Consider the following 71,712-nt stretch of genomic DNA (forward strand, 5'->3'; position numbering starts at 1 on the left):
CATTTATCTGTCCTGTGTCCTCTAAGACGGTTCAGTTTCATGTATTTTCTTGAACAATCTCCTCTTCTCTCTCTCTTTTTGGCCTTTCGTTTATCTGTCCTCTGTCCTCTGGGCGAGTTGTGGACTTGTGGGGGATTCAGAGACTTTGGAAAGCAGTTCTTTTGGGTGATTGCACGAAACCCATTTGAGTTTCGTCGATCATCTTGAACTGAAGCTCGTGATTTTACTTGGTTTCCCGTAATTCTTGGTTGTCAACTGGGAGGAACTGAGGGCGTGCTGTTCCCTTATTGTTCTTCGTTTCTTCAGTTGAATAACAAGACATGCAAGAATCTGCTGTCCGTCAAAAGTAAAGTATGAATGAAATTATGAATGAATTTAGGCGGAGAACATCTAATCCCAAGATCATCTTGCTCAGATTTTCTTTCCTGAAGCATGAAATGATTGATGTAATTTGCTGATATTGAATTTGTCCAGCCATTTTCCAGATGGTTACCCGGGAAATCTTCCTACCAACTTGTCAAAGCTGAGGAATTGTCAAATTTGTCGTCCTCTCTTTTCTGGAATTTCCAGCTTCAACCCTTTCCTCTTTCACTATTGATTTTTTTCCCATCCTTTTTCCGTCAAGATCATTCACTTTTTTTTCCCTGTTTTCCACTCATAATTATCGTCAGTCAAAGAACCCATGTCATGATTACGACTCTTATGATTAATACTGTTTAAAGTTTGAAATTTTGAACGGAATTAAGTAAGGAGGCACTGTATATTATTTTAGTGCCGTGCTTCTTTTTAGGGCTGGAATGATCGCATCCTCAATAATCTAAAGAATTGCGATCTGCCGTAAGATATTTGTTTTGGGGTTTGGGGCGTTTGCTTCTTGAGGATGATGCGAATTGGTCAAATTGCCATTTTTGTCACGCCGTTGCTGACTATTCCAATGTTTTGCAATCACTTGACTTTAAGCCAAGATTTAGAGGGAAACTATACGATGTGACGTAGATATCATGGGCACGCTGACGTGGTTTCATGGACCAATCAAATGTCTTCTTTCTTAGTAGGTTCAAAAAACTATGGATGCATGTGTTTGGATTGGTCTGTGATATCATGTTGGTTATGTGGTTTTTTCATTGCATATGATAGTTTCTCAGTTTAAACGGCTAGGCTGTTCGGTCTTGCACTAAGCTCAAAATTGCCCAAGTTGACTTTGTTTATTTCGTTGATCCAAACTTGAAACATCATGGCTGTGAACTGAATAGTTCAGCTTAGTTCTCAATCATACAGGCAACCTGTAATTCTTTAGCTTTTCAGTGATTGGCCTATAAAATTAGGAGGATGCATGACGAAAAGTGACACTATAACCCATTAATCCTCATGAACTATTTACTTCATTCATTCTGCATCGTGGCATTTGTACTGTCATCGGGCACTATTTCAATCCAGAATCCATCCAATATACTCTAATGAAGCCTCCATAGCCATTATGGACTGAACAATTGATAAGCAAGTTTAATCAACAAAAGATGTTTAACTTGGTCGAGTTAGCATCGCTTGCACATGAGGGCATGTCTTATTAATATTGTAGCCATTCAGAATTGCTGCAATTTTCTCGAAAATCCTTTTTTAAGTTACCACAATGTGAATACAGTAAGAGTTATTTAATTATTACTTAAAATCAGATTGTGGTACTGCTGGTTTAATGAATGGTTTAATGCCATTGCTAATTTGCTACTAAGCACTAATGACTTTCAATAAATAGCAGAGGAACACTCCGTGGCTATCCGTCCCGCAATTTGGGGACTGGGACCAGAAGGGGCAGGTTCCTGATTACTCGCTAGACTTCTCAAAAATAAGGGAAACGAGGAAGCAGAACAAGAGGGACGTCTCAAGAGCCAGCATCGGGAATGAAGAGGAGCTTGCTTCTTCAAAAACCGTTGCCCCGACAGCCACCCCTGACGATGGCCACCACTACCATGAAAGCGACCCCTCGCCTCCAGTAAGATAGTATTCCATGTATTTCTTCTTTTTGGGGAACATTCCAGTTCAGAAATTGCATAACCATTAGCATTGTTGTGATGCATAATTGACATAAACATGGTGGGTTGAGGAAGCTATTGAGTAGTACCAACCACTCAAATATCTTATTTAGGTGGATTGTTTTTTAACTAGTGGACAGAATAGATAATGGCATAGGATCAATCACATCACGTGAAGAATGGAGTATTTTAAGGAACATCATACGTTTTTGGGATAAATTAATGTGCCATTTCTAGTGAACTTTAGCTGTACTTGTAAAGATTTAAGTTTTTAATGTAAATCACCGGGCAAAGATTATTCCTCCTCTTAATTATTTTATCTTTTTCCTAGTTCCTTGATGCTCTGTGACCATGTAGGTACATTCTCTTTTGAAAAAGCAGCAGTAGTACCAACCTAAGTACTGAACTACTATTAATGAATGTCCAATGCCGGTGGCTTGATGTGTTGTCTTAGAATATGTATCATTGAAAAAGGGTGACAAAGTACGTAGATGCTGCGTTCCTCAATCATGTTGTTTTCTTGAGATGACAATTATTATGCATGTTTTTGCAAGAAAGTTCCTAAGACTAATAAGGGGGTGATCCTCATCAAGTTGGTTGGTGGTCCTCTCATGATGTCGTAAAGATAATCTGCAATGAAAAATTCCCCTGATTAGCGTTCAATGGGTGATGCATCTAATTCCATATACATGCATATACCTTGAATCCTGGATGAGGATGAACTAAATAGGAAAAGGTAGGCCCTAGAAGATAAATGCCAGTGCAATTTGGGTAGATCTCTTAATGAAATGCCTCAACTCGACGGAGACTTGTTCTTGGAGGGTAACTACAAAAAGGAAAAAGATCAAGGACTCGTAGCAAATCTGTACAAGGATCGAAGGCCACGATCGAGTGGAGCTTGAGTAGATGCTTTTCCTGTATATTTCTTAGGATGCCCCATGTGTTGGGGCACGTCAATTCAATCTTTAGATGATGATGATGATTTGCTTTAGTTTGGTGGGTCATAGGTTGAATGTTTGCTCTCTTTGACAGACGAGGAGGAGCATTCTCAGCTGCTTCAACTGCTGCGTAAAGGCTTGAGGTTGGCGCGTCCTGAGAAGAGCTGCTTTTGCGTGTACGATGTTGTGGGATGTGCTGGTCCCAATGCACATGTGCATTGTGCTTGTTTTCGGACAGACATGGCTTCTGTACTTGAAATTTGATAGTGATTGTTGTTTTCGCGTATTCTCCCGGTACCTGGTACATTTTGGTTATGTGAATACTAAATGTGATGGAGCCAGGTCGAGCAATGAGGGCCAGGCTTTCAAAAAGAGTATTTGGTGCCTATCCGACGGGGGGATTAGAGAACCACATTAAGAATTTGGAAAATGTGATGTTTGTGGCGTCTATAAATCTAAGTCCATTTGATCTTTCTACCCCCTTTTTTTCTATTTTCTTTCGCATGGTCATGTTTTAATGCTAGAAATGATCACCTATTGTTTTTATAAATTTGAGTTAAATAGGACTAAATTATTATTTATAATCGTTCTTTATCACGTATGAAATCCATTGTACGTATAGTCCTTAGTGCAACTTTATCCTTACAACTCAATTATAATTATAATTTGAACTACTGCACGTCGAGCGATTAAAAAAAATCAGCATTTATAATAGTATTAATTTTTTAATTATACGAAATTTTTTAATATTGTAGCTGTGTTTGATCTATTTTGACATTTGTAGCATTCTATATATTTCAATTTATCTAAATAAATGTTTTTTGGTCGAAATATCTATACATTTTCGAGGTAAAATTTAGACAGTTTTTATATGTATATCTCGATATTTGAGATTCCTTCTCTAAACTGAAACCGATGAACAAATAACTCCAAAACTACCGTTATACCTAGGAATACATGTCAAATCAGAGTTTGATGATTTATTTATTTATTGGGTCTGAAGTTGGATGATTTATTGAAATGATTAATTTTAGGCCTTCCATTTTTTTGTCACTAAAGTTGAAGGGACAAGTCTTTAAATGATATTTTCACTTTTAACTTAACAGTTTGGATGACGTGTTTAGGAAAAAAATTAATAAGCATGTGTCTCATTTGCTGCAATGAATTGAAGATCTTGCATACGATCATTTCACAAGCAAACATTATTATTAAAGCTTCAAAGTAGTATATTGATAATGTAACCTTTTTTTTTCCTTAGAAACTTAAAAGAAACTTTGACACTTATAATATTTGTGTCGACATTTGTAACTACCCGTTAAGTAACCTTCTGACGAAAGGAAAACAAATAATATAGCTTGAAAAATTAAATAAAACAAATATAATAACAAAAGAGATAATTACAAAAATCATCTTCGGTTTTTACACATAAATTTGCACGCTGATTTTTTTTCCTGAATCAGAGGGAAAGAAGATCCGGAGCACCAATGATTACAATGCATCTGAATATAATTTGGTCGAGAAATCATTCTTTATTTCATAATCTGAGCTTCAAATCATGAAATACACGATAAGCCTTCGCTATCCCATCAGTCATTTGATTAGCCTCACATAAACAGTGACCCACTTGTACTGAACCGAGATGGGGTAAGCACCTTTTGCTTTCTTCAATCTAAGCCTAAAGTTCCCAAGGAGGTCGAGCTCGACCTCAAATAAACTTAAATGATAAATATATTATAAATTTTAAAATTTATCACGAAAATATAAATTGATCAAATCAAGACCTTCTGTTAATAATATTTTTTGAAAATTTTAGAATTCAATTACATTTTGTAATAAAATTTAGTGTTTGATTGCACTTTTTTTATAAAAAAAAAATTATGATTCAATTACATTTTCGTGATAAATTTTTGTATACTTATCCCCAAACTCTTCTATGTGCACCTTCAAATCAATCACTGGCCACAGGCCACTTCTTTGCTTCAAAAAGCTGAGGGCTTCTCGGAGTGCAAGGATTTCAACCATGAGAGTAGAGGAGGTTTGCCAAACCCATCAATGATATTCCCCTACAAATCTGGGCATACATTGACTACTGCACATTTTGATGACCCCTTAGCCAGTCTTCCATCTATGTTGATCTTCAGTAAACCGTTTTTCGGCGGTCTCCACAGTATAGGTTGGTCAATTCCCTTTTTCCATTTTGTTCCCATGCATATGAAGTTACATATAGTAATGTTCATATTTTACCAAAAGTAAGCCGTTTATGAAAGCTATCAAGGGTTAATATGGCTAGAATGACCCTCACAAATCACAAACAATAATTTGTTAAGAATTAATCTAATTGAAGATGTAGCATCATCATCTATTCCAATTGATGTATCTACAATATTCGAGTCACAATTTATATCGATTCAACAAATTATTGAAATTCTCAAAATGGTAAATTGTTGAAGAGCCATATATTCATCTTAAGGAATTTGAATTATTGGACAACCAAAAGGATGGCAGGGCCTTAGTATAATAGGCCTTGGCTATCCACTTAACCATTTAACTAGCCTCACGTAAATAGTGAGCCACTTGTAATGAATCGAGATGCGCAAGCACAATTTGCATTCCTCAATCAATGTCCAAATTTCCCAAGAAGATTGATTTGTACCTAAAATAAACGTAAAGAATGATATCAGTTTTCATGTGCACCTTCAAATCAATTACCGACCACAGGTCACTTCTTTGCTTTCAAAAGTTGAGGGGTTCCTGGAGCGCAAGGGTTTCGACCATGAGAGAAGAGGAGGCTTCCACGTCTTTGACAAATTCATTGATGATATTCCTTTACCCATTTCGGCATATTCCAACCACTCCACCTTCTGATGACCCCTCGACCAGGGACCCATCTAAGTTGATCTTGGACAAACCTTTTCTGGCGGTCTCCACGGTACAAGTTGGTCAATTCCCTTTTTCCATTATGTTCCCATGCATCTGAAGTTACATATAATAATGTCCATATTTTCCCAATAATAAGCCATTTATGGATATTATCAAGGGCTTCAATATAGCTAGAATGATCCTCACAAATTGCAAATAGTAATTTGTTAAGAATTAATCGAATTGGAGCTATAGCATCATCTATTGAAATCGAAATATCTGCAAGATCCGAGTCATAATTTATATGGATTCAACAAATTATTGGGATTCTCGAAATGATACATTGTTCAAGAGCCATATATTCTTCATAAAGAGTTTTGAGTTATTAGACAACCAAAAGGATGGAAGGGCATTAGCACCGTGGGCCTTGGCTCTCCAGTTGTCCATATGATTAGCTTTACATAAACAGTAAGCCACTTGTATTGAACCGAGATGGGCCAAGCACCTTTTGCATTCTTCAATCAAAGCCCAGAATTCCCAAGGAGATTGATCTATACATGAAATACACTTAAAGAATGATAAGCTGTCAGTTTCTTTGCGTGCCTTCAGATCAATTGTTGACCACTGATCACTTCTTTGCTTCAAAAGTCGAGGGCTTCTTGGAGCACAAGGGTTTCGACCAGAAGATCAGAGGAGGCTCGCATGTCTTTGACAAACCCATCAATGATATTCCTTACAAATCTTGGCATGCTCCGGCCATTAATGACCCCTTGGCCAGTGACCCATCTATGTTGATCTTCAACAAACCCTTTTCCGGCGGTCTCCACAATATAAGTTGGTTAATTCCCTTATTCCCTCTTGTTCCCAGGCATATGAAGTTACATATAATAATCTTCATATTTTACCAAAAATAAGTCATTCATGGATATTATCAAGGGGTTCAATAAAGCTAGAATGACTATTATAGATTGCAAATACTAATTTGTATTGAATTGAAGCTATAGCATCATTATCTATTGGAATCGAAATATCTGCAAGATTCGGGTGACAATTTATATCAATTCAACAAATTATTGGAACTCTCAAAATGATACATTGTCTAAGAGCCGTATATTCTTCTTAAGGAGTTCGAATTATTTGATTTTTTATTAGATCTTCAATTCTAATGAACTAATCATTTTTAGCAAGTCATGAAAGAGATGTTAAATTAAGTTCTCTTTTGGGAGAATGAAGTATGACTGCGTTACCAATAGTGAAGACCCGTAGGGAGATATGTTGGTTTAAATATCCTACTTATTCAATTTCCTTTTCAGGAATTCTCGCACCCACAACCTGCTCATAAAAAGACTAAAATACCATCTTTGGAAAAGGCACCAAAAACACCCATCGAATCATCAACTTCACGAGCCACCAGACCACCCGTTGCTGCCGCCCACCCGCCCACTGCCCGCTCCTCGATCTTGCTCATCCCACCCTCTCTCTCGAGCCACCATCCATCGCTGCTGCCCACCTTATGTCTCAGCTGTTCACCTAGCTGCAAGCGCACCACCCCCACCATATCAAGATATGAGATTTTACATGATGACCCCGCCACGGGCCCGAGTGAGCCCTGGACTACATGATGAAGTTAGTGGCTGGTAGTCCCCCATGGCGATCCGCAACAGCTGCAACATGATTGGCTTGGCGAATAGTAGGCAGTGATTAGGAGAGATATGGTGGAGGAGAGAGGAAGCCAATTAGGATTATGGGTTTTGTTTTGGATTAATATCCCGAAAACCCCAAAATTGGTATAATTCATTATAAATTTACCTCAAATTAATTTTTTAATTACAAAAAATCTACAAATTGGTACATCTATGACAAATTTACTCTCTATTAGTTTTCGTTAAATTAAATTAATATTACCAAAAAAATCACAAATTGGTACATTTATGACAAACAGAATGTAAAATCTCAAATTAGTACACACGTCAATTGTCACATATTATCCAACTCAGTAATTGATTGTAAACTTTAATAAAAACTAATAGATAATAAATTTATCACAAACGTATCAATTTTGGATTTTTTTATGGTAAAAAAATCGGTTTAGGGTAAATTTATCACATATATCTCAGTTTTTTATGATTCATGATATTAATCTGTTTGTTTTTTTTTTAATAAGGGTAATTTGGGTAGGAAAATGGCAGGTTGATAGAAGGAGGAAAAGAAAATAAGGGCAAAAGTGAAAGTGGTTAAATGAAATGAAAATTACATTGAAAAGAAAAGAAAGGTAAGAAGAAGAAGAGAAAGAAGAGAGGAAGGGACACATAGTATGTATTTCTAAAAATCTCCTTTAGATTTGTTTATGCAAAGGTATCATTGCGTGTATTTAAAATTAAAATTTCCTTTTCATACATCATAGATCTTCCAAAGCATTTCACATCTTATGATACTTCATCTACAAAATCTATAAATGTCTATGACCAAATTATTAACTTTAAGACTGAATCATACAATTTGATTTGATTTTCGGTTCATCATCATGATGATAAATTAAAGATTTTGATCACAATATTGTGTCTACAAAATTCACTAGATAAAGTAGGAGGACTTACCAATTCGTAGAAGCTTGTGGTAGGCATGAAAACACCGTAACCTTTGTCCTTAATTGTTTAACTTTTAATCTAAAATAAATAATTAAGTAGCATTAGTCATAATATATTATTGGTTATAGCTTATTAACTATATCATTAATTTACTTGTAATATAGTGAGATGAGGAATAATCATGATTCCTCCCCTTTTAGCGGTGGAAATGCCCATTCTACTCCATTTGCAAGAACCAACATAGCACTGTTTTGTATTGGTTGGGCCAACTCTGATGTAGCAATGGGCTAGCCAAGACCCACTTCTTCCTTTTTTTTCCTATAACATGTTGGGCCAATCCACTAGCTGTTGATAATCATCAGGAGTTGGTCCCGATACCTTGAGAAGTACGTAAAAAAATAAAAAATAAAAAGGATAATGATAAAAATAGTCCTTAAACATTGACATAATATATAATGTGATCTCTAAACTTTTAATTTGTTTAATATGATCCCTAAACTTTTGGTACTTGTTCAAGTTAATATATGAACTATATGAAAATGTTTAATATTATCATTTTGAGGATTGGACTAAACATATACCAAAAGTTCAGGGACTACGTTAAACAAATTTGAAAGTTTATGGACGCTATTGCATATTGACTAAAGTTCAGAAATCATATTATATATTGATTTAAATTTTAAGGACCATTTATGTCTTTTTTTTAATAAAAAAAATTATTAGATCAAGAGTCAAATCTCAATGCTTAAAGAAAAAAAAATAGAAGTCAAATATAGAAGGGAAGCATTTCATGTGTTCGTTGCATGGCCAATGTAGAATGGCCAATCAATCATGTCATCCAGGTGATGGGTACCTCATTTTGTTTAGCACTCAAACTTTGAAATCGTTAAGTTTTGACAACTTGATTACACCATGTGTCGCTGCCTCGTGAGGCAAGAGTTACATGAAGTACTTGTTTATTACTGTAAAGGATTTTTGGAACATGAGAGCATGAGACGTGATGAGAATGTGGGGCGGCTTTCATTACTTGGCAGAACGCGTGTTGGGTTAATTTGGTTAGTACAAATGTTTTCTTCTTAATAACATCTAGGAATGTGGACCTAAGTGAGTCCTTAAAAGATTTCATTTGGGTTCTTGTCCAGATCTCGAGATCACCTAGATAATAAACAACGAGTGAGTATTATTAGATACGAGCTAAGAAGAACATAATGTACCAATTAGGGATGCAGGATTGTGTAGGCACCGGTACGTTGAAATAAGGAACATAGTTGTGAAACCCACTAACTCTGTATACCAAATGGACGGGCTACATAGGCCCCTCTAGAAGTTTCGGCTTTTCTTTTGTGGTGAGATTACACCTTGTAACCATCAACCAAGGACTAGTGATGACATCGTGGGGGCAGCTTTCATTACTTGTCGGGGTTGGCTTTCATTACTAGTCAAGGAGCATTTTGTGCTAATTTAGTTAGGACAAATACTTTCTTTTTGATAACATCTAGGAATGTGGAATTGAGTAAGTTCTTAAAAGGCTTCATCTAGGTTCTAGTCCTGATCTCGAGATCACTTGGATATTAAACAGTGAGTGAGTACTATCAGATACAGGGTAAGAAGAACATATTATGCCAATTGGAAGAAGTAGGATTGTGTAGGTACTAGTACATTGAAATGAGGAACACATTTGTAAAACTACCATCTGTGTATTTTGTGCTAATGGATAGGCCACGGAGGCCCCTCTAGAAGTTTTATCTTTTCATTTGTGATGAGGTTACACCTTGTACCCATCATGTGACATTCAATTTCCTCTTTCATTTTTCGTTGGTTAAATTAAGCATAGTTGAGTAAAAAAAAATAATAATAATAATAATAATAATAATAATAATAATAATAATAATAAGAAAAATAATAATAATAATAAAAATAATAATAATAATAATAATAATAAAAAGAAAAATAAAATAATAACAATCTGGTGAAGACCCACTTCGTGCGTAGAAGTGGGGGATTCATTTTTTAGAAGAAACAGACAAGTATTGGCTGGTGAAACGATTTCCTTCTATAGGTACTAAACCTGGAATCTGCTGCAGAATTTTAGAAAGAAAACAGAAATTATTGCTCTTAATATGTTGAGATATAGACTTAGGTTTCTTCACGGAAAATGTTAATCTAGGTCCTTTCTATAACATACTGAAATTTCGTAATATTCTGATAAGGATTGATGTACTTTATGTGTTTGTGAAAAAAACTGCTCTTTTTAGTCCATAGACTGCTTGATCCGAGAATATGTATTAATTGTTGTCTCTTGTAATTGATTTCTTAATTGGCTAAGTTTGTTGGTGCTGCAACAAGAGAATTGTAAATGTGTGAAGTTGGCTAAGAGCCAATGTGAGACCCCGGGTGTCGGGATGCTTGGAGAGGGGTGATGAAGAGTAGCGGTATTCTCTCCAGATGTTTGAGAAGGGCTTAATAGCTTCTCAGGGGACCTCGTGATGCCAGGTCGGGTGCGAGGGGGTTCGGGGTGGAGTGTCGTCTCCCCCTGAGTGATTGTTGCAACTAGATTTATGTGGATTCAGCAAATTGATGATTCAATTTGCCTATTTGTCTTGTTATTGGCCAATCCAAGTTAGGACTAATCGCCATCTTGCTAAGTTTTTAATTTAAAAATTCACACTTGTTTATTATGTTATTTCTTCAAAGTAGTAGATGTCTGTTGCACCGCCTATGCCGCCTGCTACCACGACAACCATCCTTTATGGCTCCCCCGCCGATTTTGTATGGCGGCAAGAGGACTTCCAAGACCGACATTTCCCGGAAGTAGTCTTCGTCAAATGCACCTCTTGTTTGACAATAGATACGGGGGCGCCTACGGGACCGGCATATATGGTCTTCATTGCCCTTTACGCTTGGGTAGATGGACAGCTAGTGGGACTCTTGACACTGTACGACGATGGACCAGGGCAGGGTGGTAGTTCCACGGAGTAGGAGGTGGCAGAGAAGTGCTGGACGTGTGGGAGGACTTTTGTTTTTGGTTGTCTAACAACTTGTACATACCCAACGAGAGGCGGGATATTTAATGTTCGTGGTTCATAGTGTTTATTGTAGAAATCCCCCTCTCAATCTCATCTCCCCCACATGTAAAGAAACCAAGTTTTATAATAAATAGAGCCGAGTAGCTCGGTTTCTTATTACTCAGCTTGACTGAAATTTATTTTACAATTCTTGAAGTACAAACAAATCAAGTGAAAGACAAGGAATCGATGTGGTGCCGGTGGATTCACTCCGTTTTCTTGTCTAAGAAGAACTTCTGGATTATTTCTCAACCTAGGACTTGTTCTTGGGCGTGGAAGAAAATACTCCAGCTTAGAAATCACTTCCGAACTTCGTTCATGTGGAAAATCGGAAATGGGCTGTCGGTGTCTTTATGGCATGATTACTGGCTTCCATGTGGCCCTCTTGATGGCTTTGTTCCTCCCTCTTTCAGGGACAGTATGCGGCTCCCAGATTATGCGGTGGCTGCTGATTTATACACCCCTTTGGGCCATTCGTTTAGGGAGTTGTTGATCAGATGGGGCATCTCTCTACCGTTGCTGGCGTCGGACAATGACAGGTTTATTTGGTGTGGTGATCCTTCGGGCTCCTTCTCGGTTGCATCTGCATGGAACGCCTTAAGAGCTAAGAAAGATCGGGTAGAGTGGGCTTCTCTTATCTAGGATAATGATGTAGCCTCTCGTTACCAATTTATTCTCTGGCTTATATCTCGAAATCGGCTTCCCACGCAAGTGATGCTTTTAAACTATGGCCGCATTGATTTTAATGTATGCGCCTTTTGTAGTGAAGTCCCATACTCAATCGATTATCTATTCTTCCGGTGCCGCACTTCGGCTTCGCTAGCCTTCTTCTGGGCCGCCAGGTGTAATTTGCCGTGGAGGAATAGATGTTTGAAAGAAGTTCTCACCTGGGCCAGGAAATTCCTTACCGGGAAGGACTTCTACCACAGGATAGCTCAATTCTCCTTCGGTGCTTTGTGTCATCTCATCTGGAATAAGAGGAATGCGATCATCTTTAGGGGTGAATCCTTGGTGGTTTCGGCCCTTAAAAATCATCTCATCAAGGTGGTGAGAGACAAAGCTCTCACATTCATGGATGTTCGCCCTTCTCCGAGGATTAGAAGACTGTAGAGGGGGTGGGGTTTCGATCCGGTTGTCTTCTCTACTGTAGCTGAACCTCTTTAGTTGCTTCTGCTGTTCTTAGGCTTCTCCGTTCTTTTCCTTCGATAGAAGGGTTTGAGGTTCGTTCCGCCTGTTTGCCTTCGGGTTGGGTTGGTTTGTTCTCTTTGAGTTTGTTTTATTTGCCTCTTGGCCTTTTGTCGAATCCCATTCACTCTTAAGTCTTTGAGAGTGTATATTTTGGATCCGATCTTTGTATATTTGTCATAGCTTTATATATCTTTTACCTTTACTAAATAAAAAAAACAAATCAAGTGAAATTAATGTATATGAGATCTAGGGTGCTACACATCAACCAAGGACTAATGATGACATTGTGGGGGTGGCTTTCATTACTTGTCAGAGAGCCTATTGTGTTAATTCGGTTGGTACAAATATTTTCTTTTTGATAAGATCTAGGATTGTGGACTTAAGCAAGTTCACTTTCACCTGGATTCTTGTTTGGATCTCAAGATTATTTTTGGATACAAAATAAGAAACGCATTCATGGAATTTACCGTTCCGGTATATCAAATGGACGGGCCACGGATGCCTCTCTCAAAGTTTCAACTTCTCCTCTGAGGTTGCACCTCGTAATCATCAACCAATGGCAAGTGATGAGTCGTGGAGGTGGCATTCATGACTTTGGCAGAAAGCTAGTTGGCCTGATTTGGGTAGTACAGATATTTTTCCTTCTTGATGGCATCTAGGAAAGGTCCAGATGACTAGATCACTAGTCATAAGCCATGATATCAGTACGAAATGCAAATTGAATACCCCTTTTTTTCTCTCCCTGCATCGCAGATCCTGTCCATAGTCCTTTCCCACTGAAAGCTCCTCCCTCCCCCCATTTTCCATGAAATTTCATCAGTCAATCCAATCATTAATTTTTAAGTTCTAAAGTCGTTCTCCTCGTTTTGAGATTTAAAAATATTCCCCTATTATATACGATCAACTCGTAATGCTTTGAGTATTCGTTAATAAGGCTTCACAAAACTATAGTGTCCGAAAAGTCGTATCACGTTTTAGGGATTTGGTCTCCACGTATTTTTCAGGGGTTGCGGTTTCGAAAAAAAAAGTACATCTGACCACGTAAGTAATTGCAATTCACAGCACAGCACGGTCAAAGTTCGATTACGATAATAGTAGGTAAGCTCTTATATCATTACGTAAGCTCTGATATCATCCGATCCACTACGAAGCTGCTATGCATGTGAATCTAATGATTTTAAGCAGTATAGTACCCAATTCGGGTCAAATTTATAAATGCTAAAGATGCCTACCTCCAGCTTGAACGTGACCCAGTCAAAAGCGTGTTTGCATGGCCGAAACGAGCGAGTCAACTCGCGCGTGACTCACAGTGACGAAAGGCACCCCTAACTACCGCCCACGCGTTGCGGAACCGATCCCAGCCCCGACTCGGTCTGGTCGCTCAGGTGCGCGACCTACCAGTCCGGAGACCCTCTCGGATGGCCGCCACGTGTCGCGCCTTTTTATGAAGGAAGATGCCTCCCCCAGTTCCCCCCTTTCTCAAACCTCATTGTGCGCCATATGATGGTGGCTACTGACCAAAGCTAGCATATATGATTTAGATTGGTGCTCAGAAATGAATATAGTAATTTGATGTGGACTTCCTTCTTGAATCTTTCCCGTGATTGATTAGGTATCGAGGGCGACATCGTGGTTGTACTCAAAACGCTTTGTCACCATAGATCCTATGTGGTGAAATTCATCGTGAGAGTGAACAAAAGACTAAGCCCTCGAAATTGAGAGACAATGTCTGGATTGGAGAGACTCAAATCTATTTTATCAAGATGTATATGCTAGGTGAGAAATGTTTGAGACCATTTTTAACTATTTTAAAAGTTAGGTTAATACCTTGAAAAACTCCGAACTGGTACACCTGTGACAAATTTACCCTAAACTATTTTTTTTATCATAAAAAACCCAAAACCGGTATATCTGTGACAAATTTACCCCGACTGATCATAAAAAATCTTAAACTAGTACATTTATGACAAATTTACCTCAAACTAATTTATTTAATCACAAAAAAACCCCAAACTAGTAAATTTGTAATAATTATACCATCCACTAAATTAGATTAATACCACAAAAAAAATCAAAAAAATAAAAAAAAATTGTAAACTATGACAAACGGAATGTAAAATATACCAGTCAACTATCATGTATCATTTAACTTAATTAAAATTTAACAAAAACTAACAAAGGGTAAATTTATCACAAAGATACCACTGACTTGGGGTTTTTGGTAGTCAAAAAAAATAGTTTAGGATAAATTTGTCACAGATGTACTAGTTTGAGGTTTTTCAAGGTATTAACCCTTAAAAGTTTAAATTATTAAATAAATATGTAATTTAATATTTCAATTACTTTTTTTTTTATAAATTAAAAGGTGAGAAAGGGTCGACTAGTAGTTCCATGGCCACATTCCGGTGAGCCTATCATCGTCGTATCAATGGATGCCAGTAGGAGACAAACCTAAATTGTTCTGATTTAATAATGACTAGTACTCATTTTTTGGAGAGCTTGTCATCGTCACACCACTGAATGCTAGTACGAGCCAAACCTATGCCACAAGTGTATCAATTTTTTTTTTTTTTTTTTGATTGAAGAGCGATAGGAGTTTCTAACTTGTGAACAATACCTTAACATTCTTGCTCGTGTTTTGATTGGGCATTAACCTAATATTAGAGCATGGAATTATATCTAGAGAGGAGCCTCAAAAGATTTTTAACTAAAAACATTTTACTTTGATATCATATGAAATTATCTAAGATTATTACTAATTATTTTAAAATATTAAGATGTTAGATGAATATGTGGTTTAATATTTTAGATATTTCAACATTAGGGAAGCTAGACAAGCATAGGAGGAAGGCTCATACATGAGAAGGTTTGTTAAGATGCATCTGCAATGGCAAGAGTCATATAAGTCCTTCGTTATAAATAGTAAGGGATGGAACGATTAATAGGATTAGTTGACTCACAACTCAATATTGATTTTTCATTCTACTTGGCAAGAAAAGCTTCCAAGCTTTGTATATGTTGATAGGGATGTCGGTGTTGGGAATGCTAGTATTAGTGATCTTTAGTGCCATCTCTGCTGTAAGTCTTTCTCCCTTTATAAAGAGACTATCCAAGTTGCCACCACACCCTCAATTTGCACCCTTGTTGTGTTTGGTTGTCACGCCCTCTATTTGGACATGTAGTATATACCTAACACCTTTACCCTAAGAGATCACCAAAGAAGAGTTGTTAATCTGACCCCATTAACATATTCAATTGAATTCACCTTCATTTAGAAGTTTGAACTAATGAATTATGTGCTAACTAAGATACATTAACTATTCACATTACTTCACATCCACAAAACGATCTTTTACTTAACACCAACATACATGCACCTCAACAAATCCCCCCCTCAAAACAGAAAAAAATAATTTGTAAGCCTCTTGTATTATGCTTACTCCCCCTTAACTCAAATATCCTTTTACAATAATATTATCTAAGCTTACCTCTCCACTTGGCCCCACCTAGTTTAATAGATGATTGTGAGGAATAACATTTGCCCTTCAAGCTTTACCCCGTCACCTTGGCCCAACCAAGTTTGGTAGAAAGCCGAAAGACACTATCCACTACTTAGATTTGGAAGTAACATATGTGATTCCTTTTTTAAGATTTTTTTTGTCATACCTTTTTAAAAATATTTACTAGATGCCGAAGCTTGACTCATCCAACCATCGGTTATGATAATACTAGTTGGAGCGTATAGTAAAAATTTGATACCTTCATCTTGACAGCCTATCAAGAAAGAGTCCAAATTCGAGCCTATCCATATATTAATTAGAGTCGCTATCATTCAAAAGCTTAAGTCATATTTATAAATAATTAGAATATATTAACCGTTTCCATTACACCAAATTCCTCACGTGAGACTTTTTCCACCAACACCCTCAATCTACCTCCTTGTCACCGCGAGGGAAGAATTGAACATGGAGAGGTGGCAACATTAGAAGCAAGATCTCTTCAAACAAGGCATCTTGTTAGTAGAGATCTATGCCATGGGATCTGGTAAAGAAGATAAAAGAAAGGGGAGAAGTCAATGAGATTGGGTTAATGCTTAACGAATCCTCGTGGGGATGAATCATCCGATATGGGGTTTTCACTTTCACTCTTGTGCCATCAAGTACAAATAATTTAATGCTTATTCCACAAGTCCCAAATCACCTTGTCTTTTCATATAGCTCTCTACATTACTTGAATTTCTCATGATTTAAATCTATATATAAAGACAAACTTTCTCGTCATTGAATAAGAACGAAAAATAGACGGGGAATATCTTACGGCAGTTGCCTTATATGAACTTGTTTTGTGGACTCTTTCAATTAAGTTTTCCATTCCTCATTATTAATTCATACGTCGTAAATTGTTAAAGTTTGAATTTTTCAGGCCCATAAAAATGTTCAAAAATGACAAATATAGAACATTCTGTCACTCGTGGCTAAAAAAAATTCCTTCCTAAATAAATAGGTGAATTAAAGTCACATAAAATAGTTTTAGCACATATGCAGCAAATCATGAGAATGGCGACTCATTCATAAGTGTGAACGAGATTAACATCATGCACCAAGTCAATCATAATCTGTGTTGACTTTTCATGTGATTCTCTCCCTCCTCAGTCGATCCCACTAGGGAATCCCCTGGAGATTTCCAGCATGGTTCTCCCTTGGGGAGTGGAGTCCCGTGGTCAAAAAGCAGCCAGCCTTCGAGGAAAAAGCCCTGGAAAAGGCAGGAGCAGAGAGAAAACAGGTCCTGAAAACAGGAAAGGAGGACACAATGGTAAAAATCAACATTTTGGGTCGACCGCTCCCAACCCCCGTCGGATTAGAGCCCGTACATTGCAAATTTACGGAAGGGTCCTAACATGACGTGACTTGTAACGAACGCAGCCCAGCTGACCTATTCGACATGTGTCAAGTTCCCATGAGGAAAACTTGAAGACATTATCTTGGAGGATCAAGAGATGTGATCATTGTACTCGACCGAGAAAAACATGCCAACACAAGTGCTTGAAATAAGTAAATAAATAAAAATAAAATTAACTACGATTAGAGTTTTGCATCCACTGGATAATGCTCCCACCAAATGACCCAATGATTTTCAATTTCGGGTGCCTAATCTTAGGACAAAGGTCTAGTTTTTTTGTCCGGTGGTTGGGTAAGGGAAGGAGAAGGGATGGCCTGAGAGAATGGACCCTCTCACCTATCACGCTACTAAATCAAACATCGTGCCACCAACCCAAGTGAGAAAAACTCCAAAGAAGGGGGTTGGTGAGACTTGAGAGAGGGAGGGAGGGGGGGGTGTCAATGCCACGTGCACATCAAATTCTCCCTTATCCTCATGAGAGGAGAGGAGCATGCTGATGGTTCTTGGACCCACCCTCTCTGGATAAGGAGCACCTTCCTCACCAACTCCCACTCCCTAAAATTTTTCCCTCTTTATTTTTCCTATTTCTCAATTCCCAAAACTCGGTAATTTCCCAGCTTTTTCTTGGAAATACATTGTCAGCGAATTAAAGGGAGATTTTTGTTAGGACCAGACATGACTAGGACCTGCCAACATGTGTCCCCCACCCCAGTTAGAGCCACAAAAACATCCACGTCCCAACTCATTTTTGGTTCTGTTCAAAAAAAAAAAAAAAAGAAACCCCATTTTTGGTCTAAAAAAAGGGAAAAGGGTAAAAGTGTCAAGGACGATACCTGTCAAGAAATTTGATGATTTTTTCGGAACTTCCGAAATATAACTAATCATTGCATCACTAGCCGGGCTACGCAACATTTAAAGACGATGTCTTTTCACAAAAAGGATACCTACTCCAGGTAGTAATATATTTTTCCATATCTTCAAAGCACAAATTAATGTATATTAACTTCTCAATGATACATTTTAATCGGGGAAGTTCTATTACATGATATCTTTCACCTTAAAATTTTAAAAGTCTTCTGATGCCCTCCCTATTAGGGTAACTAATAATGCAAAGTCCCTATAAACGGAACAAAATCAAGACTTTAATAGTCAACATAACTCATCAGTCATCATATCAAAATTCCTAATTTGAACTTAGTTAACCCTATCATCTCATAGGCAATTAGTTTCATTTTTCAAACCAACTGTAAATTTTTCCCCGTCTTCACTCATTTAAACCGATTGTCTCATTGCATCCTGCTTTGTCAACGGAGTCTTTTTTAGATTAATTGTCGTAATAAGAACTAATTCCCATACTCATTAATGGATTTACTTTAAATACATACAGTACAAGTACTCTTTTTTTGGTATGAAAGAAAAAAGAAAAAGAAAACGAAATCATAATATTATTTTTTTTTTGCATTGTATTCACTATACTCTCTCTCTTGCTCTTTCTTGCTCAGTTCTCACCAGATCTTAATAAGCCACTTTTATAAATGCGTTGCGTCGACAAGGAGAGAAACCCAACCGGATATAGAGGCGCAAGCAAAGCTGAAGAGGGAGAGAGGGCTGCCGTTCTGTAAAGAGAGAAAGAGACGCGTCTGACGTGCCTTGGGAGATTTCTTGCCTTGCAGCGCTTGATTCGGATACACAAATCGTCTCCAGGTTCCTGGTCAGGTACTCTCAATGCTTCCCTTGTTGCTGTGTGAGAATCTACGGATTTGATGCCGTTCATGGAGTCACCCAAGTTGCAAATGCATTCGGGTCTTCTCTGTTAGCTTGGAGAGGTTGGGAAATGCAAAAGCCCCTGCATTTGATGTGGGCTGAATGACCCGTCAAAATTTCGCCTTTTTCTTGAATTTCAGCCAATAGCTGTATTTGGGCTTGTGGGTGTTGGAGATTCTTGTGGGTTTTTGTTTAATCTGGGTTCTTTTGTTATTCGCCTTTTGGTTTCTGTTGATTCTTTGGGTGCTCCGGGATCTGCTTTATTTTCTTGTCCGTATATCAGACCATGGACTCCAAGAATCGAACTTTTTCTTTTTAAATTCTATTCGGTCTTTGATTTGTTTATGCTGTTTGATTTTGATGCGCTGGTTCATGATGCTGTTGTGTTAGGAAAATTTTCGGGGTTCGATTTAGCATTGATTAGGAGTTACTTTGGTTTCTCATTGCAGAATTTTGGTGATCCAACTGGTACTTTCATCTGATTAGATAAAAAGGTGAAGTGATTTGGCACGTTCCGGCTGTCTTAAGGTTGATGATGGATGCCAAACTTGCACAAAGGCCACAGTTCTCTGCATGGATCGATTCGGAAAAGGTTGGAAGAAAATCAAGGTGCACGCTAAGGGTTCCCCAAAAATTACGAGAAGGGAGATGTCGTGTGCTCATTTCGGGCCATTTAGAGCCTACAGGAAGTTTTAATCGGCATAAGTCGATCTCTTTAGAAGTTCCTTGTTCATACCGAGAGTTTCCAGGAGGTAGTTGCTCTTATATCCATTTCTTATTCGACTGTATTCGTGCTTCAAGATTTGGTGTGATTCATATAGAGCAAATTAATGTCCACATTTTTTTTTGGGTAGGTAATTTCATTTTACCATTTGCCTTTTGAGCTAGTGAATTGTGGTTAATCTTTATCCATGGATTCCTCCAAATTAATTTCAGATCATTATATCTGAGAGATCATATGTGGGTGATACTTGAGGAGAGATTCACCCTCTCCATGACCCTAGGAAATGATGTATGATCTTTTGGGCTATCTTTGCTCAGATATGTGAAGTTGCCGTTATTTTAATTGTGGGAGAACTTTGAGGCTTTCTATTAATGTGTAATGGATTATTCAGACCTTGCTTACTTGTATTCTTTTTATCCACACGATGCAGTCATGTTTTTCATTCTTTCCCCCAGTTGTATAGGTAGACGGCAGTTTCTGCTATAAAACATCAACTTCCACATGATTTGAGTTTTTGCACTCTTGTTTTGTTTGCTTTTGCTGAAGTCCAGAGTTTCTAAAGTAGTACTCCATAGGTATCATGAAATTTTACTTGTATTTTCCTCATGAATTAACTTAATGAGATGAGATGGTTTTTCATAACTACCTGCACCATTCATGCGCTCAGGGTTTATCTCTTCTGCCTTTCTTATTGTTGAGCATCAGCAGTGATTTACATGATAAATTTTGCAGCTCCAAGATTGCAATCTGGAAGTTTCAACTCGCCTTTCGATGAAGCTTTGATATTGAAGGTACTGAATCCTATCTTCTTTAATTTTGCTGATATAAATGAATCCGTTTTACTTGCTGATTTGGGAAACTTATTAGAATCAATATATTTGCAGAATAAATCGCAAGAGATTGAGCCATTTTTAAGTGGGCGCTGTATATATCTTGTTGGTCAGTTTCTATTTCCTTGATCTTCTGTTGGTTAGACTTGTTAATCAATATCTTCACTACTCATCTGTTTGATCCGATTTGCAGGAATGATGGGTTCCGGAAAAACCACCATTGGCAAGGTCCTGTCTCAAGTACTTAGTTATAATTTTTGTGACAGGTTTGTCTGCGATTCCCTGTTTTCACTTAGAAAATATTGTGAATTGAAGTACCTCTGTGGATTCGATGCTCTGACTGGAAGATACCATATTCACATTATTATTAGCATTATTTTTTTTTTTTGGTTTGGGGGAGGGGGGGGAGGGGGGTCCATTCCCTTGATGGATCTTTATTTGTGTAGTTGCATCAAATATTTATAATTTCTTGTAGACAGAAATATGGTTTTCTATCAGAGAAAAGGCTTTATGTGTTTCTGTTTCATGCTATGTAAAATTGTACAGGTCTGTTATTACCATGTGTTTGTAAATCTTGGCTTGACATTCATTTGACTCTGTGATGCTCCAGTGACTCATTGGTGGAGGAGGATGTTGGAACTTCTGTAGCTGAGATCTTCAAGCTCTATGGAGAGGGATTCTTCAGAGAGAAGGAGGTGAGACGGGAGAATTTGCTTTTGATATAAACCTTATGCATTTGTTTCATCTATAATTTAGAAAGGCAGTCTTATTCAGTCTAGGGTCTCCTCCTAATTGAATCGTAATTCATCTTGCAGACTGAGATGTTGAGAAGATTGTCAAGAATGCATCGCATGGTGGTTTCTACCGGTGGTGGTGCGGTTATCCGTCCTGTCAATTGGTAATTTTAATGAATGAATGAATGAATGATTCCATCCTATACACTTCTTGACCGTTGCATTTTTCTTTGTGAAATGTTTTAATTCTGTATGTGTTTTCATCTGTTATCCAGGAGACACATGCAGCAGGGGATTAGTGTCTGGTTAGATGTGCCTTTGGAAGCATTGGCACAGAGAATTGCTGCTGTGGGAACACATTCTCGCCCACTTTTGCATGACGAATCAGGTGATGCCTACACAAAGGTCAGTTACTTTCATGGTAGACCCAGATACACAGCTTTCGAATTTTCTTAGTTGAAGCACGATCCAATATTGTGCCGTTCCTGATATCAAAAAATTACATGCAGGCATTAACACGCTTGTCTAATCTTTTGGAAGAGAGGAGTGAATCATATGCATATGCCAACGCTCGCGTTTCTTTGGAAGGTATGCTCACTTCAATTTCCAATGCACAAACATCTATGCACTTTTTCATTATGAACCATGAGGTGGTGCAGTTCTGTTAATTTACAGTTTGCTACTTTCTGCCTTCAATGCCTTGATTGTATAATGAGATGGTCCACTCCTTGCAGAAATTGCGGCTAAGCTAGGTTACAGAGATGTGTCACACATCTCACCAACTGCTATTGCTATTGAGGTCTCTCTCTCTCTCTCTCTCTCTCTCTCTCTCAAAAGCTCAATCTCCTACTCACGCATGTGCGCACTTATACTTTGCCTGCCTTTTGCATTTGCTCACTTGAGAATTATCTATTCTGCAATTCCAGGCACTTGAACAAATCGAGGGTTTCCTCAAAGAGGAAGATGGCATGGCGTTTGGGACATTGTAGTCGCTCTTTTTGGGACACTATCATTTTTTTTTTATTCATTTCAGACTCCTTTGTGTTTGGGGCATCATTTCACATGCCACGTCCCTAATTTTATCGTCAGGACGAGGCATTGTGTTGTTTGTTCATATCGTAATGTACGGTGGTTCAATAATATGACAGCCGAATACTTCGGTGTACTTATGCTGGACTTGAGGTGAAGCAATATTTTTTAGGCAAAATGAGAATGGGGACTTAGACACAAGTGGATATAGAGTCCTTGTCTTTATACCAGTATGATATGTTACCCCATCTATGTAAGGAAAAATGAATAATCTGAATATACATTACTGTTGGCAAGGTTGCATTCTCTGTTTCTTTCATTCTACCCTTTTTTTCTTCTGTAAATTCTCATTATATATACTTCAAAAGCGATCAATGGATTGAGCTTGGACTGGGAAACACAGGATCAGCTAAAATGACCAGAGCCAGAAGTTCTGGTGTGAGGAACTGCTTACACTTCCAGAGATATTATTCCCTTAAAGCTGGTGGATATCTGAGCAAATTACAAGATATGAGGACACAAAAGATCAGGGCACGTATCTCTCCATGGTAAAATGGATATCATACAATCATTGGGCCAGGTAGGCTTCCAACGGATTGCCTTTTGAAGTGATCTTTTTCTACTCGACGCCGAGACAGCTTTACAGAAGCCAAACTGGCAGACAGCGATGGGACCTGGCCTACTAATCCATGTCGGTAGTATTCCAATTTAGTAGGGACCAACTATAAAGTTTTATCGCTATACCATGTAGCCTGGTGCATCGACCTCATTGGTAGACGTCTGGACAGGTTATGGATAGGATCTGACTACGAGTCATAATACGTATCCAGACACTTGACCGGATGTTCGGTCCCCGCAAAGAAGGAAAAGGACGTATCCTCAGGTCATTGGCCCTTCATCACCCCGAAATACCACAGAGAAACAGACTCGCTTGTCACCATTCATATTGTGCAAGAGCCGCCAAAGCCCAAAGCCGATCTGATGGTCCTCCTGCTGATGCGGAGTAGCCAGCTTGGCACCATGGCTGTGTCGTGGCTGTGTATCGTCTGGATTTTTGGTAAGAATACAACTAAATATGCTAAGATAAATAATCTGAATATTTTGTCATATCTTATCTACCGTTTATTTCAAGTCAGATATTTTAATGTCAGATTGTATCCATTGTTTGGTAGAATCTAGATATCAATGTAAATTACATATATGCCCTATGTATTGTCCATGAAGCAATGTCGATCTTTATCTCCTTAAAAATATCGTTCTCATGCATAAGTATACTTCAAAACCTTCACAATTAATTAGACTTACAACTCTTGGTGCAAAAAAAGAAACTTATCGATTTACATAACATAAATTTTCATTGGCCAGCCAAAGCTATATCTTAAACAATAGTTTAGCATAAGTAACCTTTATGAGAGTAATCTAACATTCACGTAGCAGGTGTGGCATAGTTAATTCCCACAGAATGCATTAAGCAAACACCACGCCGAATGAAAGGCCATAACTAACAAGCAAGCCGCCAGACAATGAAAAACCATAAACTTTATGCAAATCATTTGGAGACCAAACAGTCGTTGAAGCCACGTCAATATACATAGCGATAAACTTTATTCCGCAAGACCAAGAAGCAGCAAATATTTGGCCATAAAGTTGATATTTCAGCAAGCTTTCAACTAGCAAAAATCACTGCAACTCATCACCATGACTCTGCTTAATTCTTCAAATGCCATAGTGAATATGAACAATGCTCCAAACTTCATAAGAAGTGTCGTCATATTAAGAACGACAAGAGTAGACAGGTTTGTTTAGTAAGAACAAAAAGAGTAGAAAGGTTTGTTTATTTTTCCTATACATTGTGTCGTGATTTATACAAAAGTGATCCAAAATTTATTGCACTTGATACGAGATGGATCATCCAGCAAGATGATGTCATAATATACAAAAGACACAAGCTGTACATAAGCGAACATCTCCTTCAAGATGTCTTAAAATCCGATCACAATTAGACACCAAAAAAGGTAGCAAGGTTGTGCATTTGTTGCCTTTCAGAGTCTCGAATAACAGCTTCAGAGTAGGGTCGTTGAATGATCCATTTACTCAGTGTCAATTTTTCAACACCCTGTAGGGGGAATGGCGATAATAATAAGCAACTCAAGAGGGGACAAAGATAAAAGATAATAGGTGAACTGAAGAAAGCAAGCAAGCCCAAAATGAACTAAAAACCTAGGGCGCCATCTTATTGACATAGTGCTGTAGTTTTCCCATGCATATCATCAGCTAAGTAAATGGAAACAAAAGCAAAGAAAAAGAAAAAAAGGGTCCATCTGGATGCCAGTCACAATGTTCTTTGGGGTTCTCCCCCTTTTCCAAACTTCATGGTCTGTCATCTGATTTGTTCATTCCAACTCACATCATAAGCTGTGCAAAACAATCATAATGACCGCAGCAGCAGCAAGCAATAACTGATGCACCATCATCGAACCACCAACAATTGACAGAGATGCTTGATCTTTTTCTTATGAAAAAAAAAGCCATCACACTGCTTATGAGTGCTTTCTTAGACAGTAAGCTGTATTAGGCAAGAGAGTGGACCATAACAAGTATTAGTAGTAGAATTGTGAACTTAATAAATCACACAAGAAAGGACAACAAGCACATTTGTCATCTTTGACTAGGTTGACTGCACGGATAACTTTGGTTCATCACTCATGTTCTTCAAAACTCTCTATAAATTCTATTAACGTCCTTTCTATCATCTCCTCATCCTTCAAGAGAATCCATGTCCATAAAGTCATGCCTTCCAACTCATCTTCTTGCAGTTTCTTGAGCCAAGCACAACTACTTCGGGCCACGTCCATTTGGTTCCTATCCCATTGTCTAACAAGAATGGCTCAAAAGTTTATCCATTCCATAGCTCACAAGGATGAAGGTATCAAATCTATAACGTTATTCTTGAGAATAATTTGTACTCTCCATTGAGTGGAAAAATCATATATTATAGATTACAAGATGATAAAAATTTGGCAGCCCATATGAGAGTACCTCTCAGTAGAGGAGACCCATATAATTCATCCAAACATACTTGCTTACGCAGCCCACTACAGATAGTAAGGTACCCCTCAGGCTGGAATGATCATTCACCACGTGGATCTAACTCACTAGCATCAGCTATTCAGTACCTATGGTTAGAGCGTAATAACATAAATCAATGATCTGAGACAGTAAATGACTTACGTCGTTCAACGTCAACTGTTCAAACATATTAACACCATGTTGAACCACTTACTCCTTGATCTATTGATGGCCATCCATCCATATAAGGCATACCCAATCTTCTGACTAAACAAACATCCTCCTCAATGTCAATGCGCATCCTCACAGAAAATGTTCTACTACTGGTCCACTACAGCATCCCATCACACAAAGAAATCCTCATTTCGACATGATTCATCTGGTTCTTAATGAAAGAATGACACAATGAGCCACAAAAATCAGATTCTTCTAGGCCTTTCTTTGGAGTCAACCACCAGCGCCTACATTATGTTTGAGTAGCTGAACAACCCTAGGAACTGTAACAACAGCCACAGTACTACGTAGTTTCATGTTCCTAGCTCTTCATAAATGACATAGATAAGCACTCCGTTCTAACTTAGAAACCAGAGAATGAAGATTCTTCTCCTTGAAATGCATAGCAGACCCATCTAACTAAGATCGTATGACCACCAGACTCTGTCCCAAATTGCAGTAGACTGACATTTGGAACAACGAATGATCTCGCCATCAATGAAATTACCACAGAATAAACAGTCAATACTCATACCAAGTATCCATCTAGTGAGCCCTGAAATGTAGTGTTTGAGACACTAGGTAGTGACCATTTCAACTTACACCAAGGAGCTTTTCTTCATTTTTCTCTAAGACAGTTCTAACTACAAACAACCCCATTACAAGCTGCGGTCCATGTGAGTTTATCACATCCATCAGAAGGTTGCAAAGTGCAACAAAGTGCAGACTGAATTGCCCTTCATGGCACAATCTGCTCCAGCAAGAGGCCATCTCAACAATGAGCCAAACTTTTTTAAAGTTATTGGGGATAAGAATACTAGAAGTGCCATAATATTCATACGGCGTTCACTCGAGTACTATAACTTATTTTTGCCGACTCGAGTGAGGAAGCATTGAGAGAACCAAAAAAAAAAAAAAAAAAAAAGCCATATAGAGAGAGACTAAATAAACCTCACTGTTTGAGCTCTTAGTGTTGTCCTTTCTCACTGGACAGAGACTAAAAAAGGTGACAACGTGGAGGGAAATTAGGGCTTGTTGCACAATGATCTTGATCAACAGAGACCAAAAACGAGTGATTTATTGTGTTTCGTGGAGCACATTTGTTGTTTTGTGCCCACTAACCGACAAAATCAGTGATTGCTTACTCAATTTCATGTTGTTCACAAAGATTAAAGGTGCAGGAAAAGGTGATAACTTGGACGAAAAAATTAGAGTTTAGTGCCAAAGTGTAAAGGTGAGTCATTTATTGTATTTGATGAGGCACTTTGTCGTTTTGTGTCCACTAATCGACACCCTCAATTATTGTTTATTGAAAATGGTGCCGTTGTGGGGACTGAAAACTGAAGTATTAATGCGGATGATACCATTGCACCCTTAATGTTTGCTACAATGGGAGATTGTTATTGGTGATGAGTGGGAAATTTTGGTGGAAATGTTGCTATTATCCTCGTTAGTGTGAGTAGACTGTTATATAAAGACTATGTAAGGGATATAGTAGACCAGCTGTGATGCAAAATAGAGAAATTGCATTATAAGGCACCTAGTAAGAACCTTAAGGATGGTTTGAGATATCTGTATGACAATAATGGTGCGAGGCAAAATAGTGAAATTGCATTATAAGGTACCTAGAACTTTAAGGATGATTTGAGATAGTTGTATGGCAATAATGGTGTGAGGGATCCTCTGCCATTATCTCCATAGTCAATATGTTTATATGTATGTTGAATATCACGGTGATGAAGATGAGGAAACAGTATTGGAAGCTAGTATTGAAACCCAAGTTTGTGCTAGATTTGTTTTAGGAGAGAAGCAAAGGAGACTAAGGCTTCACACACAGCTCGTGTTTTAGAAGTATGTGAGCAACTTAAGAGAGGTGGTGGCATATTTGATGCTAGAGACACACTTCTTGAAGAGGACTAGAGTAAACTAGAGCTCTAGGGAAGTTGCACTATTGAAATGAGGAAACTTTAGTGCATACAAATTGCCCAAGTGATGATGATGAGGAGGACATTGCACAAACAAGGCAAGAAGTAAGGGCATTTCAGCAAAGGAGGAATGCACCATTTAGGGAAGCGGATGACTCTATAATCATGGATAAAGGAGCTCCTATGGTCGATGGTAATGATATTGAATATGGGGAAAGTGGTGATGATGACAGCAATAGCTCAGAGGATGCTGAAAATGAAGATGTTGCAATTCTGCATAGAAGGGAAAGTGTTCAACTGGTACAAGTCTTGCATTTTGCATATCAATGAGATTTGATGATGCAAAACAATTTTGAGATGTTATTCTTAAGTAATCAATCACTTAACAGGAAATATTCAATTCACTAGAAATACCAATAATTGTATAAGAGCAAAGTATGCACAAAATAATTGTCCATGGAACATATATGGTGCATTGAGTAAGAAGACTGGGTTCGTTTCAAATCCATTCACTCTAGAAGGAACATAATTGTGGTATTGTATTTGACAATAAGAGAATTACTAATATGTAATTGGCCAAGCTTCAAAACCATTAAGGTCATGCTAGAAATTGAGTCCTCAATTAAAACAGCTAGTGAAGGAACAAGCAGGTGTTAGTGTGTCTAGAAATCAATGCAAAAGGGCCAAACACAAGGTGATGAGTATATTGATCAGTACATCCAAAGAATAATATGCATAGTTTTAGGACTATATCAGGGAATGTAGGCTTCAGAATCCACTCGGTAGAATTATGTATAGGTTGTGGAGAAATCAACGCTTGATTCTAGGACACAGCTTGTTAGAATGTATATATGTTTTAATGCATGCAGAAATGGATTCCTATAGAAAAGTGATAAGGTTAGATGGGTGTTTTCTAAAGGGGTCACGCAGAGGAGAATTATTGGCCGCCATTTGGAGAGATGAAAACAACAAAATGTTTCAATAGCCCGATTATTGAGTATCTGAAAAATCTAACGGCTGACCTTGGGCATTTATAAGTGACCAAATAGAAGGTAATGTCATTGAAATATTGTTATTATTCTATCATTGACATATTACAAATGTTTGCTGGTTTCAATTATTGTAGGCATTTCTTTTGATAATAGCTAAATTGAATATGTGAATGATATTAGAAAGACAATAATTAATGACATTACATTTTATTGGTCACTCATGAATACCCAACCTCTTTCATTAATGATACCAAGGTCAATCATATCAGAACCAAGTACCTTTGTCCTTTACCTTCACAACAAAACCAAGGCTATTGGAACCATTTGGTTATTTCCATCACTTCCAATGGCAGCCAATAACTCTCATTTGCATAACCCATTTATAAAACACCAATATAAACCTGTTACTTTTCTACAACCAACCAAGAACCCATTTTTACATCCATCAAAACATATATATATCTTACAAAAATCGTCCCAAAATAAGACAATGGCTTCTCCACAACTTTTACACGAATTCTAATAGGTGGATTGCGAAGTCTACATTCACTAGCATAGTCCCAAATCTATACATATTATTCCTTGTATGTACCCATCAATGTACCATCACTTTGTATTTGGCCCTTTCGCATAAAAATCTAGATACATTAACACCTATTTCTCTTTCTCTAACTGTTTTAATTGAGAACACTTGATTTCTGGTATGGCCTTAATAATGTTTAAGTGGGCCAAGCACACGATAGTAACTATTTTATTCTCAAATACAATACGACGTCCCCCCTAAAATCACTGGCTTAGTCTTCTTCCTCAATGCACCACATATCTTCCATGGATAATTCTTTTGCGCACACTTTGCTTTAAAATCTTTGGCATTTGTAGTGAATTGAATATTCTACTGTTGAGTGATTGAGTATTTCACAATAGAATCTCTAAGTTGTTTTCTATCATCAAATCTCATTGCTATGATAGCGCAAAACTTGAACTAGTTGAATTATAAAAAGGATACTTACTTTTTCTTCTAAGAACAAATGCAAAGCCTCTATTATCATAATCCTCAGAGCTACCGCTGTCATCATCACCACTTTTCTCATCATGACCATTTACGTTTCAGCCACTTCCCAAATGGTAAATTCTTCCTTTGCTGAAATGCCCTCACTTCTTGCCTTACTTGAGCAATGTCCTCATCATCAACATCATTTGGGCAAATTGTATGCACTAAAGTTTCTTCATATTCATCACTGGACAGTTCAACTTCCCAAGAGCCCTAGTTTACTCTAGTCTCCTATAGGAAGTGTGTCTCCACCATCGAATATCTCACTACCTCTCTCAATCTACTTACATGTCTCTAAAGCAGGAGCTGTATACAAAGCCTCAATCTCCTCTGCTATGAAATCTCCTTTTAAAACAGATTTATTACCAACCTAGGTTTCAATACCGGCTTTCGATACTATTTCCTCATCTTCATCACTGTGATATTCAACATACACATAAATATCTTGACCATGGAGATAGTAAACAAGATGCCTCACACTATTAACATCGTACGGATATCTCAAACAATTCCTAAAAAACTCTTACCAAGTACCTTGTAATGCAATTTCCCTATTTTGCATCGTAGCTTTTCCACTATATCTCTAACAAAGTCTTTATATGATAGCCTACATTATGAGGACAACAACAACATTTTCACTAACAAAGTCACACTCATCGCCAATAACAAACTTCCCATCATAATAAACATTAATGGGTGCTGGTATCACTCATGTTAATGTTGCACCAAAACAAAAAAATAAATTTGTAACAAGGACCACAACACAGAGACTCAATTTCAGCAATTGGTCCCCACAAACCCACTACTTTCAATAAACAAGCGTTGGTCATTGGACACAAAATGAGAAAGTACGTCACCAAATACAATAAATCCATCACCTTTATGGCACCAAACCTCAACATTTGCCCTCCAAGCTAATGCCTTTTCCGACATCGTTAGTCTCTGTCAACAATACCAATTGAATAAGCAATCGTTGATTTTGTCAGTCAGTGGGCACAAAACAACAAATATACCTCATGAAACACAACAAATCACTCGCCTTTAGTCTCTACTGACCAAGATTGATCACGTGACAAGCCCTAAATTTTCCCTCCACACCATCGCTTTTTTAAGTCTTTATCCAGTGAGAAAAGATGACATTCAACAAGCAGGAGCTCACTCAATAGACAAAGAGCGAGCGTGAGCAAAGCAGAAGACAGAGCCATAATTTTTTTGAGAGAGCTTGATTAGCTTTTTTCTTGCAAGTCTATAGGTGTACGAGTTGCAGTGAAGAAGCGTTGAGAGAGAGAGAGAAAAAATGTGGTTGTTTAAGGAAGAGAGAGACTGAAAACGTTGTCCTTCCCATGGCAAGCATTTAAAGAGAGAAACGACAATGTTTATTTGTACTCTTACCATGTTGGACCAAAATTTCCACACTGGACTTTAATTTATATTAAAAATTCCAAGTAGCAATAGAAAATTGAGTAAAAAATCAATGTAGGACAATTTGCCGGAAATGACACTCAAATGAATGATCTTACACCGATGTGACACTCAAATGAGCAGAAAAGAATGTTATGGAACTCAAGTAAGCACCGCCGAAAGTTATGACACTCCTAATATTCTTATCCCAAAGTTATTGCGCACCCTTTCCCATTAGCATGTGGACTATTACGCATTTTATTTTAGCACCCATTGCAGTTCCATCACTACCCTTCCACAAATAAGCATGACAATGCTGCTCAATAATCAATCACATGGACAACTTTCATGGGGAAGAGGCAAAATTGACACCAGCAATTTGCATTTCTTTGAATGACATATTTGAATAAGCTAAAGTCAGCCAGCAATAGAGACTCTTAGCAGACCAAGCTCTGATTCTCGACAATATTCAATAAATTTACGATTGACAATCCCTATTGGTAAGCATCCCAGGGATAAAGAACAATCTCAAATATCTCACTGGAAGATGATCCTGCCAAAAGTTGCTAATATCAACAAGCTGCAATCATCCCAGCAGAAACATCTCGAACTTCTTTCCTTTCAATCCAGACATCACCTAAAAATTCTACATTGGGAACCACTGCTATATCCTCTGTTCTACAACCAGCGAGGAATTATCAAGTCATCAGCAGCACAAAAGCTTTCATTTCTCCTCTTGCTCAAATTAGTAACAGGTACAAAAAAGTTAAAAGAAAACAAAGCAACAACAGGTACAAAAGAAAAATTAGATTTTGAAAGACCATGATGATGATGTCACAACATCAAGTTAGTGAAGCTGCAAAGTTACACAATCATCTCCCAAGCAAACAGATTCTGTTTACAAGAGTGCCTCTACTAAGTACTATCGAAGAACCATCACAATTGCACGCAGCAACAGATGTTTAACTCCCCCAACACACTCACCCAATATTGCAGACACCAAATGTGTCCCCTCAAAAGCAGATCATCCATAAGATAACTTTTAATTAGATAAGTGCTGCATGAATGGTTCCATACGTGAGTAGAGGAGCTACATTTATACGATGATTCTGCCAATTTGAGTGCAGAAGTCAGCTACTGCATTTTACATTGCTCCCATAATGTATCGTCATTCATATAGGCTAGCAAACTTAATTGAAATGAATGGATTATTAATAAACATAGAAACCACACAGTAATGAGAAAAAACAATTGTTCAAGCATACCATTAATCTGACCAGGACGACAATGCCACCGCCAAGCAATTGACGATCGAAGACCCATTGGATACCTTGAGAACCAAATCCGACCAGCAAATACAACCCACTAGTTCCCCATGCTCATTCTTCTTCACAGCAATCTCAGCACACCAGACCTCCATCTCCTTCCCACCACCCTTTCCCTCCCAAACCACCACCAAATTCCCACCCAGATTTGTCATCGTCGCACCACACAAGAACTTTGGCAGCCCGCTCTCCACGCCCTTCAACTCCTTCCAAACCCCTGCCTTCACATCGAACCCTCTAATCTTCCCCAAGTAGTCATAGCAATACAAAACCCCATCAATCACACAAGCCCTCCCTCTCCACCCCATGTCGAGCTCATCCTCCACACTCTCCCAGACTTCTTTGTCCACGTCATACACAACCCCACCACGGTCTGCCATTGCGTAGATCCTCCCGTCCACGACGGCGCTGGCGTGCATCCACTTCTCTCTCACCTCGAGCGACTCTGACGGGACCGCCGCCCACGACCCGGCCCCGGGGTCCAGCACCTCCGCCCAGTGAGCGGCGCGGGACCAGGTGTCGAGGGTGCACCCGCCCATGACGTACAGCTTCTCGCCCACAACCCCGGCGGCGGCGAACTCCCGGCCCACCCGCATGGAGGGGCCGGGCTCCCACCGGTGGAACCGGCAGTCGAGGACCCAGACGCGGGGGGAGGCGACGTCGTTGACGGACCCGCCGAGGACGTAGATGCGGGAGCCGACGACGGCGAAGGCGGAGCCGATGGAGGGGGAGGGGATGGGGGCGATGGGGACGAGACGGCGGCTGGAGTGGAGGGTGAACCAGAGGTGGGAAGCCGGGGAGGAGGCGGAGGAGGAGGAGGAGGAGGGGGAGGAAGGGTGGCGGAGGACGAGGTAGAGGGAGGGCTGGGTGCGGCGGAGGAGGCGGCGGGCGGAGGAGAGGAGAGGGGGAGGAGAGGAGGGAGCGGAAGCTCCGGGAGACGAGGGCGAGGGTGGGGTCGTGGGAACTGGGCACGCGGGCGATGATGTTCACGGCGACGTCGTCCGGGAGGGAGGGGATCAGCGGCGGCGGCGCTTCCGGCGGGGCCGCGGCGGCCGGAGCGGCGGCGGCGGAGGAGGCGGCGCCGGACATGATCCGGGAAACGGCGGGGCTGGTATCGGGATCGGAGGTGAAGAGCTAACGTACTTCGAAGGGCGGAGGTAGTCGGGATCGAGGCACGTTGGCAGTCTCGTCTGTCCAACTACCAAATTCCATCTGTTCAAAAAAAAAAAAAAAAACTACCAAATTCCTTCAAAATTATTATTTTTTTAAAAGAAAAATAGAAGAAAATGGTAATTTTATTAAGAGAAATCTCTAAAAATTCTTCTCATTTGGAGCCCAGTTTTTTAAAATTCTCCCCAAACTTGAATTGAAAAAAATGAAGAAGAAAATGATTTTTATTTAGAGAAATCTCCAAAAATTCTTCTCATGTGGAGCCCATTTTTTTTTTTTTCAAAATCTCCTCAGACTTGACTTTTATTTTGGGGGACACTCTTGTGATTCTACTTTGGTTTAGTAAGAGACTTGATTTGATCTCGAAATGTCAATATTTTTAAAAATTGTGTCGAAAATTATATATGATGACCGATTAATATATATACGGTTTGGTCTGTTAAAACAATAAAATTGACTGCTTTAAATAAATTAACAATGTATACAATGTAATATATCATGAAGAGGGAGGTCATTTACTCATTTTCATATGGTTTAAGTGTTTGAATTATTTTTGGGTGGTTGTGCGATCGAGACTCTTGGATTGCACATTCAAATCATTTCCAATTTTATTGTGAATTGTGATGTTTGGCTCAACTCAGTGAGCGCATGTTGCATAATGAAAGCTGTTGGATTGAATGTGACCCATGTTGTGTTCATCTTTCCTTCATCCTGATCCGATTTTAAGCGAAATGACGCAATTAGTATCATCAGATTGGACTAATTCATCCAATACTTGACCCAATATCAATCAAAGATGGCATGGGCCTAAAATAAGATCAGAAGTCAGGTCCAAGCCTCATTGAAATAGTTACTTTGATGAAGTTTTCGAAATACCTTAAGAATTTGATTACTTTAACTCAGTAATTCCTGACCTCATCACGTCTGAAAATAATTGTCAAACCGTTGACACCTAAATTTTAACGGCCCGTTTAGTCATTAAAAAGTAGGGTTTAATTTTATAAAAAAAAATATATATTAATTACATAGCATACTGATTTAGGTGCATTTTATTTTTAATTGGTATTTTATTTATTGGGCCCGGTGGCGGATGGGTCGAATGGGTGGTTTTGAATTTTAAATTAATAGCAAAGCTAGGCCCATGAAAGGATAAAATCAACCTAAGCCCGTCGTTATTTTTAATTGATTATCTTGTAAAAAAATTAAGATTTGATGCGATATTATGATTTTTGAAAATTAAAAAAATCGTATTGTAATCATATTTTTATCAATAGATGATGAAATCGGGGAGCTTTTTTTTTTAAAAATTCAGAAATAAGTGAAGAGAAAGGTCAAGAGAGGTTTTGGCTTCTGCGAAAAAGGGAAAAAAAAAAAGGAAAAGTCAGAACGTGAGAGAGAGAAAGAGAGAGGAGAAAGGTAAAAAGGCAAAAGGTAATTTGACCCCTACTATTCATCATCTTCCTCAAGTCCGCTGCCCCTCCTCTGCAACTTCCATCCGCAGGGCTTCCACAGCCGTGCGTCCGCCACAGCCGCTTCGTCGGTCTCCCCACGAAGCTCGCCCCGACGTTTGAGTCCTCCTCCACCCAAGCCCACCGTGCCGCGCCGAGCCTTGCCCTTGCTCCGCTCCCTGACGAACCACCTCACCGCTCACGCCGACGCCGCCTGGGGCTTGAAGCCAGTCCCGTCCGACGCCTGGATCTTCCTTCGCACGAGCCCCGACGACCCCCGCCGTTCGCCTCTGCCGTCTCCCCTGCAGCGCCTCCACCGCGACGCGTCTGTTCCGACGCCGCGCCCACACCACGAGCTCGCTGCTCCGCACGCAAATCGCCAGAACAGGACTCAAGCCTACCTAGTTCCACCTCTGATCACCCGAACCTTCCGCCCAGACGCAGCAACGCTGCCCCGCCTTCACCGGTGATCCGCTCCAGCCCGTCCGTCCGATGCCTCTGCAGCGCTTCCACCCGTGACGCCCTTGTTCCGTCCGACGAAGCTGCTGCTGTGCTGCTCGAGCTTCCCCGACATCCAGACGCACCGGTGACTCACCTCACCGGAACCCCGAACGCCGGCGACCCGAACCCGCTACCCGAAGATCAGCCGCACGAGCAAGCCGTGGTTGAAGAAAGCAAGAAAAGAAAAATAAAAGAAAAGGAAAAAGAAATTAGGTAGTTTCATTTTCTTTTTATATTTACTTTATTTTGTTTATATTATGTAGTTTAGATATTTAATTGGATCCCAATGTTTATGAGTCTTGTAGGCATTATCCGCAGGGTCTTCCACAATAATTATTATAATTATTAATTTGACCCGTAAGATGTCAGTCATTTCTTTAATTATTTTAATTCTTGGAGTTTGTTGATACTACTTTAATTGTTAAATCAATATAACTATTAATTTGATCCATAAGAACTCGGATTAGATTTTTAATTATCTTGATCTTTTGTTGTGATAATTAGGGTTAGGATAATCGTTAATTTGACTTGTGAGACAACAGGTTATTTTTCCGATTATTTCAATCATTTATTAGATTGAATATCTTGATTGTTTAGATTTAATGTTTAGTTAATAATTGATTGTTTTTGAAAAGCCACTAAAAAAATCTAAAAATATTGGAATTAGGATTCAGTTTTTTTTTTAGAATATTTCTTGTTATCTTGCCTAGTTAGGATAGGGATTTTAATTCAAAAATATAAAAAATGCATTAAGTTAGGATTTTAATTGCATGTTTAATTATGTGGCAAGTTTAAATTTTGGATTTTAAATAAAAAACAAAAGATATAAAATATCATGCATATATCATATAGAATTATGGCATGCTCCGCATGTCATTGCATTTTAGATAAATTGTATCTTAGATTTAGATAATGTCTTAGTTTAAATTAGGATTTAATATGACTTAATCCCTAGTTCAAATTAGATAGAATCTTAATCTAGCTAGATCACTTTTGCAATTTTAAATTTCGAATTTCATAAAATTTGTCTTAGGATAAATTAGTTGCAATTTCCAGGAATAGATTGCATTTTTAGAATAGGAAAAATCATGTGCACGTTATATAGAATTAAGTCCATGAAATGCACGTCATTTTAGTGATTATTGTTAGGTTCATTTCTAATTAGAAATTGCCCGTCATTAGATTATGTCATTTAATAAATGTCGCGTGACATATAGCTCGCATACTAAATTGTATGCTGCATGTTATTTTAGGTTAAATAATTTTGTATGTCATTGCATCGCATTGCATGTCATTAGAATTAGGTCATTTAGATCGCATTTAATTATTGCATTTCTTCATGTCATATAGTTTAGGTCATGTTGCCATGTCATATTATATTATTAGCATGCATTGCATGATTCTCATTAAATAAAGTGAAAACAAAAATTGAGTAATTGCTTGTTAATTAGAAACCATATCTAGGGTTTTTGATGTGGATTTTAATTTAACACTGCAGATGCTTGCTTTCGTTGCTTTTAGGTAAATTCTACATTATTTAATTGCTTTCTTGGGTGTTAAATTGGTGGTTTGCACACCTGTATGATCACCTCACATGTTAGGGAGATAGTTTAAAATAAATCAGCTGCTTGCAAAAACATTTTGAAAAAATTAAAAAGAAATGGTACCGAAAGGGCATTAGAAAATTCTAATGTAACCAAGTCCCCGTACACTTGGGTCTCGGTTCGTAGGAGTAAAATAAATCTCCATTTATTTTACTTAGGTGTCTAATCGACCTACCATGAACCGATTAGTGGCGACTCCTAAATAATCATCTTTTGCATGTTAAAAAAAAAATTAAACCTTAGGTCGCGAATTGGTATGGGCTTGGGAGAGCCCGAGCTAAGTTTAGGCTTAACAATCTATTAACCTAGTTTTAGGTGGTGAACTCGCGAAAAATTAGGTCGCGACACAAACGATAAACACATGCTTGCCCCGAACTTCTCGCAAACAAGACAGTGCCTAACTAGATTTGCTTCAGCTCATACCGTGCTTGTCTCAACTCTCCTCTCGTAAATGCAGTGGTCCTTCATCTCCAATTATTCCATCTATGTTGGAGAAACATTAGTCTTTTTCTTTTCTTTTTTTCAATCTGAAAAATTGGGGAAAAAATTGGGGGTTTTCAGATTCACAATAGTGCAAGTGAAATGGCATAGACAAAATGCTATCTTTTTTTTGGCTAAAAATGACCTTAGCAATTGGACGAAATATGGGGATGATTTTTTTTTTCTTTTTTTCTTTTTTACCATGGGAATGATGAGCAGCTGTTTTTTGGCGATCAATTATTTTCAACGGTACGAGAGTTCGGGGAATTATTGGATAAAATGATCAAGTTTAAAGATATTCCAAACGAAGTTGAATTTAGATGGAATTTTGAGAAATTGTCTTTTGAGGAATTTTTGGAGCTTTTCCCTTACTTTATTGTTAGTACAAAGGATAAAATTTTGCGAAGGTTCATATTTTCCTTTCAAGGTATGCCTAAGTAATTGTCGATTTTCTTAAAGTGGCTCCTTTATAAATGAGTTCAGATAATAACTATTCTCATTCAATCATAAAGAATTTTGAGTAACTAGTAATCACTTTTTTGGAGTTCTGTTTTGTCATCAGAAATGTATTTATTAGCAAAATCGGTTATATGAATGGTCATATCTTGAATTTATTCCCTAGTGTCGTTTCATTTTATATGTCGATCACATTTAAGTGAAGTACATTATCACCATAAAAAAACGAAAGTAGTTTTAAAGCATTTGATAATTCTTTTTTTTGGAAGCAAGAGAATGATTAGACAAACGAATTGAAGCTCGAAAGCCAAGAAAGAAAATTTTGAAATGATTTACAACAAGTATCATGAGATTAATTACTTATCATATAGTTTAGGTCTTGTAGACAAATACTTCGTATAATCAATCCATTGTCGAGGGCATGAAAAGGTGACTTTAATATAAATTTAATATAAGAAAATTGGTTCAAGATATAAACCAATTCATTGTCCAAATAAAATTTATATATCTTATTTAGGCATCAAATACCACAAGTTGAGATGGCCGAGTTGGTCTAAGGCGCCAGATTAAGGTTCTGGTCCGAAAGGGCGTGGGTTCAAATCCCACTCTCAACAATCTTTAATTTTTTTTTTATTTCATTTAATTTTATTTTGCTCATTATTTTATTTATTTTTCACACAATCCTCGCGCCAAAAAAAGAACTGAAAAAACCATACCTTATCTCCTCAGTTTCCTGAGGCCTAGAGCATGTCCACACCAACTTCCATGGGCATGGCCTCTCTCTCCGACCTCGGCATCGGCGCCGCGCTCTTCTCTCCCTGCGAGCTTCACCACCACCACCACCACCACCATCATCATCAGAGCTTTAACTTCTTCAAGCCGCCCCGCCAACTGCAATGGCGGATTAGCGCTTCCTCCGCTGCGCCGGGAGTCGACCTCAACGCCCTCGAGTCCGCCATCGCTAAGGTGGAGCTGTTTCTATTGAACTCCGACTTTGGATTACGTCACGTTTCTTCTTTTAATTTGTCGGACAGCTTACGTGATTGAATTGGGTTGCCTGAATGCTGCGAAGCAAGATTCAGTTGACACTCAGTACGATGCATTGTCATGGAGGAACTTGGTTTTGATCTTCCTGGTTGTTCTTGGTTCGTTTCGGGTTATATGATGATTGATCGATGAATCTTTGCAACAGAAAGACAGCGATGCGGTTAAGGACGCCCTCGACCAGCTGAGCGAACTCGGTTGGGCCAAGAAGTGGGGTTCCCAGCCCTATGTCTCTCGCCGCACGGTCGGTCTCCATTTTTTCTTCCACTCTTTGCAGAGAAGTGGGTTAAGCTTTGTACTACAAAAAAGGAAGGATTTGTGATACTTTCTTTAGGTTTTGTGAACTTCATGCCTCATAGGGGCTTAGATGTTTCATTAGATTCATTAATTTGTCATTTGTTGGAGGGTAACTTCTGCGATGCTCCTGTGCCAGACGTCTCTTCGCGAGCTGACAACTCTCGGCATGAAAAACGCAGAGAATCTTGCCATCCCTAGCGTTAGAAACGATGTAAGTATTGAAGCAATGATGTTCTTCGTCAAGAGCGAAAGATTTCTACAATGTGAAGAGTAATTGCTAATTACAACACTTTTCTTTCGATCTTCATCTTCATTTTTCTTTAAAAAAATCGTAGAATTCATGTTCGCTGCTTAATTTATTTTATTTTTTCATAATTTCGATATCTTCAGTGGTGCAGGCGGCTTTTCTTTTCACAGTGGTGGGGACAACTGGATTCTTGGGTGTTCTCGCCGGCCAGCTTCCTGGGGTAACTACCATGTCTTCTGTTTGATGTTTTGTTCTTGTCTGTGTCTGTAAATTGCCAAGAAATGTTGTACCCAAGTGTCAGAAGTAAAAGAAAATGAGTTTGTGTGAAACAGTTGAATCATATGCTCAACATCAGAATTGAAATTACCAGCCGGTGACTGTACTTTGCCGGTTTATGTTGCATTTTGGCTCAGCTAATGAGCATAGCTGCTCTTAAGCTGCTGTTATTAGAGTTTTGAGCTTTTGTAGTCTGTATGATCATTATCTATTTGGTGCAATACCCTGTCAGAATATGAGTCGTCCCAAGGAATTATTGTGCTTATTAGTGCTTGTGTCTGCACTGGTATACATTGTAAACAGTATTGAGATTATTATAAAAGTTATAATTAAATGAGGGGTGCTCCGTAATCCAATTCTAGCTTCTCTAGAATCTGACGTCGCCTTGTCCAGATCTGAGGTCATTTCCTGCAACTTCCAAGGAGGGTCACAATCTCCACGGGAGATTGACCTGGCCACAATCAGGCTATGTCCAACGACCAAGCCTTTATTGTGTCAATGCCATCACTCGGCCATCTTAGTTGCCGTTGCAATTGAGCGCCATCTCCTGCCATGAAGCCTCCGCATCATCTTTGTTTGCCTCTCCACCGTCTGTACTCTTCACCTACCCCCAGTTATGTTGCCTCGTGGATGCCGTTGACTTCTCACCATTGCCCTTTGGCTTCCTGCTGGTGCTCCTGTTTTCGGCCACTGTTGTCAGCTCGAGTATTTGTTATGTTAAGACGAGATGGCATATTGTGAACTGTGTAAGATTGTGGTTGGATATTGTGAAAATTTAGCTAAGAAAACGTCTTTTAGAAATTTGGTGCGTTAGAAATACTAATGGAATGGACCATGCGAGCTTGCCAGGATTCATTTCGTTTAAGCATTGCGTCAAGCTAGCTGTAGGGGATAAGAACACCCTAATCGTTTGTGTAAAACAGCAAGATATCAAATGCAGCCTGGCTTTGTACTCATGCAGCTTCCTGGCTATGGAGATTTTTGTCATTTGCATTTTGAAGCTACTTGCACAGCTTTTTATCACGTTAATTTCAACCTCGAAGGCATCTATTATCTGTCATATCATCATTCTCTTGCAAACAATGAGTCACGATGAATGACACAAGGCAAATAACCTGCCTTTTGGATTGAATCTCTGTTTCTAGGATTGGGGATTCTTTGTGCCATACTTGGTTGGAAGCATCTCTTTGATAGTTTTGGGAGTGGGGAGCACTTCGCCTGGGTAAGAACTGGTATCTACACAAAAGTCTACGTCATTTCCATCAGTTTGATATGCCTGGTACTAGTCTTGGCACAGAGAGAGAGAGAGAGAGAGAGAGAGAGATCCCTTGTTCGTGAGTTCTAATCTATTGTTCAATGTTCTGCTTTAAGTCTTCTTCAAGCTGCTATCAGTGGCTTTTCATCGGTGTTTCCGGACTATCAGGAGCGGATTGCAAGACACGAAGCAGCGCACTTTTTAGGTACGTTATATTGTCTTATGCATTATGTTCTCCCTTCTTGGATGAGCTCTTGGAGGCGTCAAAATAGAGGATGCCCGAACAAATTGGAACCGGCATGTTTCACTGGAATCAATGCTCTTCAAATGAAATTCTCGTGTATTTTTTCTGCTTTTCAGTGGCGTATCTCATTGGCCTTCCGATTTTGGGGTACTCGTTGGACATAGGAAAAGAGCATGTCAATCTGATCGATAAAAGGCTGGAGAAGCTCATATATAGTGGTCAGCTCGACTCAAAGGAACTCGACAGGTCAGATCTCATATTTGCTTAGCTTTGACAACTCTGTGAAGATTTAGTTCTGTGAATACACTGCTCTCTGCGCTGTTCTCATCAAGATGATCATAATATTAATATCCTCTCATGCCTGAATCCTATTACAAGAAAATGGAGCAACCTGAGAAACTTACACAGCGAGTTCAATTCAACACTCGAACCAATTGGACCTTACAAAGGCATAACCAACTGCACCATCAAGACACGATTCTAAGAGTTCTTGAATAACAAGCTTTAACAATTCCAAAACCATGGCTTCAAAGGGGGAACAATCCCGCGTTCAAGAATGTAGTTGGTCATCTTTGTCAGAGCCTAAATTAGATGAGTTCCCGAAGAGTAGTTTGACCTCATGTGGTGTCTAGTATGAAGTTGTGATGCTCTTAGAGACCGGGTGGAAAAACATCAATCCTAGCTATATTTAAGAATATCCAACGTTGGAGATTCCAACAAAGCAAACACCAATGATGCCTTCATCTACACAGGTTGGCTGTTGTCGCAATGGCTGGATTAGCGGCTGAAGGTCTGAAGTACGACAAAGTGGTCGGCCAATCTGCAGATCTGTTCACTCTTCAGGTTTTAGTTCCTTTCTGCATTACATCAAGTGTCCTTTGGCTGGCCCGCAGCAGCCAGTAATTGCATGAAATTTTTATGCAGAGATTCATCAACAGGAGCAAGCCGCAGCTCAGCAAAGACCAGCAACAGAATCTTACCAGATGGGCAGTAAGTTTTTTGTGTCCTTCAAACTGAATAAATCTTGCGAACCCTTCGATTTTCCTTGCTCCTTAACGACACGGACTTTCTGTATTTCAGTAGATGACAATGAACTGGTGAACTGAAACTTTGTATAAGAGAAATTTATTTTAATTCTATGATGCTGCTGATGGTTAAAAAAAAACAAACGCAGGTTTTGTTTGCTGGATCTCTCTTGAAAAACAATGTTGTCTTGTACGAAGCCCTTATGGCGGCGATGTCGAGGAAGGCCTCCGTATTGGAGTGCATTGAGGCGATTGAGAAAGCTGCATGAAGCCGGATATTTGGAGCTTTATATAGATGATTCAATTTCTGCACCTGAGATAAATTTCCAGCACTGGGTTTAGCTTTTTGGCTCTTAACACATCGTCGTATATTTTTCCATCTTGTACAAATTGCAGAGCTCCAAGTGTTCTCTCAAGAGGACAAGTCCATTCTGTCAAAGAGACTTGTGGTTTCATCTTCCAAAGAGATTATTTAGCTATCAAGTCCAGTCAAAACGGTTAGTAAATTGACCAGTAGTTTTGTGAAAGTACCAATGCCAGTTTGATTGTTTTAAGGGAAATTACACAAAACCTCCCTGAACTTTTAGAGTAGTATTTCCGCCCCAGAACTTTAAACTATATTCCACAATGCCGTCCATCAAAAGATGAGATGAAAACGTACTTCTACTTTTTAAAAATTATGTTACAGTAAACATGCTAACAAATAAAAAAGGAAGAGCCAACGGCTATAACAAAATAAAATACCGGGAGGACACTGTAATACCTATTGAAAGTTCGGGAAGAACGCACTACCCTTAGATGGCTTAGAATTCATGTAAGTTATATGTAATTTCCCCCGATAAATGACCAATCGATAGCAATACTACCACAATCCATCTGTCACATTTGTTCCCAATCATATTAGTAGATTTTGTGTTGCGGAGTAGCAGCATTGACGGCCATTGATAGACAAGTTCTCATTGCAGAGGACCGAAGCTGTCAGGATTAATTGGAGGACCATGACAAATTAATGATAACATTTCTCCACAACAAGTGAACCTAACTGGTAAAAAAATGGTTTAAAAAGGTTAAGTTTTCCCTTTTTCTCAAGCAAAACATTTGCCTAAACAAACAAAATAAAACTGAGAAAAAGCATATGCAATCGATACCATCAAATTAACAATGCATTACAAGTTTCAGCAGATTTGAGACCAATGCGTTTCCTGATACTTGCAAGACTGAAAAGGAACTAAATCCACTGACCGGACCTTTCGTGCCGGCAGCTTGTAACTCGTAAGGACTCTGAAACTCTGCACGTATACAAACTCAACTTATGCATAACTTATGAGCTCAAAATTCTACAGCTTGAAATAGCAATGTCTACAAAATAAACTGAAACATATTTCCTTATTTCCTTATTTCCTTATTTCCTTATTCATAACAAAGAACAAGAGTCCCCTGTTGCAATCTTCCCCTGGCTCTTTATCATGCAAAAGGGATACAAATTAGATGCAAAGCTTCTCTATATCTCCAGTGTAGCTACTGATTTGTACGTAGGCCAATTATTGAGTGTTCTTGTGTAAGATTGCGGGAGACAAAATATCTGAACTTTCCCCTACAGCCGCCCATACAGTGAAAGCAGGTCCTTTAGCTTCGTGGCTTCTTTATCCAAGCTCTCAAAGCTCAAGGAACTCGGTAATCTCCAAGACCAGTTTCCAAGCTGCACGTGGTGACAAGGAAAACATGAAAGAGAAATAAGTACTTGATTGTTCTCAAGTAGAGTATTCATTTCATCCATAGTTAGACTAGAGGAAATCCCAACACTGATAAGGAAGAAGGTCCATTTCCCTACTTTCCAATTGGTCATATACACATATTGAGTGGAAAACTCAAAGCATACAGAAAAAATTAGGCTGTTAATCCTTTATCTCATGTAAGATTGCTCTGCTCCCTCGTTAGTTCTTGGTGAGTTTGGGTCAGGCTTGTCTAAAAGTATAGGGTCAGTCATCAAATGGGCCCCCTCTAGAGAACTTTGCCCGAGCCATTGAGAAAATATATATTAATAGTTTCAGCCAGCCAGTCGCCAAATTGAACCAACTCAATTTTTCATGAGTTTAACTATCAAAGCACCTTACCCTATGAAAATGTTCATTCAGATTGGTTAGTTGTGTCAAGCATAATATTTCGCCCATGATCAAGTCTCCAATTTTAATGAACCACATGAGACATCTGGACAAATCTCAGAATCCCACCCAGTTTATTATTTGGAATCTAAAAAAAAAACAGAAACTAGAGGGGGTGAAGTGTAGGTTCTCTTCAATCCTTAGGGTTCACAGTACAGTCTTAAAACCTAGAAGGGTATAAGTGTAAGTTTTGAAACAAGAGGGCACAAAGTGCAATGAGTAATGCAAGAGTTGGATAGGTTTTGTTAATTCCCCAAAAAGCAAATATGAGAAAATGACTCCCTAAGGCTGCAAGAAAGTAACTAGTTTTGCTTTCAAAAAATGTCTTGGCCAACCAAGTGAACATCATCTTCTTGAAAAATAAGACTATCCAATTATGAATTACCACAGTTGCAGGGGTATTCATCCTTGCAGAACTTCCCAGACAAAGGATATCTTGCATTGGTATGATTGCAGTTCTTGCAACAGAAGAAAGAACAGCCTGAATCAATATCCATGCCATGTCAATCTCTCCATCAGTTGCAAGATATTGAAGAACCTGAAAAGTGTAGCCAATGAGAAGAGAAGAAAAAAAAAAACCTGCATTGATCCTAGAAACTTCTTGCGAGAGGATAATTAACGTTAGAAAGGGCACTCCTTCAAGGACAATAACTTACATTGGACTTCTCATCGTGGTTCAAATTGTCCCACCAACCTTGTATCTATTTCCAAAAGCAGACATTAGTTGCCATTAACAGTGCAATAGTATAGCAAAGAGGAACTAGGACATGGCAAAACAAAATCAACTGGTACCGAATCATTTAGATAGGTCAAGAGATCTAACAGAATTTGAGAGTGATAGTTGTTTCATCACTCGTAACATAGGACGGGACCAGACAAAGTGAACCCCCACATTTCTCATATCGCATCTTTAGCCATGTAAAAAGAATGTTGACATGAACTGAAACAACTTAAAGAGAGAAACCATTTGGCGATATTGTCAACAAGGTCAATGGAAGCTTGTGACACTACCATGGTATAAGGGATCTCTCTCTCTCTCTCTCTCTCTCAAACCAGCAAAGGTCAAACATTCTGTACTCTTTTTCCCCCCTCATCTCAGACAGAAGAAATGCTTTCAGGTCTTATCTGTTCAACTTGGGCCATAAGTGTGGGTTTCCACCATCATCAAGCCTAATCTCTGGTCTCAAATGATAGGATGCTTCTTAAGCTTGATGGGATATAGTGTGACAGATTATCTAACACAAAATTGGAGAAATCTTCCATACACCAGAGACCCCAACACCCAACACCCCCCCTGAAAAAAAAAAAAAAAAAAATCCCAATCCCCATATAGTTAAAGTATCCCATATTGCTAGGCTATGGAGTTTCAATTTCATTCCCAATGAGATTAAGTGTTTAGGTTGAACTTGCCGAACATGGTACGAGAAATAGGTTTCGCTCGGTTTATTTCGCCTATATGGCTCCCCATTTGTCAATTCTACATGTTTGCACATGAGAGTAGGAGTCTGAATCTCCCAAGTTCATTGTCTGTGGGATTATAATGGGTCTTATTACAAGTGGTCTCTATCCACCTACAAGCTTGAACTTTTCGATTGGATATCCAAATAATATTGATCTGAACAGCATAGCCCATAAAGAAATGTGTATTTCATAAAACATGTCTACCGTGTCATTATCATGCGTCCCCGTATAAACAACTTGGTTGCTCTCATGATTATGAGGCAAGTGAGGATTGTCAGCATCACCTCCAAAAGCTGCACAAGAGAATGGAAGGACCTTAGGTGTTAGACATTTACAACAAATATTGTCATTTGCAGGTGAAAGAACTGAAAAGTCGATATGATTAGGGTTCTTTACCAAACTGGAGCACAGCCATTCCAGGAGCACCAATGGACTTTCTTAGCTTAACTACATCCTCCGTGATAACGCCCTGCGATAGCATAATCTTTTCATGAAGCTGAACCAATTTAACTGAGATTTGCACATATTTCTTGGACAACAGATGCCTTTATTAACAGTTACACGGATTGTGTCTCTTAAAGCGTATGATAACCAGTTACAACAGATGCCTTTATTAACAGTTACATGGTGATTGACTAAAAGAAGAATGTGTGTTAGAAATTAGCAGCAGTTGCAATGGCTGCTCCAGCTTACCTCTGCTATTTAGTGAATTAACTTCATACTGGATCCTCTCTTGTTCCTTTTTTTCTTTTATTTTTCCTTTTCTTTTTTGGTTAAAACTTTCTTCCAACTACCGATGAACATGAATTGGATTCTTAAGAATGGCCTATAGAGCCCAAAAGACAATTTTCAAAAAAAGTAGAACCCATTATTCCCATTGAATGATGATTATGCATGATAATTCCATTTTATGTGTGCCTAATTCAATCTGGTGAAGCTCTTGTTACTCCAGAAATGTTAACCACTATGCAGCCAATCAAAATTTCCACAAAGAGTCAAACCCAAGCCCTCAACAGTGCAATAAACTGTCTGAAATATCATCAACTGATCTTTAGTGGTGCTAAGCCCCACTGATGTAATACCATCTCGAATTATTCAGCATTTCCATTCTAAACATTTTTAGTTAATGACGACAACAGAGCTAAGATAGCAGGTTGTCAAACAACTCTTATGAGCACATGCGGATGGGAGAGGTAACTAACTTCAGTGCAGATCAAATGCATAGTATACTGAGATAAACAAGCCATAGGACTGAAAAATTCTTGACACATTGAGATATAACATATAACTCCCACAGAGGACTGACTCGAAAAACCCAGAACAGGACATCAATGAGAAAACAAAGAAACAGAATGAATATCACAACCCATCAGCTGATCACCAAGCATCACTATCAAACTCCATACCTAAGAAGGTTTCATCCCAGAATGACTGTCAATGGCTTTTAAGTCTCACATAGGAGTTAACCATATACTGACTAGACAAATAAAAGGTAATTACAGGCTAGTATAATAAAAAATTTCATGACTACTCTACCAGTGAAAGAAGACATACCAAATCTTCTGCTATTATGTTCATCTTTCCAAGAGCTTTGGAGATGGCATCAAACAAAGGCTTTCCAGGTCCCACCTACTGCCATCAAGTGAAGAAGTATAGTGGATATATATGAAAAAGATAACTTAAGAAACTTCACTTTTAAAACTAACCTTCCATTGCCCAACCATCGCAACTTTTGCCTCTGTTCAGGTAAGAGTATAAGATTAGATTAAACAAAACAACAGAGGCTATATTTCATTAATCTATGATAACTCACCTGCAGGAACAGCCCAAAATCCAGCAAATCCTCTAAAATGGTCTATCCTGAATTCATCATAAAGACTTTGAGCTCTTCGCAACCTCCGTATCCACCATGAGAATCCTTCATTATCCATTGCTTTCCAGTCATATAGAGGGCTTAATTCAGGCACACAGTCAATTAGTATATTAGTACATAGCAGACAAATGGCAACATGTAGTGCATATGGGTGAGGCAAAGCATGTCGGCAACAAGATGCATCATATAGCTAGCCTTGCAACTTGAATTTCTGAGCATGAATCTAAGTTTCATGAAGTCCAGCTAAACTACTGATCATGGACAACAACACCACTTGAGAAATATGTCCTGGAGATATAATCATTTCAAGCAGATATGCGGATAGCCTCCCAGTGATGGTCAGATAACTAGGTATGCCTAATTAGCAAGAAAGAAGCAACCTCTCATATCCTGGACAATATAAAGGGCACTAATTGCCTCCTCATGTAGGCAGCTGTAAATTTCCACTGGTAGACCAGTTGAAAATTTTTGTCTTTTTTTTACTGCTGTTTGGTTTGCTTTCGGTGATATTTGAAAGGCAACGTTAAGCAATGGTGTCCTGACAAGACAAGTCAATACTTCTAGAATCCTCTGACTTTGGTTACCTTTTTCAGCCAACTACATTCATTTCAAGAGTAAGAATCTGGGCACTGGCAGACCTAGCGAGGGCAGTGGTGGCCCCTGCGCCCTAAGCCTCCACCCGTAGGTATGTTGTTATTCAAATTAAAATTTTATACATTGATATTTTAATGAAATTTTATGTCTCGATCCCCAACCCCAAATTCTTGATGCGCCATTTGTCTAGTGTTGGACATTTCACTGCCGACTTAATGGCCGATGTGTTTTCCTTCTCAGCTTTTCACTTCATTTGCCACAATTCATCTCTGATAACCATTTTTTGAATATTCCTCATTCATCCATCAGTTGATAACTTACCGTAGTGAAATTGTTAACTTCGAATGAACATAGTAGAGATTGACAATTGCTCAAAAGAATCTGAAGGTAATTATTTCACATTACTTCATGAAAGACACATAAAGGATATAAAATACATAGCAGCATCTATCTACAACAGATTTTACAGCTTGTCTTATGTACTTAGTGTCCTACAGAGGAATCAATAATATGTAAATGCAAAGCCAAGTCCATCTAATTTCAACAAAATGTGGCAAAAAAACAAGCAATCATCTGCTAATTGTGCTCGAATTTATATGCCACACATACCTGTTCCACAGTTGACCAGTCTCACTGAAAGCATCAGGTGGAACGCCACTAACCAACAAAGGGAAACCTTTCCTATTCTGCGGTATAAAACAATAATAAGCAATTTAAAAAGTGCCAGGCCCATTGGCATGGTCCCCATAGAAGAACTAGTCAGAACTGAAAATGATGTCCCACCAGTAAAAATCGTTTCTTATTTGCCCAAACGTCTGCACTATGATAATCAACATAAATTGGCATGTCTCCCATGATTCTGATGCCCTTCATGTGAGCATACTCACGAATTTTCTGCCACTGCCTTTGGAACAGAAACTGTTGTGCAACAAATACATCTATCTGGGCCAGTAAAAGAAGAACAGTTATATCAGCAGCTCATAATATTATGGAAGGGAAGCTCTATGGCACAAAGCAAATGCAATTTCTAGTTCAATGGACTTACAAAATCTTTTTTGCTCTGGTAAATTTCTTCCAATGCAGCAAGGTGGCGATTTTTTAATGGTTCAGGCCAATCATACCAGCTGGGTGTGTCCAAAGTATCATCAATAGCAGCAAAATAAGCTGCATCTTGAAGCCAACCTGCAGGATAGAAGGGATTAAATGAGTTATTTGAAGCTTTGCATGTCTAAGCTAGTTCTAAGTGAAAATAGTAAAATTTGGTTCAAGAAAATCATTATCAATTGGAAGAGAGAAATAACATAAGTGAAATGGGAAAATTAGAACTGAGCAAATAGAGCAACACGAGGATGACAGATAAGAATCAGTGATGGAGGAAGAAAACGGGAGCGACTAATGTAGCATATCAATATCCAAGGAAATTATGCAAACGCTACCGGTTGAATCTCAAATTATGCACGTGGTCTGGTACACAAATCTGTAATCTGCTAAACAGACTAAAGTTACTTTCCTTGCCCATACACAATTTTGAACGATCATTTTCCTAGGAAGATACCTTTCTGCCTAGATAGCAAGTTTTTATCATTTTCTTGGCCAAGTTGGGTAAACTTTTTCCAATTAAATTTATTGTTGATTGGGGGCAGCCAATGCACGAGGAGTGGAGAGTCTTTCAATAAGCTCCTAATTCATGATGATCGCACGTCTAACAGTTCGGTCCCAGCACAAAATGAGAAGCACTCTGTTGGAGGGAATTTTTTTTTAGTTCCCTTTCATTAAGCATCACGATAAATTATGACTGGAAAAGAATTTAGGACCTTTGAGAGACAGAAAATTCCGTAGAGAATGCTGAAGACATTCTATATATATTAAAATGATTAAGTGGGAGATAATAATGGGGTGATGTGGCCACTTCGAGGATATTTCAGAAAATTTCTTCTCTTTTTACTTGAATTTTGGAGTTGGTAAATCAGTGTGGACCACAGGTGCTACTATTTAGATTCTTTTTTTTTTATTCTTTTGCTCTTTTGCTTGGAAACAACAAGTCACTCCTTTTTCATTTTTTAATAGGTAATTTAAGGTTAATCTTAAACTTCATTACTTAAAAAACCAAATTTATTTTTAAATATCAAATAAATTACTCTAAAAATAAAATTTGTCAACTATCCACTTATTTGCACTAGGATTATTATTTGAGAAGTGAGGTATAAAGCCACTGGGAATATTGGCAATACATACACGTAGAGGTGACATCATTTCATAGGATGTGACATAACTTTTCATATGTAAAGAATAAAAGTTCGAGAACATCAACTAAAAAGATCTAATGCTTTCTCATTCACGATTTTAGAAAGTGTTAAATATTGTTTAAAAAAACCAATCTAATTTCCTGACAAAAAGAAATTGCTAATCATCATGTGACGAGCTTCGTATTCAATCATTTTACCTATGCTTGACCATGATTTATTACCAATGCCAATAAGTAAGTAGATAAATTTTATAGTATGTAAACATACGATCATTACCTCTATTTGAGAGTCAGAATGAAAGCACATATCAAAATCTGGGGAATACTAAGCTCATTAATGTTTTTTTCCTCGTGATGACCCATATGAAGTGCAAAATTTGTCATTTATCCATTTAATCCTCAATGCTTAGATATTCTAATTAAGCATGCATAACAAGTGATTCATCAGTAAATTAAAATTGTTGCCTTGCTTATTGCAGTTCTAAATTTAATTGTAAGGTTAATGGAAATTACAATTTTTAACATCCATGAATAAGTACATTTTACACAAGTGTAATATACAATTTTTGCAATCTTTGAATATCTCCCGATGTGCCAATTATATGTTTTGTTATTTTAGGGTCTTCCTTTCTTTTTTTTTTTTTTTGGTGAATAAGAACCACTATTTTTGGTTTTTGCTGGAGACTTACCTGAGGTTAAAATTTCATAATTTCCTCTCTTTTTTCAGTTTTTTGAGTTGATAAATGTCATATGCATCTTTTTCTTTATCTCCATAACTATCCAATTATATACAGAAGTACTTTAAACCTCCAGCAGACCATATGTTGATGAAAACCTCAATCTAGACAGTGCAGTTGGAACATAATCTACGTAAAGGTTTCTATATCAATTCTATTTTCCCCATGATAAAAAAAAGAAAAGATTTTCTCAATTGTTTCTCCATAAAACAGAATTAAAGCAATTGTGCTACTTATATAAAATACTTTCCATTTTTATATGTGCTAGAAAAGTTTATTACTAATTTCTCATTGAGAGAATCAAAATAAATATAGTGACATGTGGATTTTCTCTTACAAGTTGGATTTAGATGTGTTTCTTCATGTAGCCAACTTTTTTAGGTCTAACCCAATATTAGCTAAGTCATCATGAAATTTATGACAGATTAAATACTTCACAAGCGATTTTCTAACTTTGAAATAAATTTTAAGACAAAAGGTGTGTATTGATATGTAAACACCAACCGGTCCCATGTGTCTGCATAAGTTAGATTGTAGTTAAAACATAAACTATATGAAGCCTGGATTGTTGTTTGGGTCTGGAAAGTTCTCACCTTTTCATAATTTGACTGGGTTACAGGACTTTCTCCCTGATGTAGTAATCCGCCCTCCACCCACTCTCTCAAACCCAGCCTCCTAGTAAGTGTGGCTGTTAAACCATGCAATTCTTCCAATTACAAATTCCACCTCTCTCAGAAACAGCATTAATTAATTTTTTCCTATGTTCTCTCTGTAGGGAAAAGCCAAAACTCAGTCCCTATAACCGATTTTGGCCCAATCTTTCAAGCTTAGCATGAAAAGGCAGGACATCTGACTAAGTTTTATAGGTCAAGCCCAAGTTGAACGTCAGGACAGATTTTGACTCTTTTATCATCATTACCCTAATTCCGGTGTCCTCTATCCAGAAATCCTTGATTCTGTAACAATGGAGTAAGAACAGAGTATGACCTGATGTATCTTCCATCTTAAAATGAAAAGCATCCCAGCAAACAAAATGTCAAACAGCCTTTATTTACAATGTCAATAATGCATCAAACTTTCTTATTGTTTTGGCATGGTGCGATATACTAATTCATGAAAATGGTGAGAAAATCTATTAAAGTATATACAGTCACTCAACAATCTCCTGACTTAAGAAAAGTAAACAAAAGTTTAAAAAATGTCCACAGAGAAGAGTATGCCAAAGTCAATGACATGATATTCAGATCTGCAAAAGTAATAAACCAGTCTCACTTGATATATGAGGGTCATTACAGAAGTCTTCAAACTGACGCTTGAGGTCTCCTTCACTCTGTAGGAGCCTCTCTGCAGCCTAAGGATATAAAGAGTAATTAATTTAACTTGAAAAGCCACTGCAAAGTCAATATATTTGTATATATATTGCTAGCCAGAGTATTTTGTATTTAAGAAACCAAAGTTCAAGAATCATATAGTAATTGAGGAAGAGGAGTTCCCTTTATAGGTAAAAGGATCACAAATTGAGCACCAAGGGGGTGAAAACCCATATCCAAAATGAGCTCAAAAAACTAAAGCCATACACAAAACAGCTCTCAAAACAAAACGGGAGCTCAATTACAGGACAAATGATCAACTATAGTGTCTAAGAATTTTCATACATGTACAAGTTTCCACTATACCAAAAGAGTAAACCTTCAAGCCAATTTTCATTAAAAGGAGAAGATCCCTCCCGAACCCAAGCTATCTAGTTCCACTCCTACCAAATCAACCACAAAAGAAAAAGGAAAAAGGAAAAGAGAGGAACCTTCTTGTCTTGTTGCACCATAAGTGAATGCCCTACCAAGCCCATAGTTTTTGTTCAACAGAACGTCCAATAACCCCAAATAATCCGGTGCAAGCACAGGAAGCTGCCCAAACCATCCTCATCCAAGAACAATGAAGGAGGAGATGCCGCAAGGTCTCTGCATCCTTTTTGTACCGGAAACACCTATGTATCAATACTTTGTCTCTTTGTCATAGGTTATCTAAACTGAGGATTCTTCCCTAAGTTGCTTCCCAAAAAAAGAAGCTCTTCTTGGAATTACTTTCCAAATTGCTTTCCAAGGAAAATCCATTCTACCACCCAACAACCTAGATATCTGGCAGCTCGTAGTAAGTCTACAGAAAACATTCCCTCTCTTCAATTGTTCCACACCAAAGCATCCTTGGAAGCATAGAAATCTTCATATTATACAAAACATAAGAAAGCAAACAAAAACTTCAAACTCCCAATCTTGGGCTTGCCTCAAGACACAATATTATGATCATACCATCATTTCAATGATAATAATCCGCCACCAATGCCTCCTTGCTGGTGATGTCAACCAGATTTGGGAACTGATCTTTTAAAGCCGTGCAACCACACCAAACGTCAGACCACAGAACTCCCAATCTTGGCCTTGCCTCAAAACTCATATTCCAAATGATCATACCAATGTTTGAATAATAACCATCCACTTCCAATGCCTCCTTGCTCCTCTTGATGTCAAATGTCACCCAGATTTGGGAACTGATCTTTTAATGCTGGGTCACCATACCAAACGTCAGACCAAAACTGTGCCCAATTTGCGTTACCTACTTTAAGTTAAGTAAGAAGAAGGAACTCACTCCAATCCTCTCTAACCATCTTTCATACACCAGTGTTGTGAGAAGCTCCCCCAACCTTAGTGATCCAAACTGCCTTTTCAAGACCAATATTTGCAACCACTACTTTATTCCAAAGATGTTGACAAGGAAGGCATTTGCTGAGAAGAGCCTAGTCAAATAAAAAGAGGGACTTAATGGCTATGCCACTGCAGCAAAAAGGGTGCTTGATTGCTTTTCAATTTACCAAATGGAACTTGCAAACCTCCTTGGTCTCAACCCACCAAATATTATTCGAATGCCTTCTAACCCTGTAGCTACCTAGAGGGATGGGAAAGGGAGACAAGAAATAAATAGGAAGGTTGGATAGAGTACTTTCAATAAGATTAAGTCCCCCACTTTGGACTGGGAAGATCTTTTCCCACCGTATGATCTCCTCTCAAATTTCTCGAATCAGTGTCCAACATACGATTGCTCTTGAAAGTAGCACCAGTGATTGAAAAAGAACCTAGCTGACAACCCACAACCAAAGATGACAACGTGTCTTTCATTCCTTCACCTCGTCAAATATGCTTGCTTTACTAAGATTGATGTTAAACCCAGAAATTGCCACAAAACCCAAGAGTACAATCATCTAATAAAGTAACTATTGAACATCATCTTCACAGACAATGATAGTATCTTCTGCAAGATGACATAGAAAGTCATTTCCATCCTAGAACTGTCCACTTTAAAGCCAGAAAATCAACCCAACTCAGACACTTTTCCATTGCATTTTGCAAAATACCTCTATCGCCAGGATAAACATCTAGAGGTGTTAAGAATGTCTAGAATTCTGTTTCAGGCATTCAACCCAATTGAGTTTCGATACCCAAATTGTAATTTGTGGCAAAAATGGACATTTAGTATTGGTAGCAGAAGGGTTGGGCCTAACAAACCCAACACCAATCCTTGAAGGGGGTGTAGGGGCGCAGCCCCCGCAGTCAGGAGCTGTATAAATTTTCTCAAGTAATTAGGTTTTAAGCAGAGACAAAAGGAGTCTCAAGTTTCCTTACCCAAAAAAAAAAAAAAAAGGAGTCTCAAGTTTTTCAAGCCACCTTTTGTAATCATTAAATTTCCATAGCGAATTTTGCTTCTCCTCTCCCCGTAATTTTTCCCACGGCAGTTTTCCACGTAAATCTATGGGTTCTTTTATTCTTCTCAATTTTAATTTTGTTGTAGTTTCTGCATTGGTCATAACAAGGGGGATAAAGGGTCTCCTTGTCTATGACCCTGAAAACATTTAAAAGAACCAGTTGAGCAACCATTAACTAGAACAGAAAAGCATAGGGTCGAAATACACAGTTTTATCCAATTACACCACTGCTCCTGAAGCCTATCTTCTTCAAAACAAACAAGAGACAATCCTGCAAAACATGATCATAAGCCTTCTCCTTATCAAGCTTGCCAAAAACACCTTTCTTCTTCGCCTTAAGCTAGGAATCCTCTAATTCATTGGCAACCAAAGCTGCATCTAGAATTTGCCTCCCTCAAAATAAGGACTTGAGGAACCAACACATTACCGATAATGCATTTTAATCTCATTGCGAGCACCTAAGTAAGACTTTTGTTGCATTGCTCACTAAATTAATAGGGTGGACATCCATGATGTTAAGCGCACTGCCTCTCTTAGGAATAGTTCCAATAAAAGTAGCATACAAACTACATATGTATGATGGGCAAAAAGTCCTATTGATTGACACATATCATGACTGTGCATGCATATATAAGAGCAATTGGAGGAAACATGAACAAAGATATAAAGTTACACTATGCCCAAATATTTTTAAACGTGATGCAAGTTAACAGGTATATAAGAGATGGCCATAAATTATTTACCCAATTACCTTTGCTATCAAAGGATCCTTCAACTCAGCAACAATCGAATAATTCACACTGTCAGCATCACTGCAAATAGGTAACAATTTGTAAGCAAGACACCAACAACCATCATAAGGACCTCAATATGTTTGTTCCTTACACCAACATATAGTTTCTTACATCGCATCTGGAAGCTCATCCTTTCCTAGCAAACCCTCTTTTACAAGCTCCTCTAGAGATATCAGGAGTGTGTTGCCACAATTAGCATCCTGTCAACCACAATGGAACTCTCCTTAAATGGCATCCACAGGACTGCATGCCTGGTGGGGATCGATCCAGTTTTTTATAAGGATGTAGTCCTGTTGGTGTAAGTTTTCAAATTCCACTATGACAAAAGCTAATCATGCAAACTGAATCAAAGAGTCAGAGGCCATTTATCATTCACATAATATGACAACCACTCAGCAAGGGACATTAAACTGTTCATTCCTGACTCTTGTGGCATACACTCTCTCTCAGAAAGGCCAATTCAAAAAGTAATGCAAATACCCAAATTAACGACATTATTTATCCACATCATTTCACCACATAGCAATAAGGATAAACATGCACAAGTCCATATGAAAGGTTTTCTTTATGGTCTCTCACTGGCAATCTGCAATAGTAATGAGGAAAAAAAAAACCTGCCTGAATTCCATCAACTGTTTATATTATCTTAAGCATTTCAAAATCTTCATATGAACATGGTACAACTTTCCTCCTGCAGCCCATTGTAAAAATCTCTACCCTGATCTTTATCTATAAAAACATTATGATTCAGACAGACATAACTTGGATGTTGCCTCCAACATCTCAATTTTAAATATCGGCAAGAATTGAAAAAAGAATTTGAGCCAAAGTAATTACTAAAAGGCAAAGAGCAATAACTTTCAGTTATTTATCACAGATTGGTGCGTTCTAAAGTCAACCCAGGCATTGATGAAGAAACTAAAGAGCCAGTAAGGACAATGAAAGTTTCTGAGGTTCGGCTATAGAAGGAACACCTTATTTTTTCGCACAATTTCACATATAAGTTACTCAAACAATGAAAAGAAAGAACTCTCACAGCTAACAAAACGATAGCAAAAGGAGGTTATGTCACCTGGCCAGAATAAGGAGACCCCCCATTATAAGGTTTCCTTGCAGGGGGGACAAGAGGGAGAACCTGAAAAGTGGAAAACAAACAAACAATTCGGATTTAACACCAATAGAATATTTTTAAACAAACAGTTCCTATTCAAATTTCGACACGATCTCTCCCGAAAGACATAGAAGGGAATTATAACATAGTAAAGACTGCAGCAGCGCATCGAAACTGTGCATCTAGCCAAATGCCCCGGTCGCTCTAGCAAAGAAAAACCAAATGCAGTCACAAAGCCAGTAAATTCTTATGACTACACCAACCCAGGATTGCCATAGTTGAAAACATAGAATCATGAACTGAATTCCTGAATCGACTCGATGCACCCTGGTTCTCAAGGACTGAAATTGACTGACAATATCCAATCTTTCTTCAAAACAGATAAAGCAACAGAAGGAAACTTCATCCTGCGCGGGAAACTAAAAGAAAAAACGGCGCAGCCTCGCTTCACGCGAACCTGCCAGACGGAGCAGCCGGAGGCGTGGAGCCAGTCCAGGAAGCGGAACGCCTCCTCGCCGAGGTCCCCGATCCCGTACGGGCCCCGGAGCGACGTCGGGTGGAGGAGCACGCCGGCGCGCCTCCGCTCGGTCGCGTCGGCCACGGGGAGCCACTCGGCGTAGTCGGCCGGCAGGTCCTCGCCGACGGCGGCCGGCGGCGACGGCTCTGGGGGCGGCGGCGCCCTTCTTCGCGGGGCTGGCCGGGAGGGCCCGGCACCAGGCCGGCGGCCTCAGGCAGCAGGCGAAGGCCGGCGAGGCGGCGCGTTTGGAGGGGAACGCGGGGGAGCCGCGAAGCTTGGGAGCGAGGGAGGAGGAGGAGGAGAGAGAGATGGAAGTAGCCATGGAGGTGGAGTGAATCGAGTGTGCACAGTAGAGAGAGAAAGTAGAGAGAGAGAGAGAGAGAGAAGTGGAAGGAAGAAGGAAGAAGGGAGGAGAAGAGGGAGTGTGGCGGACGGGGACCGGGGAGCACGTGAAGAAGCGCGGGTCCGGCGATCGGGCGAGAGAGATTGATTGTTTTCGAAGCTGTCTAACGTGGGCATGTCTCTTTCGAAGTTTTTTTTTTTCTATTTTTTTTTTTCGATCCTATTTATTTCTATTCTAACTCTCAACTTTTGCCTTACGTAGAATTGAAAGTTAAACCCACACACTGAAACTAGGGTGTGCAAAATACCCGGAACCGCCAGGACCGCTAGGGCTCGGAATCGACCTAACCGCCCTGCGGAATCAACGATTCTTGAGGAACTGGTTACAGTTCATGATTCCAATTTATGGGAACCGGTGGGTACCTCTGGCCCGATTCCTGCCCATGGCGAATCCGCCCGCCCGCTCACCCTGACCGGACCTAACCTTTTTAATATTAAAAAAAAATTACTAAAAAGATACCTTAAATCTTATCTCACTCCATTCGTCTTCGGTTCCTAATCCTATTGCCATTTCACTACGTTTACTTCTCCCGCCATCCGTATCTTCACATACTTAAATTTGGTTTTTCTTTCTTTGGCTTACTTTGATGTCACGTAATCGTTTTATGTTGAAAACCAAAATTGTTTAGGCGTCAAGATCGGTCCCATGGATCCATTCGGGGAACTAGACCGGACCGACGGTCTAGTTCCCGAGTGGATCCATGCACAAACAGTGGATCCAGTTTCAATTTTTAACCGGTCCTTAGCGGCGGTTCCGCTCTAAGTCTAAACCACCCGCCCGACCATGCACACCCCTATTTGAAACTATATCGTTCCCACCCCAATTCTATAAGAAGGTGAAAATTCAAAACCCTCACTTCTCCTTTCCAACGTGGAAGGTGCCCACTGAGGCAAATTTGTCTTTTACAAAGTTTGAAATTATAAAAATCTCCTAATGTGGGTGGAGAGATTGACCCAAGAAGACTGAAAGTATTTATTTAGGGGGATAATTGCGAAGATCATCCTCAAATTTGATCTCCATATCAAATGCCCTCTTCGCGTTTCAAAGCTCCAGTTTTGTATCTCCCCAACCTTAGAAAATGCATTTGTCTCGTGCGCATCCAAGATCTATTATGCCCAAACTCGCCTCCGACCATCTTTCCTTGACGTTTTATCACATACAATGACATGACTTGATGCCGACAAAGAAGCCCGACTCCTTGCATTTTCCATGCTCCTCTCCTTGCATCCTCGTGTCTACCCATAACAGGATCGCTCGCGGCCTAATAACACTGATATCGACATGTGCATGCGATATGACGCGATATAACGCGTTAATACGTTTTTTTTATAAAAAAAAAAATTCAACACATTGAAATAAGTTATTTATTAAATATATATTTTCATATATACATTATAAATTATCATTTTTATGATTATTTTAATCAAATTAATTTGATTCAAATTTATAAATAAATAAATAAAAAGAATGAATTTACACTAAAAAAATTAATTCACCATTTGTTAATTTGACGTATTCAACTCTATTTCGATAATCAATCAAATCTGGAGGAAAAAAAAAAGAGTAATCCACATTTTGAACTTGCATGTTAGAACATGTCAAAAGAGAAGAGAAAAAAAACAAATTTGGAGGTGAATTATATATCAGAGAAAGGGAGTGACAAAAGAAAAAGGAATACCAGATTTTTCTTATTCCCTCTTCATTGTTTTTATCTTTTTTATTATTTTTATATATTTATATTTTGACCCATCAATTATTGAAAAATTTTAAAATTAACCCGTACATGTCGAAATCATGTCTCAAAATTTCGAACTCATATGTCGGAATTCCGAACTCGCATGTCGGGAGAAGGGATGTCCAATACTTGTTGATAAGTATTAGAGAGTATTGAAGATATCTCGAAGTGTCTAACAAGACACGAATACTTTCGGAAAGTGCTAGTGTCTTACATGCCATTTTGGGCCACGCTGAGTCCTTAATTTGCGGTTGCCGAGGCTGAGCGAAATTTGGCCGCGAGCGGCGCGAGCTCCATAGTAAAGCACAACGATGGCGATCCTGTCGAGGTCGAGATCTCGAGATCTCGATCCAGCCATGAGGTCGTCGACCTCAAATCTGACTCCGTAAGACTCTCAAGTGGGGAAAAGAGAGCACGAGGGAATGCTGGATTTTTAAATGTGGAGACAATTCGGAAAATAAAGCGGCATTAATTTGATGGACTATGCATGAACGAGAGATCCGATCTGAAATTTATTATAAAAGCTTGAGGATAAATTACGAATTTTTGAAATGTGAGGATAGTAATTAACATAGATTTTCTTATATGGGTTAATCCCTGAAAAATATCAAACTGGTACATATGTGACAAATTTACCAAAAATTAATTTTATGACCACAAAAATCTCAAATCGATATATTTGTGACAAATTTATCACAAACTAATTTTTTGACCGTAAAAAACCTTAAGTTGGAATACACTCATGATAAATTTACTCTAAATTAATTTATTGAGTATAAAAAACCTAGACCAGTACACCCGTAATAAATTTATCCTCTATTAATTTCCGTTAAATTTTACTGTTAAATTTGTTAATGTGGATGACGCATGGTGTCATGATATGAAATTCATAGGGTTAATGCGACAAAAAATCTAAAATTTGTCACATGTGTACCTTAAATTTAACATAGGATTATCATTAAATTTGTCACACGTGTACCCATTTGAGATTTTTCGTGATATTTACCCGATGAATTTCCATGTGGATTTTCTATGTTACCATAATAAGTCATCATATGTCATTTAGGTTAGCAAATTTAACCTTTAAATTTAACGGAAATTAATGTAGCATAAATTTATCATAATTGTAACATCCTCAACTTTGAGCCCTTTACATGGTAAAAGAGAAGTCCAAACTTGGTTTCACCGGTTAAGCCCGGTTTGTGTATGCTTCCTCCGATCATGTCTTAGGCATAAAACCCAAGCCAAATAAGATAATCAATCATAGTCAAATTTGATTAGTCTAAGATGACAATGCCTTCAGAACTTAGATATTTTCCAAGTTGCATTTAAAGCCTTTGTCATGTAATAAATTAAGGAGCACGGACACTTGGCACGTTGGGGCTTTACATTAGAAGATAAGATTAGATTTGGATTTAAAGCCATTAATGAAGGGGACACCTCAAACTTGGATAATCAAAATTTCTTGGAAAAAACAAGTGTGAACAAGTGTGAACAAATGTGAACATATTAAATAAAGTGGGGAAAAAGATATACTTATAGCCTAGGCTCATTAATATCCTAGGATTTAAGTATGAATCCTACAAAGGAGAGGCCACATGCAGAGAGAGAAAGAGAGGAGAATGCTAAGACAAGTTCAACTTTGGACCAAAACAAGTCTACCTTATCTCTTTTGGACATTAGCCAATAAATAATAGAGACAAGTGTCCAAGCTAGTATAGAGGCTACTTAGGATCTTAGGAGATAAGATTATACAGCCATGGATGACCCTTGATTCAATGCTAAGTGGGAACACTCCTCTTTTCAACTAGAATTTACCTAATTTAATTTTCAAAATTTCTAGACCTTTGTTGTTTGCCAATTTTACAGAGCTTTTTATGTTACAAATTTGGAGAAGCTTTCTTCATAAAAAATTTTCAAAACATCTTTATATATAACATACTTAAATTTCATATTTTTCTAAATTGAAATATTTAGGACAAAGGCCCAATCAATTACCGTATAGAACTTGCCTAGTATAGTGAAAACGGTAACCAAGTTACTTCCTAGAATTTTTATAAAATTTTCCCTTTTTAATTTGAACATACTTCATTCACAAAAGTTTTAAATGACATTCATATCTACAATATATTAAAATTTCAAAGAGTTTCATGAAGATTTGGATTTCGAAATGAGTCTCTCTCTCTGATCGTTGAATTTGCTAGACGGATGAATTTTTGGGTTGTGTTCAATGATTTACTGTTCTTTACACAGAACGAATTTGGCTTGGATTTCTTCATAATTTTTTTTTTCTAAGATCTTCTCTACAACATATTAAAATTTTATAATTTTTTGAGTCTATTTAATAAGGTAATGATACTGATTTCAAAAGTTATTCAAAACTGTTTTCTCTTTAGAATAGGAGAACCACACGCCTAACTTGGAGGCGAAGGGGGCTACACGCCCAAGTTGAGGAGCAAGCTAATCTAGAGACTTCTTGGCTTGAAGATAAGAATGCATTAAATGCTTTTGGACCTTAGTGTATTAAAGAGAAGAAACTTGGAGAGCAAATTGGCCAATGTGAATACAACTAAGCCTAATGATTGCATGAAATCTTGGCAATTAATAAGTGAGTTGAGTCACCTACTTAAGTGTCTCATAGAATCTTAGATGAATCTTAGGTTATAGTGGCCCTAGATTGTAATTTTGGTGAACAAGGTAAGTACCAACTAATTAGAAGAAAATATTAGGCATTAAAAGGGCTTATGTGTCCCTTAAGCACTATAGGCAATAATGAGCCTAGATTGAGTCTTGGAGAGCAAGCAAATAGGTGGACCAATCACAAGCTAATACCAAAGGACCTAGGTGTCAACTCGGGAAGATTGGTAGGCCAACTCGTCATTTAGGCATCATCATGAGTTTACAATAAAAATCTAAGAGGAAGAGGACTATAAATAGAATGAGTCATCCTCACATTTTAAACATTGGCTATTCTCTCCTTTCCTCTCCCTTTCTCTCCTCTCTTTCACACCTTTCTCTTCCAAGCCGCCCTAGACGCCAACCAACCACCAAAGAAGCATCTTGGAGCTAGGTCCAAAAAGTAGTAAGTAGATTTTCCTAACTCTTCGATAGGGCGACGTGCTACGCTTATCGATTTTAGGATCATGTCATCGTTTGTTTGTGTTGGCTCTATATTGTTATGCTTGTTGTGTTTCTATTACTTGTTGTTGCATTAAGTAAGTTCATGACCCCTCATGAGTGTCGAGCACACTCAGATGTCGAGGAAATGTCTTGGTAACTATGGACAATGCTAAAGCTTGAGTGAATGGTTCCAAGTCAAAATCACAAACCCGAATCGCATCCGGCATGAGTTTGATTTAACAAAACACAAGAGTCGCTCATTAGTTCACCTTGCATGGCACGCCTTCGGGCCTTTCATTCAGCTAAAAATTTAAACATAACATGAATCAGTTGATACTTGAAATACATGAACACACAATGGACTTATATGCCGACGCTAGGGGATGCCGGGTCTTTGCCTAGGGTAAAGCCTCGGATGTCGTCCCAATATTAAGATCGTGGACAACGCCGGCCCGGTGAGGCCGATGCCTGGGGGCCCTAGATGCCGTCATAATAATGAGATCGGGACGATACCGATTACCAAGGGGGGGACCGATGCTCAATTATTACTAGAAGAATCAATTAATTTCGACTAATACGATACTAAAAAAGAAAAAATGAAAGTCCACATGTGGTTCATGACTGATACATATGTGATGCTTGCAAAAGTTAGGTTTGTTTGATATGTATTGTTAAGTCCTTGCATCACTTTGAGTATATATTTGAATTGGGTCACTTAGTATTTGAATGAGTTTCATGAGACGTGAGCATCCCTATTTATGACCGAAATGATCATAAGCCACGGATTTTTGGAAAGCTTGTTTATATACACTAACTCATTGTCTTTTATTTTTGAAAGTATATAGACGATTGAGAGCCTTTCATATGTATAAAGCAAGGCAAGGCACGAACCTTGCTATTGATTTGTCATCGACAAGTAGGTGGTGATCTTGTATCCGACGATCAACGGCGAGACATCCTCCTATAGAAGAATTATGGATTTCTACTTACTGAATCATCGACTCACCCTTGTTGTTCTCACCGTTTCAGGTGTGTGATGGGTGAACCAAGGTCCAAGAAGGGAATGAACTTAGCAGGGGCTGCTTTTGGGAGCAACTCGGTGGAGGAATTAGGCTACCCTAGCCTTTTGATTGACTATATATGGAAACAAAAACAAGTAGCCTAGGACAAGGATTGACATGTAATCAAAACAGCTTTTGATATGTGAACATGTGTATGAATATATGTTGCTTTTATTTGCTTGGTTTGCATATGTCTTGCCTAGCTTTCATGTTTGTTTGTACAGGGATTGTTTATGATCGCTTCCACATGTGCTTAACTAAAGATAAAGATTTTCGGGACGTTCGAGGTTGCCTAGAGTGTCAATGCTAACCGCTGGGTCATGGGCGGGAGTGTGACAATAATAGTACTAATTTGGGATATCTAGTGGTCAAAAAATTAATTTAAGACAAATGTATTAGTTTGGGATTTTTTATGGTCAAAAAATAAATTTAGGGTAAATTTGCTGCAAACGTATCAATTTGAGGTTTTTAAATATATTAACCCTTTTGATAAGTTCAAACTTCAAAAGAGATATGCCCACGTTAAGAGAGCTGTGAAACAATCAATCTCGCCGAACTGATAGACCTGTGCTTCTTCAAGTGCTTCCCCGTCCCCGTCCGCCGCACTCCCTCTTCTACTCCCTTCTTCCTTCCTCCTCCCACCGCACTCTCTCTTTCTCTCTCTACTTTGCACATTAAATTCAATCCACTTTCATGGCGACCTCTACCTCTCTCTCCTCCTCTCCTCCTCCTCCTCTCTCACTCCCAAGCCATGCGGCTCCCCCGCTTTCCCCTCCAAATGAGCTGCCTCATCGACCTTCACCTACAACCTGAGGCCGGTGGCCTAGAGTTGGTGGCCGACTACGCCAAGTGGTTCTTAACTACATGTTAATATCATTCGTTCATAAGCAGGAGAAAATATTTTATATGATGGCTAAACTATGAGGGCAGAGGCCATGTAACCCAGCAAAGTACTTTTTCTTAGGGAGTTAACCCTAAATTATGACTCTATTCTAATCAATGAATAAGTCCATGACATTAAATCCGAGACCAAAATTCTGGGACGGCGAGCTGCCAAGTAAAAGGCTAGCATGTGATTGAATGTAGTCTTACCCTCTCTCTACATGAATGCAATTTGTCGTTTGAAATTTGCTCCTACAGCGAATTTGATTTTCTAGGAAATGATATTGGACATTCAAAAAGAAAGAAGTGAGGGTGAAGAACACATGCCCCTTCTCCAAACCCAAATTTATAGGAGATGGATTCGAAAAGGATCATGGCAGTAGTCCCGAAGGAGACGAGGACTCCTGCATCGGAAACAGCGCAACCATCCCTCAAATTCAGCGGAGGCGCCATGGTGTTGTGGTTTAGATTACATTTTGTTAGTGGTTAAAAAATAAAAATTAAAAATAGTGGTTAAAAAATAAAAATTAAAAGGCAATAGGTAGAGGATGGGTGGAAAAATGGAGAAGATTTGCATATTTTGGTTAATTTTGTTTTCAATGCTTTTTTTTTCCTTTTTTGAAATTAAATCTATTTCGGCAAGTTCTTTGCCAAGCGAAGAGGTAACACGGGGTTGAATGTAGCCCTCTTTTTACATGAATGAAATTTGTCGTCTGGAATTTGCTTTTACAAGTAATTTGTTATAGGAAGTGATACCGGACATTAAAAATGGAAGAAGTGAGGAAAAAGAGCCACTAGTCCCGTCTCCAAACTGAGAATATGGCTTTCAAATTAGGATGACGGTAGTAGTCCTGAAGGAGACAAGGACCGTAAGATGGTGTTATGTCTCAGCCTACGTTTTGTCAGGGTTAAGGAAAAAAAAAAATCAAAAGACAATAAGTAGAAGATTTGTTGATTTTGGTTATTCTTGTTTTCTATGTTTTTCTTTTCCTTTTTTTTAACATTGAATTTGAGCTCCAAAAGTATTACATTGAATCTAATCTCCAAAATTATGGAGGCCTAATCCTGATGCTTTCGCTCGAATTGTAGAGAGAAAGTGTTTAGAGAGAAAATTGGGAGAAAATGTTTTTTATTACTCAAGTATTGGAAGTGGAGAGCACCTCTACTTATACCAAAATTCTTCTCATTATAATTGTTGATTTTTTTTTATTTAATGGTAAAAATTGTATTTTTCCTCTATCACGATGACTGCCATTTATCACAAGAATACTGTATAACTCTGTACATTTATAGTATCCCTGTTCTTGGGAATATTTTAGAGGAACGTCCAAAATTACCAAAAAGAACATCCAAATTGAATCCCAACGACATTGTCTATCCTCTATTTTCATATATACATCTTAGCATCAACCCTTTTTTATTTTTATTTTTATTTAGACACCACATCCTAGCTGAGTAATGATGTTTTTTGTGCTAATATTTTATTAGCGTAAGTTGCTTTGGTTTATATAGGCCGTATTGAGATGAGGAGACACATCGCGAGTATCCCAAATGCTACTTTCAATACACCACCAATCATATTGGTGATTAAAGTCCAAAGGGATGGAGCATAACCTCAAGTCTTGATCCTCTCGGAGCGTTTCTTCGACATATCGTGCACAAATTACAAGCCTCGACACTCTCAGAGCTTGAGTTTTCCAGTACACCACAGGACAGGTATCACTATCTTGAGATTTTCCATGAGTGAATGATCATGTGTGATCCAAAAAGGCCGACCAAGTGATTTCCAGAATCCTCTAAAATATTCTCAAGAATAGGTAACATGATAAATGTGCCGAATTCTAGAATATTCTTACACGTGTGCCGATAGTAATTAAATTAGAAAGATACAATTTCTATTGTTAGATCAAAAAATAATCAACGGTTGTAATGAGAGAAACTTTTAAATAAATAGAGGTGTCATCCTTCATTTGTATTTCTCTAGCACTTGGCCAATAGAAAACATTCCCTCCCAAAACTTCTCTCTAAACATTTTTTCTCTTTATGGTCTGAGTAAGGACGAGAGAGACTTTTATATAAATGGGTGATGTCCTTCATTTGTATTCCTCCAGCACTTGGGCAATAGAAAACGTTCCCTTCCAAAATTCTCTTTACGATATGAGTGAGCGTATGGTTTCAATCCTAAACAATTTTCCCTCTAAATATTTTTACTTTACGACCTAAGTGAGGGCATGGTTCTAATCCCAAATAATTAGCAAAATCGAGTTATTTAGATCTTGTGGAGTGTTTCAATGCTTTTCCTAATACTTCCTAATACTTAGCATAGAAGTTGATATCTCAAAATCCCAACAGATTGAGCATAAACTTAGGTGTTGATGCTCTCGAATTTTGAGCTTTAATGTTCAGTATTAAGAACATTTTTGTGCAACAAAATGAATTCGTGTAGAAAGAGGGTAAAACTTAATTCAACCATGTTTGCCCTTCACTTGTCAAGGTGGCAATCTTGCGTTCCCATCACCACCATTGTAGGATTTTAATCTCAAATTCAATGTCATGATTGATTAGAATGGAACTTAATTTTCTGAAAAACTCCCTATAATTACCGAGTCACAGGCTTCAGACTTCGTAGTCATGCCATTACATAAAATATTTCCGTACTTGTGAACGGATGATATTAATAGGTAGTCAAGATTGTCATCTCATTGTATGAATGTCTCATATAAAAGTTTTCATTATCATTTCATCGTTTTCTTATTTTGAGTGGCTTCAATTGTTCTAAAAATTAAGTACCTATCACCAAACAAAAATAGAAATGGACTATATAATCAAGATCCAAGCTACACGTAAAGACTGATCTTGATTTAAATGATGTGAAGAGAAGAAACACGTTAAAAAACGAAAAAAAAAATCAAATACAAGAATAACTAAAATCTGCAAATCAGGTAAATACAATGCTTATCCCAACCTAGGGCTAGGACTGCCAAAGTTGGACACATAGAATCATGACCTGAATTCCTCGATTGACTTGATGCACTCCACTTCTCGAGGAATGGAATTGACAAAAAAAATATCCAATATTTCTTCAAAGCGAATAAAGAAACAGAAAGAAACTTCACTCTGCGGGAAATAAAAGGGGAAGCCTTGCTTCACGCGATCCTGCCAAACAGGTTAATACTCTAAACAATCCTTAATTTTATGTCCAGTCTCAATTTTATCATAATTTTTTTCTTATAAAAAATACCTAACTTTAGGTTCATTCTTAATTCCACCCTGAACTTTTTATGTTCAATGAAAAACTCTTAAGCACGAGCTGTTCGAGTGTCTTAAGCCAAGTGTCCCGAGCACGAGCTCTCTAACCATGATAGATAGAACACTCCTAAACAAAAGAGATTAAAGATCAAGCGCAAAATGAAGATCCTTAACCAAAATAGGAAGAAGACTCTTTTTATTAGTGGGAGTTAATGAAGAAAGCTGACCCTAATTGCTCTAGTTTTTACCCAAATTTTAGATCTAAGAAAAGTCGTTTGAGCTTATATGGAAATTCATCTAAAAAAAAACCTCTTCTTAGATATAAAATTTGGGAAAAAAATAACTAGGACAATAACGTGTAAATACCACTTTAGATCGCTAAGGGAGGATTGAGACCCATGTAAAAGTTTGTGATTTTTTATCATACAAAAAAAAAGGATAAATTTATAATTAGAACTAAAGCTAAGGTGTATTTTAAGAAACAAAGAAAATTTACAATAAAATTGAGACTGGATCTGAAGTTGAGAATTTTTACGAGATAAAAAATATTTATGATAAAATTGGGATTGAACCTAAAATTTCAGCTTTTAAAAGGGCATTAGGCCTCTGCCGAACGGAGCAACCAGAGGTGTGAAGCCAGTACAGGAAATAGAATGCCTCCTTGCCGAGGACTCCAAACCTACACAAGCCTCATAACAACGTCAGGTGGCCGAGAATGCTAGCGGGCCTCTGATTGCTCGGGTCGGCCTCAGGGAACCTCTCGCCGTAGTCGCGGGGCAAGTCCTCACCGGCAGCAGCTCGAGCGGCGCCATTCACATGGCAGACCCGAAGAACCTAGCTCTTGGCCAATGGCCTCCGATTGCGGGTGAAGTTCGGAGGGGCCGTGCATTCGGAGGGGGATGCGGAGGAGCCATGTAGTTTGGGAGTGAGAGATGAGGAGAGAGAGATAGAGATCGCCATGAATATAGAGCGGAATCTACTGCGAAGGTCCGGTGGCCGGGCGAGATCGATTGTTTTGAAAGTTACCCTAACGTGGGCAAGTCTTCTAAAGTTGGAATTACAAAAAAATTATCTTCAACTTGCTCCTCATGTCAAATTTCAAAGCCTATAACTTATCCTCAATTTTAATAATAAATTTCAAATCGGATCTCTCACTCTAACATAATTCATCAAATCACCGTTTTATTTTCCAAATTATCTCCACACATAAGAAGCTAACATCCACTCACATTCTCTCTCCCATCCGAGAGTCCTGCCTAGTCCGACACTCCCATGACGTCTGATTCCCTCCGCCGCGGCACAGACTTGAGGTCAGGACAGCCGTTACCCATGTCAAGGCCATCGAGCTCTACTACAGAGCTCGCGTGGCTTGCAATGGCATGCCACGAGCGATCTCGTTATAGATAGAGACAAGTGACATGACCCGCGGACGAAGCATGATCCAAGACCATTCGTAATGAGGCCGTGTCACACACAAGGGCCTGTCCAAGAGCAACCCGCAGGCCGCAACCGATCCACGAACAATCCCTGATTGGCGCACAGCCAGCCCATGCACGATATGGACAAAGGCCCATGCACGACCCGATCGACTCGTGAGCAATGTTCAGCCAACCCATGTGCGACCTGCCACCGTTCACCTGCTCCATGACAGGCGGCCCTACTGGCCTGCCCTTGCTTCTGACACGGCTTTCGCAAGGCTAGAGCTATTGAGTGGCCTGCTGTGTAGACTTGTAATGATGACCATCATTCAAACACAACTGTTGGATCGGAGGGATGATTAACGGTCGAGATACAACCCGAACTTGTATAAATAGAGGTCACTCCCTCTCATTGTATTCAGCTTGTTCATAAGTGAAAACACTTGGGTGCGTTTGGATAGGCATTTAGAAAGTCCATTCAGCCCCCAAAACCCCTTCAACCAAAATATGGATGTTTGGCAACCAATTTCAAGGAGCTTTCAAATGAAAGCCAGCCCTTGGGAATGCTGAAAACAATTTTTTTCTTCCTAAACTACCCTCATTAAATTTTCATATTTCCGTTATTGCCCCCGTATTTATTTATTTTTTAAATGAAAGGGCAGCCCTTCGCCGGACCGGCGGGGCGACGGCCACCGGCGAGCCAAATCTAGCACCCGGCCGTCGACCGAGGTCGCCCGGGAGGTCGCGACCTCCAGGTGAGGGTCGCACGACCCGCCCGAGGGCCGCCGGAGGTCGCTCGTTCGCTCGACCCAAGGGCCGCGCGACCCGGGCGACCGCCGCCGGGTCTCGTGACCGCAAGCGAGGTCGCACGACCCGGGCAGCGGTGCCCTGGGTCGCATGGCCCCTAAGTCACGCGGCCCACCCGGGTCGAGCGACCCTTGGCTAGGTCACGCAACCCCCGCCGAGGGTCACCCAAGGTCGGGCGATCTCAGCCTGACCCTTTGGGTCGCGACCTCGCGAAGGTCGCCCGACCTCGGGCAACCTCCGACAGCTGACTACCGTGCCGAGATCCGGCTCGCCATGCGCCATGACCCTTCGCCGGTCCCCAAGTGTTTAGCTGAATTTTCAAAAATAAAATTATATATATATATATATATATATATATATATATATATTATACCCAAAGCCCCTTGGAAAGTTCTTTTTACCAAACACATATTCAACTCAAAATTCATTTGCAAAAAAAAAAAATTACCAAACACACCGCATTTTTAAAGCTTTTGGCCAAACTTTTGTTTCAATGGGCTTTGGCTTTCAAAGATTTGCATTGGACTCAAAGCCCATTGCAAATCTTGAACCAAACAACTCCTTAACCTTTGTGCAGCCGACCCCTGTGTTCGTGCATGTGCGTGAAAAGGCTGATTTGGGATCACAAATTCTAAGGCCACACGGTGTTTGATCGATCGTAATCAACCGACCGTGACACAAGGAGAGATGGATGGCACAAGGGATTGGGTATCTCTATGGGCATCGAGTGCTGTCGTGTGCTATGCCACTGAATGAGTGGAGAGAAAATAGGCAGGGAAAGAAAGTAAGAAACGAGTTTGCTCTTGATCTCGATCCGCTCAGCTGAGAGTCGCTCAAAGATGGTGCCCGCCACGTCCCAAAAGAAGCCCCTCTACTCCCTCCTGACCCAAAATCTCACCAAGCTCACCATCTTGTCGTCCTCTTCTTCCGCTCTCTGCTCCTCTTCGCCCTCTCAAGACTTCGATTTCTCCAAGGTCTTTAAAAATAAAGAAAGAAGAAAAAAAGAAAGCAAAGAAAAAATCAATAAGAGAGTCAACGTTTACATTAACAATTTTCAACCTAAATTGATTCCATGGACTGAAATGGTAAAATTAAATATTTAAGATTAAATTAGTCCA

General features: G+C 38.8%; 5 protein-coding genes and 1 non-coding gene across 8 annotated transcripts in view; 4 read left to right on the forward strand and 2 right to left on the reverse strand.

Moving 5' to 3' along the window:
- LOC104418198 overlaps nt 1-3,448 on the forward strand; it is a 3,903-nt gene extending 455 nt beyond the window's left edge. Inside the window, exons 2-3 of one of the 2 annotated variants that reach the window (XM_010029467.2) lie at nt 1,754-1,990; nt 3,063-3,448. In XM_010029467.2, the coding sequence (XP_010027769.2) occupies nt 1,754-1,990; nt 3,063-3,110 (285 nt within the window). In that variant the 3' untranslated portion in view covers nt 3,111-3,448. The remainder of the gene's footprint in view (nt 1-1,753; nt 1,991-3,062) is intronic. The other variant, XM_010029468.2, reaches the window with a different exon arrangement.
- Nucleotides 3,449-19,058: 15,610 nt separating this feature from the next.
- On the forward strand, nt 19,059-22,951 carry LOC104418199 (shikimate kinase, chloroplastic). Of its 2 annotated transcripts, none has more exons than XM_039302115.1 (11): nt 19,059-19,283; nt 19,818-20,083; nt 20,788-20,846; nt 20,940-20,994; nt 21,079-21,151; nt 21,496-21,580; nt 21,701-21,783; nt 21,895-22,024; nt 22,129-22,207; nt 22,354-22,418; nt 22,546-22,951. In XM_039302115.1, exons 2-11 carry the CDS (start codon nt 19,864-19,866, stop codon nt 22,606-22,608), a joined length of 912 nt encoding a protein of 303 aa, XP_039158049.1. In that variant the 5' UTR covers nt 19,059-19,283; nt 19,818-19,863; the 3' UTR covers nt 22,609-22,951. The 2 variants fall into 2 exon arrangements, with proteins under 2 accessions (XP_039158049.1, XP_010027771.2); XM_010029469.3 differs by having other exon boundaries at nt 19,060-19,283; nt 19,781-20,083.
- A 1,396-nt stretch (nt 22,952-24,347) lies between these two features.
- On the reverse strand, nt 24,348-33,809 carry LOC104418201 (F-box/kelch-repeat protein SKIP6). The gene is given in 4 exon segments (XM_010029471.3): nt 24,348-24,764; nt 30,777-30,840; nt 32,565-33,529; nt 33,531-33,809. Coding segments are annotated over 2 exon segments (1,146 nt in total). The 5' UTR covers nt 33,714-33,809; the 3' UTR covers nt 24,348-24,764; nt 30,777-30,840; nt 32,565-32,566.
- Nucleotides 33,810-38,816: 5,007 nt separating this feature from the next.
- On the forward strand, nt 38,817-38,897 carry TRNAL-AAG. Its single transcript has one exon. It is a non-coding gene; the product is annotated as a tRNA-Leu (tRNA).
- Nucleotides 38,898-38,979: 82 nt separating this feature from the next.
- LOC104418200 lies at nt 38,980-43,061 on the forward strand. Its single transcript, XM_010029470.3, has 10 exons — nt 38,980-39,249; nt 39,476-39,571; nt 39,761-39,835; nt 40,023-40,091; nt 41,293-41,369; nt 41,519-41,607; nt 41,763-41,892; nt 42,399-42,489; nt 42,571-42,636; nt 42,821-43,061. The coding sequence occupies exons 1-10, from the start codon at nt 39,031-39,033 to the stop codon at nt 42,938-42,940; spliced, it is 1,032 nt and encodes a 343-aa protein (XP_010027772.2). The 5' UTR covers nt 38,980-39,030; the 3' UTR covers nt 42,941-43,061.
- Nucleotides 43,062-43,967: 906 nt separating this feature from the next.
- Nucleotides 43,968-58,706, reverse strand: LOC104420197 (4-alpha-glucanotransferase, chloroplastic/amyloplastic). The gene is made up of 17 exons (XM_039302308.1): nt 58,685-58,706; nt 57,860-58,128; nt 57,364-57,426; nt 56,403-56,491; nt 56,249-56,309; nt 53,016-53,094; nt 49,807-49,943; nt 49,545-49,703; nt 49,371-49,447; nt 48,108-48,247; nt 48,001-48,032; nt 47,849-47,923; nt 46,691-46,763; nt 46,499-46,587; nt 45,490-45,534; nt 45,219-45,371; nt 43,968-44,370 (listed from the first exon to the last, which is right to left on the reverse strand). The coding sequence occupies exons 1-17, from the start codon at nt 58,704-58,706 to the stop codon at nt 44,266-44,268; spliced, it is 1,668 nt and encodes a 555-aa protein (XP_039158242.1). The 3' UTR covers nt 43,968-44,265.
- Nucleotides 58,707-71,712: the final 13,006 nt, after the last annotated feature.

The sequence above is a fragment of the Eucalyptus grandis genome, chromosome 9 (genome assembly GCF_016545825.1).
Source record: "Eucalyptus grandis isolate ANBG69807.140 chromosome 9, ASM1654582v1, whole genome shotgun sequence".
Classification (NCBI taxonomy): Eukaryota; Viridiplantae; Streptophyta; class Magnoliopsida; order Myrtales; family Myrtaceae; genus Eucalyptus; species Eucalyptus grandis.

Excerpts from the sequence above, each read along its gene's own strand:
- LOC104418200 (XM_010029470.3), top strand. The coding sequence starts at position 39,031 with ATGTCCACACCAACTTCCATGGGCATGGCCTCTCTCTCCGACCTCGGC. Across the intron at positions 41,893-42,398 it reads GACTCAAAGGAACTCGACAG|GTTGGCTGTTGTCGCAATGG; the intron begins GTCAGATCTCAT and ends TCATCTACACAG. Across the intron at positions 42,490-42,570 it reads CAGATCTGTTCACTCTTCAG|AGATTCATCAACAGGAGCAA; the intron begins GTTTTAGTTCCT and ends ATTTTTATGCAG.
- LOC104418199 (XM_039302115.1), top strand. The coding sequence starts at position 19,864 with ATGATGGATGCCAAACTTGCACAAAGGCCACAGTTCTCTGCATGGATC. Across the intron at positions 20,995-21,078 it reads GCGCTGTATATATCTTGTTG|GAATGATGGGTTCCGGAAAA; the intron begins GTCAGTTTCTAT and ends TCCGATTTGCAG. Across the intron at positions 22,025-22,128 it reads CAGGTGATGCCTACACAAAG|GCATTAACACGCTTGTCTAA; the intron begins GTCAGTTACTTT and ends AATTACATGCAG.
- LOC104420197 (XM_039302308.1), bottom strand. The coding sequence starts at position 58,706 with ATGGGCAGGAATCGGGCCAGAG. Across the intron at positions 56,310-56,402 it reads GATGAGCTTCCAGATGCGAT|TGATGCTGACAGTGTGAATT; the intron begins GTAAGAAACTAT and ends ACCTATTTGCAG. Across the intron at positions 46,764-47,848 it reads ACATAATAGCAGAAGATTTG|GGCGTTATCACGGAGGATGT; the intron begins GTATGTCTTCTT and ends ATGCTATCGCAG.